The 60,948-nt window shown below is 37.2% G+C and overlaps 3 protein-coding genes across 4 annotated transcripts in view; 2 read left to right on the top strand and 1 right to left on the bottom strand.

Moving 5' to 3' along the window:
- Positions 1–8,792: 8,792 nt before the first annotated feature.
- Positions 8,793–21,980, bottom strand: LOC127495876 (A disintegrin and metalloproteinase with thrombospondin motifs 15). The gene is made up of 8 exons (XM_051863284.1): positions 18,773–21,980; positions 16,986–17,118; positions 15,178–15,345; positions 14,760–15,043; positions 13,934–14,111; positions 13,687–13,862; positions 12,305–12,480; positions 8,793–10,941 (listed from the first exon to the last, which is right to left on the bottom strand). Exons 1-8 carry the CDS (start codon positions 19,715–19,717, stop codon positions 10,170–10,172), a joined length of 2,832 nt encoding a protein of 943 aa, XP_051719244.1. The 5' UTR covers positions 19,718–21,980; the 3' UTR covers positions 8,793–10,169.
- Positions 21,981–22,622: 642 nt separating this feature from the next.
- LOC127495877 (A disintegrin and metalloproteinase with thrombospondin motifs 8) lies at positions 22,623–34,013 on the top strand. 2 transcript variants are annotated; one of them, XM_051863285.1, is made up of 9 exons: positions 22,623–23,605; positions 25,517–25,756; positions 27,073–27,205; positions 27,286–27,453; positions 29,395–29,687; positions 30,171–30,357; positions 30,432–30,604; positions 31,692–31,867; positions 31,950–34,013. In XM_051863285.1, exons 1-9 carry the CDS (start codon positions 22,910–22,912, stop codon positions 32,680–32,682), a joined length of 2,799 nt encoding a protein of 932 aa, XP_051719245.1. In that variant the 5' UTR covers positions 22,623–22,909; the 3' UTR covers positions 32,683–34,013. The 2 variants fall into 2 exon arrangements, with proteins under 2 accessions (XP_051719245.1, XP_051719247.1); XM_051863287.1 differs by lacking the exons at positions 22,623–23,605; positions 25,517–25,756; positions 27,073–27,205; positions 27,286–27,453 and having other exon boundaries at positions 28,145–29,687.
- A 17,547-nt stretch (positions 34,014–51,560) lies between these two features.
- si:ch211-213d14.1 (POU class 2 homeobox associating-factor 2) overlaps positions 51,561–60,948 on the top strand; it is a 9,495-nt gene continuing 107 nt past the window's right edge. The window contains exons 1-5 of the mRNA XM_051862555.1: positions 51,561–51,724; positions 52,740–52,840; positions 57,607–57,646; positions 57,775–58,076; positions 60,201–60,948. The exon at positions 60,201–60,948 is cut by the window's right edge and continues 107 nt beyond it. Coding sequence (XP_051718515.1) covers positions 51,715–51,724; positions 52,740–52,840; positions 57,607–57,646; positions 57,775–58,076; positions 60,201–60,596 — 849 coding nt within the window. The 5' untranslated portion in view covers positions 51,561–51,714 and the 3' untranslated portion in view covers positions 60,597–60,948. The remainder of the gene's footprint in view (positions 51,725–52,739; positions 52,841–57,606; positions 57,647–57,774; positions 58,077–60,200) is intronic.

Raw genomic sequence — 60,948 nt, 5'->3', positions numbered from 1 at the left:
CTGACGGGGGCGCTACAGCGGTCAAAAGTACAAAATGGCTCGTAACTCCTGAACTGTTATGCGTAGGCTCAAGTCTTATGTTGTTGGAATCCTTGGCTCAAGGCGGATAAAATGCATGCATCTGGTGAAATTTTCGGGTATTTTGGATTTTTTGAAAAACTTACTTTTGCGAACTAGTCCTAGGTTTTTGCCCAGATCGGAAGCAAACCAGTGCAGCGAGATTCTCCGGAGTCTGATGGTCAATAATTATCCAAAAAAAGTTACAATTTCCACTCACGGTCTTTAAGGGGTGCCAAAACGTTCAAAGTGGCCAAAGCCACTTTTACTAAAATGGCTATAACTCTTGAACGGAATGAGATTTTTCACAAAACTCAGCAGACCTTTGTAAGAGCTCATTCTGTGGTCGTGTGAAAAAGCATGCGGCAACTGACCACTTGGTGGCGCTATAACAGCAAAAAACATGAAAATGGCTATAACTACTTCACCGTTAGTCCGATCGACTTGAAAATTGGCATGCAGTGTCTTTGTCCAAGGTGCTATGATTGTCTATGAGGACATTGACGTATCTCAAAAAACATGTCGGCCATCAGCCAAAGAATTTTGAGCAGCTATCAGACAAGGTTAACAGAGGCCAATCGGAAATAAAATTCGCTGGTCGTGTTTGACTCACAGCCCTGGATGCCTGTGAGAAATTTGAAAGAAATCGGCCACCTTTGCATTTTTCACGTATTGCACGATTTTTCACGCATGCCCACGACATTCATACCACATGGTAGAAGTCCTCACTCTGAGTAACTTTGCCTCTAGGACCGTCTCTGTCCATCAAACTGTTCCTTAATTATTGGAGATTATTTCAAAAACCAACTTTGGTGAACTAGCCCAAGGTTTTTGGCTTAACATCGTTAATTGTTAAAAAGCTTCAAAAACCATATATTTCCTATGGTAAATTTTCTGTATTGGCTGTAAATGGTCTTTTCCATCTATGATCGAGATGATTACAAGCTTGCTAAAACATAATACCATTTTATGCATTTGCTTAAATGCCTTAAAGCATTTGAACCCCGATAATTGCTGTCCGCAGCCTTATTTATTATTATTATTATTATTATTATTATTAAAAAGCAGAAAAGAACATTGAAAACCAGATAACACACTCATGTCTTAATTTGTAAGTTTTTTTAAAGCATCTGCATGTTCAGCAGGTCCTTCATGTTTTCACATATGAAGTGCTTTAAATTTGCATCATCGAATTGTTCTTTGGGTTGAAGATGTAAAGACGACCATGTGCTGTCTATGATTTAACACATCACTAATTAAGTATATTTTCCCATACTCTGCAGAGCCATCTGGCTTCATTCACAGAACAAGGGCACTATGGGAAGGGAGTGTTATCAAACAGCAGGAGAGATCAGTTCGCTGGATTCCTTCTTAATAAGGCGTCTCTCAACCATATTGTTAAAATCAGTTGAAGGGTGAAAGCCACATGATTTCATTACTCCCATCCAGTCATGGCAGAGCAAGTGTCTGGTAAATTGCCTCTTCTATAAACACAGATCTTGGTTCACTACCTCTCTTTACACTGCACTCTTATCAGAGGCTGTGTCTGCACAGCGTGTGAGGAGAGGAGGGCAATCGGCCACTTGTCAACTTGCCATGCACACACAGCAAATGAAGATTTAACCCTTGCTGCTCTCTCCTGTGTGATTAATTCAAGCACATAAACAAGCAGGCCTGACCATTGAGGAACTGTGCCTTTGTTTTGAAGCAGTTGTCCCTGATTAGCTACTGTGGAGGCCATTCATTATGTAATTGTGCGTATAATTTAATGCACATGTGAGTTAATATCTTATTTTGATGAAGAACTACTGCTGTCAGTTTGAAAAAGGCCAAGCATCAGTGGAGACAGTCCAAGGGATCAAAGCTTTGGCATTGATTGTGGATTCCTGGCATCCACTGGTTCCATCTTCTTAAGATAACAAAAGGCAGTTTTGTTGTGTAAGGGCAAGAAAGACCGGCTGGCCAGAGAAGCAGCCATGGTTCACATCTTCAGATCATTGCTGGAAGAGAAGTACAGGATCCACTGCGGATGATCCCTCCTGACATTTAAAAATATATCTGAAACCTCCCTCAGTTCAGGCTAATCAAAATATTGTATTTCTTGCTCACTAAAACATTTTGAAATAAAAGTTAAAGTCTGTTATACAGACTTTACAGAGGTTTTTAAAAACCTTTATCCGTTCAACCTCTTACTCCAAAGGTTCTAAATATTTTAGTTTTTGGAGCAGCCCTTGTAAAAAAAAAAAAAAGTACACTTAAGTGTACTTTTAAGAAGAGTACTTATTAGGGAAATAATATACTTTAAAAGAATATACTTAAAGGGTTAGTTCACCCAAAAATGAAATTTCTGTCATTAATTACTCACCCTCATGTCATTCCAAATCGGTAAGACTTTCGTTCATCTTTTGAACACAAATTAAGATATTTTTAATAAAATCTGAGCGCTTTCTGTCCCTCCATTGACAGCTATATAACTACCACTTTGACTCTTCAAAAAGTTCATAAAGAGATCGTAAAACTAATCCATATGAATTGAGCGGTTTAGTCCACATTTTCAAAAGAGACTCAATCGCTTTATATGATGAACAGATTTAATTTAGGCTTTTATTCACATATAAACGCTGATCAGCAAACATAAACAGAAGCTCAACCGAAACTGCTTGACGCACAAGAACAAACCTCTTGCGGAAGCTCAAACATGCTGCGTAAGAGGAGAATGAACCTCATTGGTTCTCGCACGTCAAGCAAACATGCTTGAGCTTCCGTTTACCATAAGTGATGTGTGAGTTGATGAATGTTTATATGTGAATATAAGCCTAAATTCAATCCGTTCATCATATAAAGTGATCAAGTCTCTTCAGAAACTGTGGACTAAACAACTCAATTCATATGGATTAGTTTTACGATCTCCTTATGAACTTTTTGAAGAGTCAAAGTAGTAGCTGTCAATGGAGGGACAGAAAGCTCTCAGATTTCATCAAAAAGATCTTCATTTGTGTCTAGAAGATAAATGAAAGTCTTACGGGTTTGGAATGACATGAGGGAAATATATTTTTAAGATACTACAAGAGCACATTGAAAACAATTAAGCACACTTTTTCACATAGGAGCCCATAAAAACATGGAGAAACAGTCATTTTTGCTTTAGTTTCAGTTAACTATAATAATCCTGCATCTCTGGTGGGCAGAGAATGTCAGATGTTGAAGGTTCTGTCAGTGTTTTACATCAGAAACCTCTTTCATCCTAGGGCTCACTATTTCCACTTACACGTTCAATATATCAACTATTACTTCCTTCTCCATCGCAACAGTAAATTTTGTTGTCAACAACAGGTGCCATTTACTTCAAATTCAGCGTGGGCAAATGATGATGGCTGCACAACTTCACAATTTGAGGCTATTTCTGTGTTGATGATCAGGGAGTGCCTGTGATCTCACCAGTTGCAGTTCTCTGTACCTTGCTCTGATGTCTCTAAGGTTTCACACACATTAGGTACAACCCTTATTTTGATGTGCGTTATACCTTTTCACCATAGCAACTTAAATCTGCAGTAACCCTGGAAAATCCCTAGTTATGCCCACTAACTAATGCAGAGGGTGAGGTCGATGTGGTGTTTTTGCCATTTTTCACTTTCCAAAAAAGTATTTGCAATTGCTTGTGATGGAATATTGAAGAATTTTGTCATTTACTTTTATTGTATGGAAGAAAAATAAATGAATAAATGGACACGTTCTTCAAAATATCTTCTTTTATGTTCCACAGAAGAAACAATTTCATACAGGTTTGGAACAACTTGAGGATGACTAAATGATGACTTATTTTTGGGTGTACTGTCCCTTAAAGATTCAGCTAAATGGATTGTTTACATAAATACAAATTTAAAAGTTAACTTAAAAGAAAAAAAATAAGAGACTTCAAATAAATGAGCTTATCTGAAACAAATTTTGGGGCTTCCCTCACACAGCCGTGGCCTCATTGGCAGCTTCGTGTAATCTCTAGAATTAGCATTTGAGCTTTGGATCATTTTAAACGTTTGGTTTGATGTAGTGGAGATTTCTTTGCCATTTTTTTACAGTCCAACAGCTCATTATGTGGGACCCCCATAACAGAAGGTCCTGTTCATTTTCTAAGCTTGAACTCTCAAATGACCTTATAAAAGCAGTGTCTCGAATGACGTGGATTTAAAGCAGCTCTGAAACAGGCAAGTGAAGCCAAAGAAAGAAATGTGGCCTCTTGGTTCACGAAGCTTTTTTTCCTCCTGCTTAACTATTGCTGGCCGCCTTCACGCTTGGCTTTTGATTTGTATGGTGGTCTGAACAAAGAATTAATGGGTAACAATAGGTTAAAAGCTTATAATAAGGATACGTCATCCACTAACATTCACCGAATGCGTGAAAGTAGACATAGTTCATTTTAAAATCACTAACAAATTTTCAATTCAAGGATTAATGAGATTGAATGCACAACAGATACAGATACTAACTCGTTTGACAAAAATTTGTTTGAAATTCTTTCTTATATTTGTCACATAGTCACTTATTTGACTTTAAAATGGGTCCAAACTTCCTTGTGCCATCTTGAAGCATTAACTTCAGCAACGCTGATCATATAGATTTTCATGGGTGTTCTCAAGGTTCAAGAGCAGTCGAGGTCAATCCTGTGGAACAATAGATCCAAAGCAGCTGAGAGTTTTAATATCGTGGAGTTGGACAAACTGTGTGCACTGTTTGGATAGGAGAGTTACCATTTTTATTGGAATTCAGTCAAACATGGATAAACCTCTTGAAGTTTATTTCAGTGCATTAGTGTTTTCCAGATTCATCAAGCTAAAAAATCTTCTGTCATCATGCACATGACTATTAAATGGATTGTGTGTACTGCTAAAAAGCGTTGACTATTTTGTTCTCTGTAGGTGTTGAACGTAATCCTCATTATTAGACCTGAAATGCGAAGCTGTTAGTTTCATAGCCAAAGACTCTTTTATTGCAGCTATGCAGTGTGTGTGTGTATATGCATCATGAAGTAAGAATAATATTTATTAGTAGTTCATGTGACCACATGGAAACCCATTTGCTCCCTTGCATCCAATATCTTCAGCTGTAAAAATGTTGCTTTTGCCATCAGTGGAAAATACTTTGTTTTCACAAATGACACCACATTCGCATCATTTACAAAATTAATCACTGTTGGAAAAGTTTTAGAATATTTTTATTTTAACTAGGAATGCATTCAGTTGTTGTTTTGAATATATTTTAATGTAAATGATATATATTTAAATTATAATGTAAGGAATATTATTTCATTATAAAAAGTATGTGTAAGGCTGGAAGCTTACGCTGCTGTTTTGAACCAATAATCGGAACAAAATGCAGCTGAAGGATGACATGCGTAATTCAGTTATTTATCTGACTCCAATAAAGTTGTTGTTATTCTTTCCTTTCTTCTTTTTGTTAAGTCTTTCCTAGAACTGATAAACGCAGGAAACCTGAACGTTACTTTAGCTTTCAACTTTATCAGTGATAAAAGGAAAGATTCTCAAAGCCTTGAAAGCAGGCTATGGCACAGTTATTTATAGCTTATTCATAAGCTGTCAGATGAGACCAAGCATGACATAGTTACATGTTAAAAACACACAAGCAGATAAATAGTATGTAGTATGAAAACGTGTATCCCTGGCAAACGACTCTGCCTCCCCAGACAGAACCGTCCTGTATCTGGATTATCCCAGCAGTCCTCAATCTGCAAACTGATTGCACCAGATATAGGCATTAGCATTACTGTGATGATGAGGGGCATTGTTTCACAAGTAATTCACAAGTATACCTTTTAAAGGGACTATTGATATACTAGGGCAGTAAGGAGTTGCACAAATATTCGCTCGGGCCTTCAAAGGTGTGCATTTAGTTGTTTTAATTTGTAAAAACTATATTTTATTTATAATATAAATAATATTTAAATTATGATATGTAGTAGTATATAATTTCATTTAATCTTGGTTTAAGAAGGTAGTGCTTTTGACTTTTTAGTACTGTGATTTCACTGCCAAGTTATTGCTTGCTGCGACTAATGTTATAATCCTGGCAGGGGGGAATTTAATTTGTTATGAAATCACTGAGTTGGAAATAGTTGAATTGGAAATAGCTGACCACCACTAGTTTTAATTGACAGGGGATGTGCAGGGCTGACAAAGAGAAATAGTCCCATTTAATGTGACTGCTTAAGAATGCAGTTATTTTATGGTTTCCATACATTTGTAGGTTATACCTGAAAAGCGTCCATCATTTCCAATGCACTGCTCTATCTACAGTATCTCACAGAAGCGAGTACACCCCTTACATTTTTGTAAATATTTTATTATATCTTTTCATGTGACAACACTGAAGACATGACACTTTGCTACAATGTAAAGTAGTGAGTGTACAGCTTGTATAACAGTGTAAATTTGTTGTCCCCTCAAAATAACTCAACACACAGTCATTAATGTCTAAACCGCTGACCACAAAAGTGAGTACACCCCTAAGTGAAAATGTCCAAATTGGGCCCAAAGTGTCAATATTTTGTATGGCCACCATTATTGTCCAGCACTGCCTTAACCCTCTTGGGCATGGAGTTCACCAGAGCTTCACAGGTTGCCACTGGAGTCCCCTTCCACTCCTCCATGATGACATCACGGAGCTGGTGGATGTTAGAGACCTTGTGCTCCTCCACCTTCTATTTGAGGATGCCCCTCAGATGCTCAATAGGGTTTAGGTCTGGAGACATGCTTGGCCAGTCCATCACCTTTACACTCAGCTTCTTTAGCAAGGCAGTGGTCATCTTGGAGGTGTGTTTGGGATCGTTATCATGTTGGAATACTGCCCTGCGGGCCAGTCTCCAAAGGGAGGGGATCATGCTCTGTTGGCATTCATGATTCCCTCAATGAACTGTAGCTCCCCAGTGCCGGCAGCACTCATGCAGCCCCAGACCATGACACTCATACCACCATGCTTGACTGTAGGCAAGACACGCTTGTCTTTGTACTCCTCACCTGGTTGCCGCCACACACGCTTGACACCATCTGAACCAAATAAGTTTATCTTGGTCTCATCAGACCACAGGACATGGTCCCTTTGTCTGCTTGTCTTCAGCAAACTGTTTGCGGGCTTTCTTGTGCCATCATCTTTAGAAGAGGCTTCCTTCTGGGACGACAGCCATGCAGACCAATTTGATGCAGTGTGCGGCGTATGGTCTGAGCACTGACAGGCTGACCCCCCACACCTTCAACCTCTGCAGCAATGCTGGCAGCACTCATACGTCTATTTCCCAAACACAACCTCTGGATATGATGCTGAGCACGTGCACTCAACTTCTTTGGTCGACCATGGCGAGGCCTGTTCTGAGTGGAACCTGTCCTGTTAAACCGCTGTATGTTCTTGGCCACCGTGCTGCAGCTCAGTTTCAGGGTCTTGGCAATCTTCTTATAGCCTACGCCATCTTTATGTAGAGCAACAATTCTTGCTTTCAGATCCTCAGAGAGTTCTTTGCCATGAGGTGCCATGTTGAACTTCCAGTGACCAGTATGAGAGAGTGAGAGCGATAACACCAAATTTAACATACCTGCTCCCCATTCACACCTGAGACCTTGTAACACTAATGAGTCACATGACACCAGGGAGAGAAAATGGCTAATTGGGCCCAATTTGGACATTTTCACTTAGGGGTGTACTCACTTTTGTTGCCAGCGGTTTAGACATTAATGACTGTGTGTTGAGTTATTTTGAGGGGACAGCAAATTCACACTGTTATACAAGCTGTACACTCACTACTTTACATTGTAGCAAAGTGTCATTTCTTCAGTGTTGCCACATGAAAAGATATAATAAAATATTTACAAAAATGTGAGGGGTGTACTCACTTCTGTGAGATACTGTATATATGTATCTATCTTTCTATCTATTAAATGCTATATAAAAGTAGAAAGTAACCTGTGGCTCAGATGGTTGAGTTCTGTCACACAATTGACCGTTCACAAAGACCCGCCCCCTTAAATTACTGTTGCTACGTCCGACAAGCCATGCCGCTCTCTCACCACACATCATGTTCTCACACAGTGAAAAATACATCACAGAGCAAAGAGGACACTGACAACGCGTCGACAGACAAGACAGAGCAGGTTACTTTTGATATGAAACAAGGTCTCAAATTTCAAATTTTGTCATTTTTAAAGAAATTAAAACAATACCGTTTTGTGGCTCTTTAATGTGTCGTGACAGCGCCTCAGTGCAAGTGGCTCGTGAACCGATCATCACTTCCTACTAGTTTTTTTATAGCATCAAATAAACATGAATGAACATCATAAGGAATGTTGTTTCAACCGCGGAAAGATGTCAGTACACACCATTTTTCAAGTTCAAGTCCACCGATGTTAATCTACTAACTCCCCTGACTGCTTTGTTGGACAAAATGGCGGATTCGGCGATATGATTGGTTAGATTGCCTGTCAATCAAACTCCCGGTGAAGGGTCAATTGTAGAGGATCATCAGTCCTGAGGTACTCTGTTTTTTGCCTGAGAAAGACTGAACAGTGTCACTGAATGCTATGGGATTGTCCATGATGCTTCATCCGGCCTTTGGTGAAGAGATTACCTATAGTGTGGCATGACCAAACGACTTTTCAGCATAGTTTTAGGCTTATCGTTAACATATACATGATTCATACACACTTCCCCAGAACCCAATAGAGAGAGAAGAACCCTTTAAACATTTCATGTAATTTCTGTATTTATTTGTGCACAGTTGATGGATGTATACATAGTATACAACAAATTCCAATAAAAAACATAAGTGCCTTTTGCTGTATTAACATCAAAAGATGAGAGAAAGAAAAACCCAAAATGAAACAAGGGAGCACCTTTTAAATTAATGAAATGCTCTCAGCAACAACATCTGGTTTACATGGGTTGTTTGCACAAATGACAAAGTATCTTCATAAATCCAGCAGAGAATACATCTAATTCATTTACAATAAAACACTTGCTTTTCCATCCAAGAAACATGGTGACTTTACTAAAATCACAGTGGCCATAGCAGCTGCATGTGTAGTGTGAATACAGGCAAAATAAGACACTTGTATTTTTATGTTTAATATTTCTTCTTTTTTCACCTCTGTATACTGTAGACAGTTTAGCTGTTTAAAATGGAATACGAGGTTCAGCCATTTGGCATCATATTTTAGAAAGTGTCCCACTTAACATGTATTCACCCATAATCAAAACTGGATTTAGTACTTGTAGGGAAGCCTTGGTACAATATTTGCATCAGTGTCTTTTAGCAGAGTTCAGTTTTACGAGACTCAAAGACTTTCTTATGGTACACTTATATAGATAACTGAACTGATAAAGTTTATTGCCATCCCTTTGTGTACAGTACTATTTTATTAAACATTAACATTATTTATTTTATTAATGTAAATATTAGTTTAGGATCTGCCCAAAATGACAGGGTGCGATACTGATTACTTTTATTAAACCCAAACTAAAATCGTACTTTTGGCGACATTGTTTTGTCTTCTCTAAACTTGAATGTAATCCTAAATTCTGCTTGTTGAACCTTTAATGATTAGGAATGCTTTAATCTACTGACTAGCTCATCTTAATATACGAATACAAATGATCAATAGTGCATGGACCAAGATGCCCTATTTTGGCATACAATATGCTTCACATTTAGATCAAGTTATTCACATGTATATAAAGTCTGAATACAAACTCAAACACTTTTGCCTCAAATCTGATATCTTCACTTTATCGACAAACCACATGCAGAGGAAATGCTGTAAAAGTCTGTTTTTGTGACAGTTAATGCCATAACATAACATTTTACAACTGTAAGTGGTCTGTGTTATTTGGTTGCTTTAAAACACCGTCCTTTTCGAGGTAGGTGATATCCAACTATACCTAAAAATGTAACATGGTAAAATTTCTCATCAGCTTGGTAAAAGACATCATTTGTCTTTATTTCATGACAATATTCCCATTACAAAGAGTGAGGCACCACAGGATGCACAAGTAAAAAGTTCACTGCTTTTGCTTTGGCTCCATAAAATGGGTCCCAGAACACACAGAATGGGTCACTAGCAGGGCCGAATGGTGCAAAAGTCCAGTTCCTGTGGCTTTCTTTTACTTGAGCAGTGGTCTCTAGGTAAAAGCAGCCCAGTCTGAGTGATGCATCGTAGTGGGCGTCTCTTATAGCCTTTCCCGCAGGTTTTAGAGCATGAGGACCATTCGCCGATGCTCCACGTTGGGCAAGGGTCACCACACACCCTCATGGTACTAGGCCTTTGAGTGCTGTCACAATGTGTGGCTGTTTCCCCATATGAGTCCAAACACTGTATCAATCTACTTTGGACCCCGTTCCCACAGGTAACTGAACACTTATTCCAATCCACCGCTACCCACTTATAAGATGGCGTCTGATAGGCCGGCTTCTTCAGTTCCACTTTATTGCTGTCTTCCAGCACGCTGTTATGCGTGGGGTTCCTCTCCTCCTTCTTTAAGATCTTGCCCTCCTTATTTCCCACAGTCAGGTAGTAGGAGTAGCGCACGCGAGGCGGTGTCATTTTACCCACCGACAACAGTTCCACAGTGAGAGACTCTTTGAGAGGTCTAGTGGCCTGCAGCGTCTCCACCGATGTGCCAGTTCCACTGTAGCGCAGCAAACTTCCCTTTACGATAATGTCTTTTTCTACCGCTGAAACCACAAAGTTTCCATTCAGCAGATATTTGCCTTGGGCATTCTTTACTGCTAAATAGTTGTCATCGTTAATCAAACCGCGGTAACCGCGCTGCCTTACGTCCACATTTGCAGCTCCAACCGGTAGAGTCACCACAAAGTTATATCCATGCCTGTAAAATGAGATCACAGGATTGGACAATATTCAGAATAGGGTTGTCAAAAGTACCGACTTCGGTACCAAGTCGGTACTAAAATTTTAAAAATGTGACAATGCCAGCATTTCCCCCTAGCATTTTGAGCTGTTAAGCAGATTCTTAAACACCCCTGATTGGCCATTGTGTTCACGCACTCAACAGATACGTCTGTGATTGGCCACAATAATCAACACTTCAAAAACATGTTGTAAACAGACATCTTGTTGTAAACAAACATCATTAATTGACAGGAGCGTAAAATTTCAGTACCGACCGTTCATGAATGTGAATTTTTGATGCCGCTCAGAAATTTGAATTACAAGTTAATTGGAAGTTGAACTGGAATGACAGGCAAAATAAGAAAGTTGAAGTGGAATTTACAATTCAAAAAAATTCAACGGGTCATAGCATTAAGGGAAATGATGTGTTGTTCCATCTTATAGACTATAAAATTTCAATGATTAAATTAAAATATTAAAATGAATTATTACATTTAAGATGTATATAAAAATAAATATATTTTTGGTTTTTTGACTTTAGTTAATAACACTTATAACAGTTATATGAGTTTCGCTAACACATTAAGTAATATTAACTATATGTAATTACTATAGGGTTAATGTTACGGTTTGGGTAAGTTACTTGTAATTATGCATAATTTGTAATTACTATAGTAAGTAAATGTAACGTGAAACTACGTCACCAAAATAGTGTTACTGTTTTAATTCTGCTTTCTTAAATTCAAATTCAAATTAACACCAATTCACTGTCAATTCAAATTCAATTTAAATTCCAGTAAAAATCAGAAACACAAATAGAATTTAAAAGCATTTGCAAATCAATTCTGAACTGAATTGAAGTCTGTACCGAATGTGGATGCGTCAAAGTGAACGTTCTTTCCATTTGTCCTGTTGTCGACAGACTCACGTGCGTGGATTATGTCAGAAACTGAACAGGCATCTGTACACTGTATCCAGTGTAGACAGCATCAGTGATTATAATGGGTTCTATTTGCTTTTGATGCGATGCTCACATCCAGTGCAGGAAAATGTCAGCCATTAAGCGACTGAACGACAGTGGGTGGGGCCTATGGTGTGATGTTGTATAACTATTCGTCGATGTCTTGCTCTGGAGGCAGTCATATGCAAATGTTTTCCCCGTATGATGTCACAAATAAGGCAATGTCAAAACGAGCCATATTTGGAGCTTGATAAATGTGTTGTTTATAATGAGGCGGACGTTTAAGGATGTTTTAATGGTACAAAGACCTCTTATATGTCGAAAGATCAAGGCAAATTTTATTTCATGACCCCTTTATACTCAGAGATAAAGCACTTACATGGGTTTTGTGAACATTCCAGAGACTTTCTTGCAGTTTTGGTTGTCACCACCACACACACCACACTTGTCAAACTTCATGTTGGAGCTCAGTTTGCCATCACAGCCAGCTTTGATGCACTTTCCTTGAACACAGACCGCTGAGGTATCAGGAGAACAAGGGGTTCCGTCCACCACCTGTCACACAGATAACATTCACCATCACTTCACCATCGCCCTCTTTTTAAGTATGGTAACTTAAATGTGTTGAGTTATACAAGAGTAATTCCCAGTAAAACCTATGACCTTGGTGCTGCTAGTGGCATGTTCTGCCAGATGAGCAACAGGAACACTTCTAGCTCTCCTTGTCGATGTTTCATCAAGCCAAACAAAATAATTTTCATCCTCCACTGTTTTTTTTAAAGTATTTAATTAGAAAAAATATATAAAAATGAGAATTAAATATATGTATTATATGGCAAAGCTGAATTTTCAGCATCATTACTCCAGTCTTCAGTGTCACATGGGCCTTCAGAAATCATTCTAATATGCTCAAGAATTATCAATGTTGAAAACAGTTGTGCTGCTTAATATTTTTTGTCTGTCGAAACCGTGATACTTTTTTAGTATACTTTCATTAATAGAAAGTTCAAAACAAACAGCATTTAATTGAAAAAAAGAAAAGAAAAAAGTTTTATAAATCATAAATGTATTTGCTGTCACTTTTGGTCAATTTAATCCATCCTTGCTGAATAAAAGTATTAATTTAAAAAAAAAAAAAAAAAAACAACAACTTATCAACGGCCTATGTAAAGATATAGAAAGAAAGATTTAAGTAAAAAGTATTATATAAAATAAAAAAAGTAAAAGTATTAACAAAATATACAGAAGTCAATAATAATAAATAAGCACAAGTGTGTAGTGTGTGTGGCATGTTGACCAAGTAGTGCAAAATATTATGATGAAAAAAAGTTTCATATTTAATATACATGAGAATCAGGATTTTGGTCCAATGGGATGTCATGTGGGCGTGGCTAGCTCAGCAATAGAAACCAAGCGACTAACAGAATGTAGTATCACTCGTCTCTTTGTTGCAGCTGGTTAGGACATGGTTTTAGTTGTGCAACTATTGTAAGCTGATACACTTTAGCTGCATAGGTTGCTGATACTGTGGCTGATTCTCTTTCCATCTACAGCATGAGTGATTGTGACAAGCAGCCCTGCACAGTGTCACTCCACACAGCCATATCTGAGAGATAAGCTCCCACCATTACTTTTTAAAATTATCTTGTTCACTTTGAAAAAGGGATGTTATTCTTTCCATGGCTCAGAACCCCTTCTGCATATAAACCACTAATGTCAAACAACTTTGAAGTATTTAAGTGATAATATCAATTTATTTACCTTCGGCGCAAGGACATAGAAGTATCCAGTGCCATTGGCTCGGCAAATGAGCTTGCATCTGTCCTTAACAGAGACTCCAGAGTATTTCGGGACCCAGACTACAGACGGACTCAGTCTGTTAGTGTTCAGACTAATGCCATTGAACGACTCACACTGCTCCTCTCGAAAGCTCTTTCCTGTCACAAATAATCATCGTCAGACACTAATTCATGTTTTTTAACATGAGACTGAAAGATATTTTGTTTACCTGAATCTTTACAAGGCTCTAAGTTGCAGGAGCGATACTTCACTCTCAGTCCTTGGCAGTACTTGCCCCCGTTTTCAGGGACGGGGTTGTTACAGTCCCTTTTGGCGAGCTGCACCCCTCCCCCACACATACGGGAACATGGACCATACAGACCCCATCGACCCCAACGGCCGTCTACCTGCGGAAAGAGTCCACACGGTTTAGAAATTATTACATTTAGGGTACCAACTTGGTACCATCTTCTGTACCAAGTCGGTACAAAAATTTAAACAATTTGACGATACCAGAATTTCCCCCTAGCATTTTAACCGCTGTTGAGCAGATTCTTAAACACCTCTGATTGGCCATTGTGTTCACGCACTCAACAGATACATCTGTGATTGGGTACAATGATCAACGCTTCAAGAACAGACATCTTTGACGCTCTTCACCGAGTGCTTACACAGATACACACAGGAACGTTTGAAAGCAGGCGTCTATCAGTGGATCCGTCTATCAGCGGATCCCTAATATATCCCTAATATGCCTGCTTTCAAACGCTTCCATGTGTATCTGTGTAAGCGCTCGATGAAGAGCATCAAAGATGTCTATTTGCCATCACAGGAATAAATTACATTTTAAAATATATTACGATAGAAAGCATTCATTTTACTTTGTAATAATATTTCACAATATTGCTGTTTTTACTGTGTTTTTGATCAAATTGAATGCAGCTGTGGTGATCATAATAGTATACTTATTATCCAGGGATGACTGACATGTCCAAAAATACAAATCGAGTGCATTTGTCTGCAGTCAGATATACTTTAGTTAGCACATCACTCACCTTGTCTTTGGTAGTATTTTGCTTATCAGTACAAATCCCCCGGTAGCACAGCTTGTTGCTTCCACAGGTAGTACCGTCAGCCCAGGGAAAGTGGCGAGTCTGGCACACCAGCTGTCCTTTAGCTTTCCCAGTGCACCACAGTTTGGAGCAGGCCTGCATATACGGGCAAGGCTTAGATCCTGAGCCGAAGGCCAGCTCGCACTGACGGCTGAGCGAGTAGCTGACACCCGGAGGGTCCTCTGGAAGAGCCAGTAGCTTTTGGGGCTGATCAAGCAGACAGTCACCTAGAGAGCAAAGAGTACATTTAGTACTGTATGTTGGTGATTTGTGTAGCTGAGCATATCCTTGATGTTTTTGTCTGATGTTACTGAGATACACGTGTCAGAGTTGACTGCAACAGAGCAGTCAGCAAACTAACCATGGCCAGAATCCAGGAAGTCTGTGATGATGGCAGCACTGCAGACAGACCATGGCATGTTGTGGTCAATCTGGATCAGTGTGGGAGACATCATATGGTTGTCCCTCAACTTTCCAAACACCTCCTCACAAGCCTTCACGTTGTCATGTGGCATACTGAAGACATGACCTGGATAAGAGCCAAAGAAATAGTAAAGCCATGTCAATCTTTTTCTGTTTTAATTTTGATAAATCTATCTATCTATCTATCTATCTATCTATCTATCTATCTGTCTCTCTGTCTATCTATCTGTCTATCTGTCTCTCTGTCTATCTGTGCGTTCTATCTATCTATCTGTCTATCTGTCTATCGAGCTGTGTGTCTATCTATCCATCTATCTATCTATCTATCTATCTATCTGTCTGTCTGTCTGTCTGTGTTCTATCTATCTATCTATCTATCTATCTATCTATCTATCTATCTATCTGTGTCTGTCTCTCTATCTGTGTTCTATCTATCTATCTATTAATCTGTCTGTCTGTCTGTCTATCTATCTATCTGTCTATCTGTCTCTCTGTCTATCTGTGCGTTCTATCTATCTATCTGTCTATCTATCTATCGAGCTATGTGTCTATCTATCTATCTATCTATCTATCTATGTGTCTGTCTCTCTATCTGTGTTCTATCTATCTATCTATCTATCTATCTATCTATCTATCTATCTAACTGTCTGTCTGTGTTCTATCTATCTATCTATCTATCTATCTATCTATCTATCTGTCTGTCTCTTTGTCTGTCTATCTGTCTGTCTGTTCTATCTATCTATCTATCTATCTATCTGTCTGTCTGTCTGTCTGTCATTCTGTTCATCTGTCTGTGTTCTATCTATCTATCTATCTATGTGTCTGTCTCTCTATCTGTGTTGTATCTATCTATCTATCTATCTATCTAACTATCTATCTGTCTGTCTGTCTGTCTGTGTTCTATCTATCTATCTATCTATCTATCTATCTATCTATCTATCTATCTATCTATCTGTCTCTCTGTCTATCTATCTATCTATCTGTCTATCTGTCTCTCTGTCTATCTGTGCGTTCTATCTATCTATCTATCTATCTATCTATCTATCTATCTATCTCTATCTGTCTGTTCTATCTATCTGTCTATCTGTCTATCTAACTATCTATCTATCTATCTGTCTGTCTGTCTGTCTGTCTATCTATCTATCTATCTATATATCTAACTATCTATCGAGCTGTGTATCTATCTATCTATCTGTCTGTCTATCTATCTATCTATCTATCTAATTTCTGTCCGTCTGTCTGTCATTCAGTCAGTCTGTCTATTAGTGAGTCTGTCTATCATCAAGGTGCACAATGACTAACACATTCAAATATGTTCAAAGAGTTTCATAGGTCTGTACACACCATATAAGGATGGCACTCATGGACCAGCCCCAGTGAATGTGGTTCTTTCAGCATCTGCTAATGTTTTCCCATCTGTCTTTTATTAAACCTTTGTTTTCACAGGGATCAAGAGATGTGGAAAACTCTTGAATGCTGTTGTCATTGTTCTACTAAATTAATAATAAAGTATGACAGGGCTTTTTGTCTTAAAACAGCTGGCACAACATCCATGTTTAAAGATCAAGGAATCAGAGCTAGAATTTCAAGAGTGAGAAGCCTCATCAAAATCCCATCAGTCAGTCAAACAGTCTCAGAGTGGGCACTGGGCAGAGAACTCAGACAGGGACCTCCAGTTCACCTTTTTTTTTTTTTTTTTTTTTTGCACAAAAAATGTATTCATTTGAAACCAAACATAGCTCTCACCTAGTTCATGTGCAGTGGTGAAGGCAGAGGGGAGACCATCATCTTCAATAACTGAGCAGCTCCTCTTAGGATCACACATGGTGCCTACATCAGCCATTCCCAGAGTGTCACATGTGGTGGCCCCACACAGGTCCTGTGAAATCAGTGATTGTATTGTGACATAACAAGCATCAAGTGTTTCGGGAACAGTATGAAGATGACAGCTACTTAATTAATCTCTGAAATCATTTAAATCTCCAGGCTTCCTCATTGATAAGGTCTGGTCCAAAGCATATGAGTGTGAACCGTCTATTTCCAATTTGTCAAATCAGAATACAAGCTTATTGACTTTTGACATAATGAGAAGCACAGGACCAGCAAAGTTGGCCAAGAATGCCTGTAAACAGCTGTAGTTACGACATTGTTAAGAGGACAGATGGAACCATGTGAGAACATCAGCCACCTGGAGTCTTCAGGGATAACATTTGGGAACATTGAATACAATCCAATAGTGTCTTGACATAAATGGTTCAACTTTCTCATGCTGTAAAACAAGGAGTGGTGCAGTTTAAAGGAAATGGCCATGAGAAGATATATCTGTTCAAATTTAGGTATGCTTTTTAATACTTAAAATAATAGCATTTTTACAAAATATTTAGCAGAAAACAAGTAATATAAAGGCATGGAGTTAATTTTGCTGAAATAACAGGTGCAGCACTGGCAGGTATCTTTGCATAGCAGAGCGCAGTAGTGACAGCTGACTTAGATCACTCCTCTGCTCGAGTCAGTATTATATTTTGTGTTTTTTTTTTTTAACTCCTTATGTGTGCTTTCTGATGATGTAATGGTGCTTTTAAGTTTATATTGGAATCAAATGGTAGAAAATTAAATTTTCTTTTAGGAGCACTCCCTAGCTTTGACATGTTTCCAGAAATGTTTTACTATTTTCTATCCAGATGGCATGTCATGTTCGTTTAGAAAGGGTTTCTACTGTGGCAAAACCACTGAAGGATGTAATGTGCAACAAACTCAGCTAAGGAACAACTAAGGAAAAGTTATGTAAGATATAGGTCAGCGACTAATCAGGATATCAGAGAAGGAAATAAAAATCTAGATTAAAGCGTGTGTTCTTTAGCTAGAAATGTTATCTTTGTGTTCATGTTGGTTTCATACATTTTTGAAAAACATTTATAAATATTTTCTGCAAATATTTTGAGTACTACAAAAAGTACTAAAATACTTTCCTTGAACAAATGTGAGTAAACTTAATCATTCATATATATATATATATATATATATATATATAGATAGATAGATAGATAGATAGATATAGATATATAGATAGATATAATTATTTTTTTAATCAAAATTATATTTATATTCTACGGAAACTTATTGATCTTGACACAGTTGAGGGTCTCAAGGGTCTCAAAATGGCTTCCTGCATGGATGATTTACCAAACTTTTTTTAAATATGAATTTTATGTTATGAAAATGGGTTATGACAACATTTGTTTTTCAATAATTTTTTTTTTATTTTTTTTTTTTACTTTTTTTGCAATCTACAGTCACAACACCTATATATATATATATATACACACACACACACACACACACACACACACACACACACTTCCCACAGAAAAAAAAAAAAACAAAACAAAAAAAACAATAATATTAACTCAGAAATACAAACAACAACAAAAATATGTTCATCACAGAATGGATGTATTAAAGTCATTTTGTATAAATGAGATTTTTGGGGTATTTTAAATGACCTAATATAGCATTGACAGCATATTTCTTACCTGCTTTGTAAATAAAATAGCTGTGTCCCAATACTCTGGGTTTTTGTCGTTGATCTTATTCAGCTTCTTCTGCCAGGTGCAGAAATTGCGCAGGGTTAGTGCCGCGTTACTGGATACTTTGGGTCCTTTTTCTGCCTCATTAATCACCATAAGCTTTACAACCACAATACTGATGGCGTTCAAGATACTGTGGTGTTTGTACAGCTTTGCAGTGACAGACATGAGAGTCAAAAGGTAATGCTTCAGGTCGTCACCGTGGAATTTTGCCATAGACTCATCAGCAACAACCAGAACCTCTACGTATCTCGGTATAGAGGCGAATCTTTTCGATCTGCTCATGCTTTTCAACAAAGTTTCTGTGAAGTTCCTTGTATGTCCCTTCACATGTTTGTACTTTTCTAACGACTGCACAACGCCCGGGTTTAAACCAGATGTAACTCCGCACCGAGATGTTGAGTTCGGAGCGTGCAGATGTCTTCTCCTGCGGATGATGTGCGTTTTATCAGCATCATCTGAGATCAGTCCTGGTGCTGTGTTGGTCGACCTCCGCTCTATGAGGTACTCCATCCCGTTATAAGAAAACGCTCCTCGGACACCTCCACAGACACTGAGAGCTGCGTATGAATTCCTGTCTGCATTAACATCACCGGAGTAAAAGCATCTTCTAAAAGCAGGTCCTGCAAAAGCGTTTGAAGATGAGGTGTCATATTGAAATGTGCCGTCAGGAGCCAGAAAACTTGAGTCAGGCAGAAGATTAAGATACAATTCCTGATTAAAAGCGTTTATTCTGTAAACAACTAGTTCTTTGTTCAGTTTGTCATGACTTGTGAAATTTTCACCGTCAAGTCGAACAGGTTCACAAAAATCAGTTTCCATACAGAGGTATATTTTCGTTAAAAAAAGCATATGCAAGTGACAAAACAAAACAACGGGGAAAATCGACATCGTTGTTGTTGGTGATTTATAAATCCCTCAAAGTGTAAATCACACCGTGATGCTCTCGGTCATGGTTCTGTACATCCGTCATATGAATTAGGCATTGCCACAATCGCCATCCATCGCCATGGTGCTTCTCTCTGTGAAACCGGCTGTCTCTCTTTTATTCTTTTGCGTCATATGTAAACATTGCAGGTTGTAATATAAGTTTTTGGGAGGTTCAGATGAGAGCTCATGTTTCATGTTGAACACCGCAGACACTTATGGCTCTCTAAATATGAGCATCAAGCCAGGCGCGCTTCAGAGGTTACCTCCCACTCTATAGAAATGCCTGTCAGAGGTGTAGAATACTTGGCAAATGACTTTGAGGGAACTGTGTAAACGGGCTTGTTTTTGATAAATAAATTATTTTTAATTACTATTTTTTTTAAGCTTTTTATTAAAAAATATACTAAAAATACAATAAAAACCATAATAACATTTTCATAAAATGTCTTAGAAAATAAAATACATGTGTTTGTTTTTCTACAGTCATTTCAAATACTATACCATAAGAGCATGCTTAATAATTAACGAAGGTAATGAACAAAGATTCAAACGAGACTCCAATTGAACGCTACATGAGGGACAGAAGTGTCTGTTTGATATCCGTTTAATTTTAATACCTGTATTCAGGTGTGTTTTATAAGAGTAATTTTTTGGAAAGAAGTATTTTTATGGTGCATGTAGAACTGCTCATTATGCTGCTGTAGGTTAGTTGACTAGTTCAAATTATACGTAACAAGAACAAACTTCATACACGGATCTTGTCTGTGTTTACGGACATGAAGTTAACGCAATGACATAAGACTACAATTTCCCGCGCAATCCGACCCGATTTCTCAAAATTTAAATTTAAATTTTAGGCCTGCCCTAGTGCAATAGGGTAAGAACACTGCTTGACAACCATTTTTAATGTGCTTGCTCAATGGCATTTTGATTTTAACTACAATATTTAACGGAGTGCTGCTTTAATGGATATAATATTGCATAAAATTTGAATAAATTAGCCAACATTTTTGAATAGATAAAGTTGAGACTATTTTTATTGCCATTTGACAGTAAGAAAGAATACAAATAAAAGTCCTCAACAATTTTGTTCATAAACAATATTGTTGCAACTCTTAACAAATGCAACGAACTGAATAATTAGCTATGCAAATAGGGTAGTTAAACATTTTTGCAGTGTCACCTGAGCATGTAGCCTACAGTCTTTCCTCATTTTAGCCATCATGGATTCCCTTAAGTGGTGCTTCATTTGTATCATTTGTTACTAGAATCCATATAAACCAATCACATCCACCATTGAGTGAATCCAAAATTTGCATATTTTTATATTTGTAATTTCAGGCTCTGCAAGTTTGTGTACTGCTGCTGGATGCTCTTTCAAATTTCCCTCGACCTTCTCTTATCAGTTGATCTCCACACATGTGGTCATGACAGGGCTTTGAAAGCTCTTTGGAAGCAGCACAAACCGTAGATGACTGTCCATTATGACACCTACTGTGAACTCTTGCATGAACTGCCAAATGATCCACATATAGAACATTACAGCTTCTTTGCCCTTGCCTACAGTGGAATAAGTCACATTTGATATAGTGATTCTATGCACTAGCCTGTCTGGTTATTGGAAAAGCTCCATTGGTTTGCTGCTTTAAGAATGCACATCAGGACCTTTCCTGACGTTTGTGACCCTCAGTCATTGCTGACCTAAATGCCATACAGATTCTGTATAATCTTGCTTGGGGCTTGTAGAGAATGGACTTCTCTTTATGCTATAAACCAGTGAATGTCTCGTTTTTATGACGTTTTGTGTATTTTTTTAAATGTCCACTCTCGATAGGTATGCCTAGATTAGTAAACAAAAAAATGCTCATAAAAAGGTAATTTATTGTAAACCATTTGGTAGAATTCAATGCCAATAAATGCATTTGGAATTCAAATGTTCTTTTGTAATCTTACAATACAGATAATGGAACAAAAATGGTTTACAAAATCTTAATCTTAATAGGTACATTAGGCACACTGGTGCAAAGAGGAACAGTTGAAGTACTGCAATGATACAGATTATCTTTAAAAGATTTAAATAGGCCTACATTTTAACGTAATATCTAGCCTGTCGTGAATTTTTTCAACTTATTTCTACCTCATTTAAATCATCGTCGCCCTCTGGTGTCTGAGTCAGAGAATATCTATAAACTGGTTCAATCAGAACAAAACATGAATGAAGCGAATGTGTCCGTGTGTTCACATCCATATACAATGTCTTACTGCCACCTTGTGGAGATTGAACATTATGTCCCCTTTCTACATAGTCTACGAGTTAACTACAATGACGAACATTTTTTAGAGCACTGTAAAATAGTAAATAGAGTTGTAGATGATGCTTTTAAACAATCTGGATACAACCTACTACGTTTTATAGCCCCTCTTAAGCAGATTTACAGATTGCTCTACTCAGCACAATGGTGATAATTTATCGTGCAGCACTTGTGGAGTAATCATGCATTTATAGTCTTTTTACATAAAACTGCTGTTATTATTTATCACTCTATTAAGCATTAAAATATCGCAAATGAATCTTTTTTTTTTTTTTAATAACAAATGTTAACTTTTTATATCATGAAATATTTTACTTTTTATATTACTAGCACATCAAAACTAGAAATACACTAATATTAACTACTCAGTTGACAAACTGTTGCTATTTAGGAAGGGGTGTGCTTCTCAGTTTTCATTGGGCAAACCCGATCCAGAGGTTTTTCATGAGGGCACAGTGGGAGGAGAGACTACAGCAGCGCTGGATATCAAAAATAAACCTCTCATTTCTCAGAAAGTATAAATACCAGCGCCTCAATCCGTGAGACAGTCCTGGACTTTACAGCTCACGAACTTGGCTTCTATTAAACTTAAATTCAATTTGTGTACCTAGTGATAGCCTATGTGCATTAAATAATTACTTATTCAGTTTCAAAATAGATTTAAGCTAATGAAGGCATGTGCTGGATAGTAATTTTAAACGTTTATGATATTAACATTTTTCAGAAAAGGAATGGATCAATGATTCAACCCAGTTTCTGAAAGTTTATCATTAGCCTATAGTAGCCTAATCAATTCGTTATATTCATTATTTTCTATTTGGAATAGCAGCATTTTAATAAAATGTGGTCGTGTTTAGTCATATCTACTTTAATTGTTGGCCTCTTCGCTGAAATATCTGCACTCTCATTTGAGACTGAGGAGATTATACCTGTACGGCTGACTGGAAGGACCGGTGGACGAGTGGCAAAGAGGAGTGAAGAACAACTCAGCTTCAGACTCACGGCTTTCGGCAGGAATTTCACACTTAATTTGACACCGGACAGCTCCTTTATATCGCCAGCACTGAAGGTATATCGCATCAAGGTCAATCCACAAGAAAGACTCGAGTCAACCAGCAACCTGACAGATATTTATAAGTCCTTGAATCAAACTGAAGAGACTGGAGCAGAATTATTAAAAGGTTGTTTTTACACCGGCGCTGTCGACTCCAATGAGGACTCTATTGTTTCTGTCAGCTTATGTCGTGGGATTTTAGGATCATTCATCACAGATGGTAAAGAGTATACAGTCGAACCTAAACTTTTCGGCTTGGGAACATATGGAAAGTCAACCGAGCAGCTGCATGTCATTAAAAGAAGACGTTTTACAAAGTCCCCGCAGGTTTCTAAACAGCTGTCAGATATCAGAGATGATAATCGAAAGTCGATGATCCAGATGCCGTCTAGGCGCAGGCGCTTTGTCTCTACGCCCAGGTTTATTGAGACTTTGGTGGTCGGTGACGCTTCCCTGACACATTTCTATGGAGACGAGATCAAGGTAAGGACTCCCACGTCCTTAGATATTAGCAATTTTGACAGCTGAAAAATCTAGATGAAGCTTTTTCAGAAAATGGTAGCTGGTGCAAGATGATCCAAGATGGTCATTTGCCGGTTGACCAGCTGTCATCTTACAAAAACCAGCCACTTTGACCACTTTCAGATGGCATGCCCCAACTGCTAGCTGGGGTTTGCTGGTCTAAGATAGGCTACCAGCTTACACCAGCTAATAAATGTATTTTTAATGAAAGCTTGCTAAAAACAGCTTAAGTTTTGACTTAAGATTGTTTGCTGGTCTTATCTGTTTTAAGGTGGTCTTATCTAGTTTAAGATGGTCTCCCAGCTTGGCCAAGCTGGTGTTTAACTGGTTTAGCAGGTCAGAAAGCTGGTCTTCCACTCTAACTAATTGAAATTTGCCCAAAACCCTGCTAAAACCAGTCAACAGATAAGACAGACTATTCTGGGTGTCCATCTTTGGTTTACAAATACTAATTCATATTATAGGCTACCCCACCCTTTTGAGTCAAATACTTATTGTAATATCGAAAGAAGGATAAAACTTTTAACAGTAACACCATTTAGTGTACCTTGAGGGACATGTTAAAATGTACATACCATAGACTGTACAAGAATGAGTCACAGTTCATATGAACTGTACTTTACTGATCTTCACACCCACTTATGATCCACCACCCCCTGAAATTCTCCTTCATCGAGTCATCGAAAACAAATGATTGGAAAAGACTAGAGTGTGAAAAAATGCACTGTCCGGGTCGGGATCATGAGGCAGATAGCAATCCAGATGTTGATACTGGGATCCAAATTTGCAGATGGAAACACAATGCCTCATAAAGAAATCCATGGACAACCAGCTGCTTTACTGCTGACATCAGGGCTTTTCAACAAACAAACAAACAAACAAACCACATATTAATGAAAAGAATCTCCAGAATAATCTCTAGTGTTTGGCTCTATCGGACAATAATTATTCCCTTGTAAAGAATATTGAATGAGGTGGGCAATCAGTACAGGAACACATTTCTATATACCTGCTAACAGTAATCAATAATCCTATCTCCATTATCAAAATATTAACTTTTTTACTATGCATTGTCTATTGCAGTGTACTTCATCTGAAAAAGCTGGAGATATTATTGTCCACAATAACTTGGAAAAATATGCAGAGTAAAAACTGATCCGTTCCAGCAGTTCTGGACTGTCCTGCTAATGATGTAATGCTTTTACACTTAAAGGTGCAGTAAGCAATTTCTGAGAATCTTTGCTGAACACTGTTGATATTTGAAATCAACCCAAACAAACACACCCCTCCCTTCATTGCGCCGCCCCCAAAAGTCACAAAGACACAATGCAAGAGTGGACTTGTCTCTTTATCATAGCTGAAGTGAAGCAAATTGTGAAAATCTTAAACGAATGACAAGAAAACACAAAAAAATGAATATACAGTACACAAGTATATACAAGCAAGAGTTCATTGCTAGTCGCCAGCAGCACACGCTCAAAACCAGTGTCACTCACATATAGAGCAGATATAACGGCCTTCCTGCTTAGGTCTCTCCAGCGCTGGAAAGCTTTTCTAATATTAACGCGGGTCCTAAAGCTCTTGCCTGATCCTAACTCTTCTTTTTCCAGTGACATTCCTCTGACCTTTTCTCTTTTGTAATGTCTCTCAGCCATCTCTCTTTCTACAGTCTTTCTTCAAATCTCCCTCTTGCTCACTCTCTCTCCTCCCCCATCATGAGTGTATACACCCCCTACTGCCAATTGGCTGCAAGTGTGTTGTGGTGCTCGGTTTGATCCACTTTCAACAGCGTTTCTCAGAAATCACTTACTACACCTTTAACATTCTGCTGCACAGTTGGCGAATAGCAAGCTGTTGGTTTTCTCTCCTTAGCACTACATGCTGACCTTGATGTCAGTGGCTGCTCAGATTTACAAACATCCCAGCATTAAGAACTCCATCAACATAGTGCTTGTGAAGATGCTGATCGTGGAGGACGAAGAGGTTGGACCGTCAGTCTCCAGCAATGGAGGCGTCGCTCTGCGCAACTTCTGTGCCTGGCAACAACTCTTCAACCCGCCCAGCCACAGGCATCCGGAGCACTATGATACAGCCATACTTTTTACTAGAGAGGTGAGCAGTGATTTATTATGTATTTTATGGGACCTTGATGAAGTGAGATTCTTGACAGTAGCTGAATTTAGAATAGCTGTCCCTTGTGAAAAAGAAGTACACTTAAGCATACTTTTTTTAATGATGAAGCTGCAATTTAGTACAACTAAAAATATTTTACATTCAAATGTAATATTGAACAACATACAACTACAGTTAAAATTATAACTAAAATTATAATGTGCTTTAGCATGTTAGTCAAAACATCAAAATAAGTGTACTTCTTTACAGCATGACAAAAGATTATTAAACATAATGATTTAAAGGCATAGTTTACCCAAAAATGAAAATTCTGTCATTAATTACTCACCCTCATGTCGTTCCAAACCCGTAAGACCTTCGTTCATCTTCAGAACACAAATTAAGATCTTTTTGATGAAATCTGAGAGCTTTCTGTCCCTCCATTGACAGCCTACGCAACTACCACTTTCAAGCCCCAGAAAGGTAGTAAAGACATCATAAAAGTAATCCATGTGACTCAGTGGTTAACCTTAATTTTATAAAGTGATGCGAGTGCTTTGCACAAAAAAATAATAATTTACCATTTTATTTACAAACAACAAAAGCCTTGCGAGTTTGGAACAACATGAGGGTGAGTAATTAATGACAGAATTTTCATTTTTGTGTGAACTAACCCTTTAAAACGTACTTTAATGTAATTTTTTTTCATTTGGCACTTTTTAAAAGTCTGTTAAGAAACATTCATGAAAGTGTACTCACTTTAAGTACAATATACTTGAGTGGCATTTATTGCTTTTATTATACAACTAAAAATTGTGCATATGACCGGGCTTAACAGCTTAAGTGTGAGCTTGACCTGTCAAAAAAAGTGTGTTGAAAAGTGTGTAAAAAATTGATGGTGCTTTGCTCATTACAAGAGCAGACATTATGGCATATTGAAACTGAAAACAGGAGCAGACCGACTACAGACAGCAGTTCCTCTGAAAGGTGAACACATGTGAGACCGGCTCTCGGACTGTGCCAAGGCCAGATGTGCCTTGAATCATGTGTGTTTTGTGGTCTTTTGCTTTGGAAACATTTGTCTCCGTCTCGGATCTCTGGGCAAAGGATGGAAAAGACTCCAGTCATGTTTTTGAGATACATTTTCAGACGCCACATAGTTACATTTTCTCACTTCATAGGTCTGCTGTCTGCCAAAACTATTTATTTGCTTGGTTTTATGATGGAAACACTGGCAAATATGTTTTTCGCTCTTACTATTAACCAGAACCTTGGAACAGCAATGAGATTTTTTTAAATCCTAAACTCCCTTTCAGGACATCTGTGGACATCAGAGTTGTGACACATTGGGTGTAGCTGATGTCGGAACCATGTGTGACACCAAAAGGAGCTGTTCTGTTATTGAAGACAACGGCCTTCAGGCCGCTTACACGACTGCTCATGAGCTAGGTGTGGATGTCCTCTGGTAAACACTCAACAATTGTTAAGTTGATTTGACCTTCCATAATGTGATTTTGTTCTTCTTTTAGGCCATGTTTTGAGTATGCCGCACGATGACACCAAGAACTGTGAGCAGCTTTTTGGACATCTAGGCGAGCACCACATCATGGCCCCTGTTTTCACTCAGCTCAATAAGACCTCGCCTTGGTCTCCCTGCAGTGCTTTGTATGTCACAGATTTTTTCAACAATGGATATGGTACGTGGACACAATTTTAGCTGGGTCAATGACGTGACACTCTTTTTTTGTCCAGATCCATTAATGGTAACAATTTATTTTAGGGTTCAGTTCTCACTTTTAACTAGTTGCCTATTAGCTTGCATATTACTAGGATATTGGCTGTTTATTAGTACTTATAAAGCACATATTAATATTCTGCATGACCTTATTCTACATCCCTTAATCCTACCCAATACCTAAACCTAACAGCTACCTGATTAACTATTAATAAGCAGTAAATTAGGAGTTTATTGAGGCAAAAGTTGTAGTTAATAGTGAATATGTGTTCCCCATAATGAAGTTTTACTCTACAGTGAATAGCATATATATTTCAATACATTTATTCTATAATTAACATGTTTTTAATTTATGAATTAAAATTAATTTGAATATTTTGAGGGTCATAAAGTAAAAAATGTCTAAAATCATAATAAAGTAAAAAGAATGAAATTATGAAAATAAGTAATTACTTTTATATAATTTTATTATTATTGATTAGAAAATGTATTTATTTATGATTATTATATATTATACAATATTTATTACAAAATTAATATTTAACAAAACATAAAACAAATGATATCATAGAAATATTATTAATGTTATATTAATGCAGACACTCAAGATTGTATGTCAGGGTCAATACATTTTATTTATTATTATTTGATTATTATAAAATAATTAGGTTAGTATGATGTAATATATATATATATATATATATGTAAGCAATAAGCTTATTGCTTTTATAAAACAGGTACCACACAATACAAATATTGAAGCCAATAATATGTATCAATGCAACTTTCATGAAGTAAACTTTCACTAAAAGCCTTCTTTCCGCCGAAAAAATAGTCCCTGACCGTAAACAGCAACAGAAGTTACATTATTACGGCATTAGATGGCGGCAAAGACTTTATGAGTGTGTCAGTCAGTAGCAAAGATTTTTACATTGAAAAGAGTGAATTGTTGTGAACATGGAACAAGACGCAACTGACAAATGCTTTGACTAGCGCTGTCAGTCACGGGAAAACCCCTTAACTGTTAAAAGGACAAGATAATACATCGGACATTTAAACAGTTTTTTTATTATGAACATAGGACTGACCTGAAGGAAAATGCTAAATTTGAATGCAGGTAATAAACTCGCTCACTCCATCTCTTTCTCACAATACTACATAATACAGTAAGCTTCAATAAACAATATCAATTGAGAACAGTTTATGTTACTAAGAGTGGTTGCTAAGGGTGTTGTGTAGTTCGTTGTGTAGTAGCGGTCATAGCCGTGTTTTATTGTGAATAAAACACAGCTATTAAGATTTTTTAAAACCAGCAAGGAGTACATTTATAAGAATTTCGATCCCAATCCTGATTTTTCCTTTTCTTCATCATGGATACTCTTATTAGTTAATGCCCCAGTTTCAATAAGTGCAAATTTGCAACAGAAAAGGAAACAGATACTTGTGAATGCCATTAAAAAGTCAGCCTAACTTATGCAGTGAGCGTCAGGGGTTCCCCTCGTTTATAGTCAAACATTTTTACATCATCTTTTGCTTGTTATAATGTAGATTCATAATTTTAAGTTCCTTTCCATTGAGTCAGAACGAACGCATTCCTTTCACTTCACTCCAACTCATAAAAAGGGAATGTAACAAATGTTTTCTTTCCACCGGGCCACGTCTCTTTAGTATTGGTCTCGCACATTTCCTTTTTAACTGCTGTATCATTTGAAGTGGGCAGTGGCCCATGTTCCCCACGTGCATTTCTGCTCACTCGTGTTCCTCCTCGCGGCTCACTCCCCCAGATGTGCATTCCTGCAAGTCTCCCTAAATGTCAGCTCCAGGAGCCCAATGTTCCTACTGTTACACAATCCTTTGATTTCAGGATTTACTACTCTCTAACTCTTCCTCTGGATAATAACAGGAGACTGTTTACTGGACACCCCTGAGACGATAGTGACCTTACCCACTGAGCTGCCAGGCATAACTTACAGCCTGGACCGCCAGTGCCAACAGATATTTGGAGAGGAGTTTTCGCATTGTCCCAACACCTCAGCCAGTGAGGTGTGCGTACAGCTCTGGTGCCAGGAAGAAGGGCAGTCTTTGTGCACAACCAGGAACGGGAGCCTTCCCTGGGCGGACGGCACAAGCTGCGGCCCCAACAGGACCTGCCTGAACAGTGTATGCATGTCCTCTGAGGAAGTCATGAGGCCTAAGGTATTTGAAGCTACTCTTGCGTAACATAAATAAAGGATTTTTTGCCTTTCATTTAATCATTTTATCAGTATAGGTACACAAAAAATTATAAAGGACATTAAAATAAAAGGGTCAATGACTTGATCCCACATTTTGTTGTTCAGATCTATTGATTTATTCAAATACACTACCGTTCAAAAGTTTGTGTTTTTGAAAGAAGTCAAAAATATAGTATAACAGTAATATCATGAATTATTATTACAATTTAAATATTATTACAATAAAGCTCTTTCTGATTTAAAAGAACTGTTTTCTATTAGAATATATCTTCAGTGTCACATCATCCTTCAGAAATCATTCTTATATGCTGATTTGGTGCTCAAGAAACATTTCTTATTATTATCAAAGTCATTATTTGCTGTTTGTTTGGGTGACACTAAAATCACACGCTTCAGCTTCAGGAGTCTAGGACATTCATTTAGTTGTGTGATTCTTCTGGTTCAGCCGGCTGTGGATGGAGGCTGGGGCGAGTGGGGACCATGGCAACCATGTTCCAGATCATGCGGAGGCGGAGTGATGTTCTCCTACCGAGAGTGCAGCCGGCCGTCTCCTGAAAACGGTGGAAAATACTGTGTGGGCCAGAGAGTGAATTACCAGTCCTGCAACAAACAGGCCTGTGAGAATAACCAAGGTGGGTTGTTCTCTTCAGTGTCAGTCATTTCATATTGTGTTATTATACTAGGTAACAATTCTTTACAATTGCAGGAAAAAGTTTCAGAGAGGAACAGTGTGAGAAGTACAACAATCCCAATCACTTCGATGTGCATGGAAATGTGAAGCAGTGGATACCAAAATACGCTGGAGTGTCACTACGGGATAGGTGTAAACTCTTTTGCAGAGCACGAGGCAGCAGTGAATTCAGAGTATTTGCAACTAAAGTAAGTTGCACGTTATTTTCGAAATCTATAATGTGAGCACACTTAAATTTACATTTATACATTTGGCAGATGCTTTTATCCAAGGCAACTTACATTGCATTCACACCAGAGCTTGACATTAACTTTTTTGCTCCCCAGCCACTGTGGCTAGTGCTTTTCCAAAGTTACTAGCCACTCAGCATTTTCACTGGCCACGATTTTGACATTGATACCATGGGAAAAAAACTGCCATATAGATATTTTAATATCTCATAATTTGGCAGCAGGTATATTAGGCTGCTGTCACTTTAAGAAAAAATCCATTATACTGTTGCAAATGCGTTTTCTTTCTCAACTGTTTACGTTCACTTAAAACATAACTGACTGTGTTTAAGTGAATACTCACCAAGACCGGCATTTTGACATTATTTTGTGTGTATTTGATTGTTTAAGTGCAATAAGTAGCGAAAAACAACTCAATTTAGTACTGAGAGGCGGCTTTTTGTGCGCATGCTTTGGGTGTGAGCACAAAATCTGTGAGAATGAGTAAAATTATGCACAATACGAGCCGAAATTCAAGCCCTGTAACACCAACAATATTCATCCGGAGCAAATGAAACTAGTGAGTGAGGGGAGGCGGGTTTATGTGTCAACTCGCTGTCGAAGAGATGTGAGAATGAGAAAGCGCAGCTAGTATTGCGTATCTATTCTGCAGTAAATTAGTATTGGAAGTGTTTCAGATATTTCAGAATTGATATGTATTGAAAAATCAATATTTTTGACAACACTACATTGCACTTAGTTTATTATTTTTAGATGCCTTTTTTAAAGACTACAATTACAAAAAATGTATATATACAATTCATCCTGCCAAAGTGGCTAGTAGGAGTGACTGCGTTACATGCCACAGCTGAAATCCACCTGCATTTGGTGGGTGTTAATGTCAAGCCCTGATTCACAGTGTACATTTTATCAGTTCTTGTTTTCCCTGGGAATCAAACACATGACATTTGCATTGTTAGTGTCAAGCGGTACTGTTTAAGCTTTTACCAATTAACTGGTCTTTTACTGTTAAATTGATAATTTTTGTACATCGTTTCAATCTTAGGTAATTGATGGAACCCCATGCGGTCCAGATACCACATCATTCTGTGTGCAAGGCCAATGTATCAAAGCTGGTTGTGACCTGGAGATCGATTCTAATAAGAAGCTCGACAAATGCGGCGTGTGTGGTGGGAACGGTCAGAGCTGCAGGATGATATCTGGCTCGTTCAATAAAGTCGTGTAAGAATATCTCACTGCTATTTTTAATGAAAAAGTTTGTTCATTTTGGCCACAGTAATTCAAATCTCTCCTGTTTTTCTAGCCATGGATATAAGGATATTGTGACAATTCCAAGTGGAGCCACTAACATTAACATCAAACAGCAGAGCCATGGAAGTATACCACACGATGGCCATTACTTGGCTGTACGGAGAGAAAATGGTGATTATATTTTGAATGGCAACTTCTCGGTCTCCACAGTGGAGCAGTATATTCCAGTGCTTGGGGCTGTGCTGAAGTACAGTGGCTCGTCTACCACATTGGAGAGACTTCAGAGCTTCCGCCAGCTACAGGAACCAATCACAATACAGCTGCTCTCCACCGCTGGGGAATCCATCCCACCGAAGGTCAAATACACCTTCTACATTCCTAAAACCATGTCTTTCAGCAAACCTAAAGACAAAAAGATTGCTGGCAAACTAATCCATCCCTTCGGGGTGCCACAGTGGGTCTCGGGCGACTGGTCTGAATGCTCCAAAACTTGTGGTTCAGGGTGGTCCAGGAGAAATGTGGAATGTAAAGACAATGCTGGCTTCTATTCAAACCATTGCAATAAAGATCTCAGACCTTCTGATATCAGGCCCTGTGCAGACCTGCCATGCCCCATGTGGCAAATAGGACCTTGGTCTTCATGCTCACAAACTTGTGGCCACGGTGAACGCCAGCGTAGGATGCTCTGCATTGATTACACTGGGAAGATTGTGGAACTGGAGAATTGTGATCCTGCCAAGATGCCTCAATCAGTATCTGAAAAGTGTTTCTACCAAGAGTGTTGAGGACATCATGCAGGCTTTCAAATTATTCAGAGGTGATAAGACGTTCCTGTGAAACAATATACAGATTATCGTTTGACCGTGCTTCAAGTTGGAGCAGGAAATATTCAGCCTTAGATGGAAAAATTGTTGAGCTGTGTGGAGTGATCTTGGTCATGAATGTTGCACGGACTGATTTTCCAAATATATATTAATAACCACTATTGAAGTTTTATCCAATAGATATCTACCTCAGCAAGCAATGCTGTTTCCCTAACTTCTGTCTCCTATTTGCTTTTTCAGATCATTCCATATCAATTATTTTTCAACAATACAAAACACACCAATCAGACTTTTACATTCATCTCAGGCTGAATTTTTAAAATAAGGACAGAAATCATTTAGTTCCAAACATTCAAAGCTTCTAATTTGGAATTTAGAAATTACAAAATGGAATTATTTTAACTTGTAATGGGAAAATGTTACTAGGAACTGTCACTCGCTAAGCCACTATGAAGGTGCTATCATTTTATATTGATTTACTTCGTGATTTGGTCAATAATTATTGACTTTTACTTTTTTTATTTATGGCTTGCATGTATCAGAGGCTATTTTCACTTTCAGAGTTGAAGTGTAGCAAGAACACTTGATTAAAGCATGATCATATAAATCTATTAGTTCATGTATATTGAAAACTGTATCAGAGGTACACAGTGGTTGAGCCTAATTTATTTTCTGGAACATTAATAATGACAATTAAGTGTTCGATCTAGTTTAGGAACTACTTTTATAAATTCCTCAACAAACATAATGTTTGTGTCCATTCAGAGGGTTAGACAATGGTTATGTAATTTACCATTTACTATCGCTGTTCTTTGTATTAAACACTGTTTTATTTCAAAAGTGCACATAGCAAATTGTTGTGAATTGCTACGTGAATGAAAACATGGAGTTTTGGAAACATCAGACCTTCCAGTGTTTTCATGCTTCATGAGTAGATATGTCTGCTGAAGTTTTGAAAGAGCTGTGTAGTTGAAAAAAAACAAAAAAACAAAAAAAAAAAACAGTACAAATAGGTTATGCTCCTTTAAAATGATTGTATATGAATGTTAATATGGTTCCAGTTGTGTATATTTTATATATTAGTCATATTAAAATGCGGCAAAACATATTATCCCTTCAGTGAAGGACTGTACTTTGTTACTTCTTCATTGTAATTCTATTTATTTTTGTAAATTTTTATTGTATAAAATTGATACAAATTATGCAATGTTTTCCAGATGCTGCTTTCTTTTTGTTTTGTAACTTATCAATGAAATGTCTGAAAATAAAAATACCTAAACATTACAAAATCACCTTTTTGGATGAATGTATTTAATTAAGGCTACCAGAAGTGTAAGTGCAAAACATAAACCATTAGATATTTACATTTAATATGAATGACTACAAAAGTACATGGACCAGCATAATGAGACAAGAAGGCTCTTATTTTCCTGATATTACAGAGCACGGATCTGCATGCTAAAATGTGGTTTGTAAAGTTCAGCTGGATGTCAAATACGATAACAGGATTCCTGGCTAGCTGTAGTGTTGTTGACCTCAGTAAGGTTGAGCTAGAGGTGGCGTTCCTTCATCCAGTACAAAATGTCAAAAATGTCCTGAGATATAAGCTGAGATTGTGGGGCTGTTGGATCGGAATGACTGTGTATCCTATGGAATAGGATACACAGTCTGCTATCCTATGCTATCCCTATCCTATGGAATAGGATACACACTGCCAAAATTAAAAAATAAATAAATACATAAATAAATATACAAAGAAATATAAAAAAGCAAAAATAAATAAATAAATAAATATACAAATATATATATATATATATATATATATATATATATATATATATATATATATTTATACATTTATTTCCTTATTTATGTATATTTTTATTTTTTTCCCCACATTTTTTTTCTTTTATTTATTTATACATTTATTCATTTCTACATTTTTTTATTTTCACATTTATGTATTTCTAAATTTTTTTGTCTGTAGGGTTATGAGGAGGGCGTGGTTTACCTCAGACATAGCAATCGAGCTCAGAGTAGGCGAGGGCCTACCATGTTATCAGATCTGTTGAAGATGTTGCAGTTCATGTTTGCCAGCCTAGGAAATTTTAAAAATCCAGACCAGACGATATTCTACGGCCATGTCCAGAATAAAGAGTAGCCTATCCATGTCACACAGTACAGTTAGGGTGATATTAAATGACTTAACCCGTGATATAAGATTTTGGCCATATTGCCCATCCAAGTCATTCATCCCACTATCAACAGGCTCGTCAGTAGGCTACACTTCTTGTATTTCGGGCACACCACAAGGTGTCACTGTGGCCTCAACGCTGGCCCTCGCCTACTCTGAGCTCGATTGCTATGTCTGAGGTAAACCACGCCCTCCTCATTACTCTATGCACAAAGAAATGCAGAAATACATAAATGTGAAAATAAAGAAATGTAGAAATGAATAAATGTGGAAATGAACAAATATGGAAATAAATAAATAAATAAATGTGGAAATAAATAAAAATTGAAATGAATAAATGTATAAATAAATAAAAGAAAAAATAAATGTGGAAAAAAATAAAAATATACATAAATTAGGAAATAAATGTATAAATAAATCTTTATTTTTGTTTTTTTTTGTTTTGTTTTGCTTTTCTTTGTATATTTATTTATTTATTTTTGCTTTTTTACATTTCTTTGTAAATTTATTTATGTATTTATTTATTTTTAATTTTGGCAGGTTTGGCATTCCATATGTATCATCTGCACAGCAGTAATAGGAAAATCATGAGACTTTATAACAGGGCGCAAAGATGTTACAGGGCAAGAAAAAGAGAGGGCTAAGGACCGAACCCTGAGGTTCCCCAGCGGTTAGCTGCAGTGATTCAGACACCTCTCCACTCTACAAAGCCTTGAAGGATAGGTCAAACAGACAGATACTTAAGGCAACTGTTTGTGGCAATATGGATATCTAAGAAAGGTTAAACTGAGAGCCAGGAAAGGTTTGAAACATTAAACTCCTTACAGACCTTCAGCATTCAACAGGCTATTATGTCTCAACTATGTCATTTAAATTAAAAATTTAAATCATGACTGCTAAAAGTGAAACCCATCGCTGCCAAAGAAACCTGATGGTCTACTAACACTAACACTGTGGCCCTAATGTGCGACTTGGAGTTGCAAGAAACACATTTTGGCATGGCATTCAAATAGTAACAACAACTCCAAACTTCGGTCTCTGCCTTAATCAGATTGGATTTTATTGGGCCAACATAGCCTCAGAGTTTTTTCCCTAATTTTGAAGAGGTACTCTTTCCTAAAAGAGGGCCCCTTTGAGAGAATGTTTGTTTGATGGAAAATCCTATTCCTCAGAGAAAGCACATGTCTGAGAGGCAGCTGCTCTCTATCTCTTAGAAAGGGTTTTGCATAAGTTTGGCTCAGAATGAGATGCATCTGCTACAATTGTTACATAAATTCGCACTATATCTTCTGTCTAGCTCTTCCTTTCCACTGATAAAATGAACAGAACTGCACTTTTAAAACAAAGTGTCATCTCTAATAGTTTTACATATTGTCAAACTTGACTGTTAACATTGTAAAGTGCTGTTGCACTGTCTGTTTAGTTTGTAATTATTCATAGAAGTATATACTTTTACATGGGCTGAACACTTTTATACCAACATGATAGTGTAAACAGTTTTAAGTGTTTTGTGAACTGATAATTGTTTCTCAAGACATCATGTTCTCATAAACTGCTGCATAAGAACAGGCTGTGTATTGGTATGTTGTGCAAATCTACCTTAAGGATGTGGAACAGAACTTTCAACCACAACTCTGCCCAGAAACACAGAGCAAAAATGTTTGAGCTAAACACACACATTGTTCTAATATATGGGTGTTATTTACAGGTTACTATTTAGCCAGCACTTTTTATCCAAATTGAATTATCCAGATTACGTGCCTGACTTGGTAAACCTCACACAGTTGAGAAAATGGACCAGTGGAAATTTTCAGAAACCAGGCCAAGACAAATCTATTGTGTCTCACTGTGAGCCAGTGGAAATGGCCATCAATAAAAGGAGATTCATTTTTTTTCACCTGTTGTCATCATGCAGACATCATTCTCTAGGGTGGACGTCTTCGAAAAATGTTTCTTTTTAATTACAGTCGTTACAAGCTGTTCTAACATGCTTTTGTGATTATTGGTTACTTGTTGTTTACCAAGCACTTTTTATCAAAAGTGAATACAATGCTCTGCTTATGTGCCTTGCTCAAAGGCTCAACGGTGACAGATTTGTGTTGTGAGCTCAGAAAAACTCATATTCTCACATCATCTCAAAAGCTAATTGCTATTTTCATGTAGACCCTTGAGCGTAAAGACTCCAAACACACCCTTATTTGTTTCTAAACAAGGCCACACAGTGAGCTAATGCAAAATGCATAAAAAAATATATAAATCTGTCCATTTTTAAGTGCTAGGCAAACAGCATGAGAAAAGCTATCCAGTGAGGTTTAGAAAGCTGTTTGCACTCCCATTCATCTCAGTGGCACTTTCTGAAGTAGTAGTTTATTTAGCGTTCAGTTCTGTTGCCAGGAGCCAATCACCTGAACCTAGATGTCATGTGATTAATGACTCCGGGGCTGCAGGAAAATTACATCATGACAATGCTGATTGCCTGATGGCAGCCCTTCACTTCAGCTATGCTGGGCTGTGATGTCAAAGGCAGCAGACGGGGAAAAATATGTCATTTATTTTTAAGAGTCCTCCAAAAATATTTTTAGATTTTATATTTATATACAGTATTATTTAAATGCTGCTTCCCGAAAATGATATATTTGAATGGCTGTCAGTGAAGACAGCTCTTTGCAGCCGGATGGGGCTAATGTCAGCTCTGGGCTGTCTGAAATGAAATAACAACAATGCAAGAAAGGTCAGCGCAGGTCTTGTTGTGTCTTTTCTGAGCCAGAGGAAATTACCATAACATCTATCTATAAACAGGGGTTGGACAATGAAACTAAAACACCTGGTTTTAGACCACAATAATTTATTAGTATGGTACAAGGCCTCCTTTTGCTGCCAATACAGCATCAATTCGTCTTAGGAAATGACAGATACAAGTCCTGCACAGTGGCCAGAGGGATTTTGATCCATTCCTCTTTCAGAACAGTAGCCAGGTCACTATATGATGCTGGTGGAGGAAAACGTTTTTTTGACTTGTTCCTCCAAAATTCCACCAAGTGGCTCAAACATATTTAGATCTGGTGGCTGTGTAGGCCATGGGAGATGTTCAGCTACACTTTCATGTTCATCAAACAAGTCTTGCTGTGTGTATTGGTGCATTATCATGCTGATACATGGCACCCCCTTCACGGTATACAATGTTTGAACCATTAAGTGCACATGGTCCTCCAGAATGGTTCGTTAGTCCTTGGCCCATCAAGCGCAGTAGGGAATGCCATGATATTGCAGCATGATATCACTGATCCACCCCCGTGCTTCACTCTGGGCAGCAACAGTCCAGGTGTTAAGCCTCTGTGGTTCTTCTCCACACTGAAGGTGGACTCATCAGAGAGCAATACATATTTCACATTGTCCACAGGCCAAGATTTGCACTGTTGCCACCACTGAAACCGACATTTGACATTTGCACTTTAGTGACCAGTGGTTTGGCTATAGCAGCCTGACCATGAATATTGACTCTGTGGAGCTCCAGACAAACAGTTTTAGTGGAAACAGGTGAGTCAATGTGCGCATTTAATTCTGCAGTGAGTTGGGCAGCTGTGGTTTTATGTTTTTGGATACAATCTGGGTTAGTACCTGGACGTCCCTTTTCAGACAGCTTCCTGTCCTGGTCACAGATGAGCCACAAAAACAGATTCAGTATTCCTCAAAATGAATAAAAACAGTGAAATGCAAACTCAGTAAATTACACAAACCTGGGTAACACTTTATTTTACAATGTCATTGTTACACGTTACATGTAGTTACTGTAGTAATAACTATAAATTATGCATAATTACATTCAATTAACCCTAAACCAAACCTTCATCCTAAACCTAACCCTATAATAAGTACATGTAGTTAATTATTATTAATCAGTACTTAAATGTATAATTACACTGTAACACGGACTCCTTAAAATAAAGTGTAACCCAAACCTGCAATAGGCTAATTAAATATGTTAAACACAAATATAGTTTGTGTATTTAATCTCACTTTATCTTTGCTGCTGATCTTCGATGATCCAATTCAACCATACTAATAAGCAAAAATTTTCTTTTTTTTCTTTTTTTGTTTTTATTGCTGAAGTAAGAGTGTTGAACATTATTCTCCTGTGTCCTATTCTTCTGCAATCCAAAATGGCAGCACTGCTGAAAGGGTTGAGCTGCGCCCTCTACTGTACAGGCATGAATTTGCATTTCCTTTAGCCTGAGGCTTATTCATTTCACTTTCCCCTGGATTCACAGACAAGGCTTAAGCTAGTCCTAACTAAAATGCATGTTTGAGCTGTTTTAACTGAGAATAACTTGCACTGACATATCTTAAAATATGTCAAAGCCACTATTTATTCTCAAGATGCACACCAGTAATGTTTTTTTCTAGGGTATGTTTATAAAAGCTACTTAAATACCCTAATTGAACTAAGGCCCTAATCCTGGTTTAGGCTAAGCCCTGTCCTTTAGTGTTAAAGGGCCTTTACATTTCCAAAAATAGAGCTTTTTTTAATTCAAAAACATACAAGCAAGCACAGCCCAGGTGAGAAAATGTAACACAAAAGTAATTTAACACATTACTTTTACATAAAAAGTGACGGAATTAGTTACTTTTTAGGGAGTAACGCAATATTGTAATGCATTACTTTTAAAAGTAACTTTCCCCGACACTGAATAAAATCATACAGACGTCATCCTCAAAGATGCGCATCTTCTTAAAACCACACAGAAGTGCACATGACATAATAACAGTTTTTTACAAAGCATTTTATTTTACCCTCAGAAAATTGAAATATGATGTTAATTGTGAAAATATTGCATCACATCATCAGTTCAGAAGGGAGGCAGTGAAGATAGCTTACCATCAACCAATGCTGGCAGGCAGACCAATGCTGATGAAAGGTAAGCTAAGGCGTTGAGTTTCCCATTATAACTCTGGTTAATCCCAGGAAAAGAGAGTATGGAAAATCAATTGAATCAGAGCACCTCTCCACATCCCCCAGCTAGCTTGTGTCACAAGTTCAATATCAAAGGAGCATTTTAATATGCAGCATTTGAAATTTTCTAGTTAATCAGTACATCAAATATTCCAGGTAAAATAAAATGTACAATATTTCTTATACCCAATCTGTGACCCAAAAAGTGGGCAAATTACAGAATAAATTTGCTTTCATAGAACAAATGAAGCACATAAAAAAGCTGCAGTGTTTTATAGAATACAGTGGACTGCATCATGCATGTAATATTAACAGATTATAAATCAACCATAGTATATTTCCTGTTTATACTTGTGCAGATATGACTCTAAAGATGTGCTGACCTCAGTAAAGTTAACAACTGTCTCTGTGGCCAGATTCGACTTTTGTTGGAAAAATAGCTTGGAATTACTTCTGCAAACCTTGTGGCAATAACTTTAACAGCTCAATCAGTTTAATTAACTTTCAAGCTGTTGTTATCTGAAAGTGTGGCTTTCTCATTGACCAACAGCCTTTATGATTTACAACACCGTCTATGTGTCTTAAAGAGACAGTGCCAAATTTGCATTAAAAATTCTGTACAATTCACATCATCAAAAGTTGATGCACTGATTTATTTTTGGATTTTTTTCACCTAATTATTGTCTATGTCATTTTTCACAGCTCTGAACCTAAAACCTTACAGACATTATGCTATTCTAAATCTGCCAGAAGGAAAGATTTACTTACAAACACTTCAAGAATAAGACTCAGCTTTGCGAAAATCCTATTAAATAAATATCTTTGCACAGACTTCTGGAAAATCCTGATGATGATTTTGGCTTTACTTTCTCTTTTATGATCGCACAATAAAAATGGTTTATAAGCTCAGCTCTTGCCTGTGTTGAAAAAGTCATCCATTTATTAAATTCCATTAATGAGAATTATTCTTTTAAAGCGCTTATTTGAAGTGTATTCTTTTTTTTTATGGCCACATATATATGTGCATGTTACCAGGCAAGATGCTTTTGAACTTTACAGTTTAAATGCTGCTTTATTGTAGTCATTAAAATGTGTTTATATATTTACTTACATTTTATACAGCAAATTGCAGAAATTAGCATGGTGATTTCCATTAGCTAGAACGCTAGCTAATCTTTTTTTTTAGTCAGAATTTGAGCCTGAGACAGAAGTGAAAGGTCAGGCTTTGATCAGGTTTTAATTCTTTGCTCTTGTCCTGGTATTTCTTTTCCTTGAGTAGTTACAGATTTTGTGTGTTTGTGTGTTGATGCACAAAGTTTTTTCTTTTTACCCGCATTTCATTTGACAACTGTGTCCTATTTAAACAACTAATACCACAAGGTTACCTCAGGCTTAGTTCCACTCTTTGACTATGCACAAAACATTCAAATATCTTGGTCAGTGTTCATCATTATGAAACATAAGAGATTTATAACAAAGACATTAAAAATGCATTTAATCAATTTTTACCTATTTAATGGTGTGTAAGAATATGTTCTACAGTTGCTTCACTCTGTCAAATAAAAGAAGTGTGTTTGCTCGGTGCCATGCGAACAACACACTAATGAAACAAAGGCATAAAACAGCAGGAACCCCTTTTATTTAGCAGCTCTAATTGAAAACGTGTGTATTAAAAACACATTATAGAGTAATTTGATATTAATAAGGACTTTTTTTTGTCCTAATAAAGACATGTTCTTTCTCACTTCATACAGATTAAAACACTCCTAGTACTTTTATGTTTTTTCTTTTGCTAACATTCTGTTTGTAGATAGATAGGTGATACCAGCTGGCTTTTTCAGTCTCACCTCTCCAACAGCGAGTCGACACACAAACCCGCCTCCCCTCACTCACTAATCTCATTTGCTCCGGATGAATATGAATATTGTTGGTGTTACAGGGCTTGAATTTCGCCGCGGGATTGTGCGTATTGCGTATAATTCAACCCGATCTCACGGCAATTCGTATGTATTTTATGAGGTAGCTAATTCGGATGAATTCGTACGTTTTTTGCTAAATCGTACTTATACGAATTGCCAAATTCGTATGAATTCGTACGAATGACCTACCCCTAACCCCCTCCGCTAAACCTACCCGTCACTGGGGTTTAGACACGAATTAGCCACCTAGTAAAATATGTACGAATTGGTCATGAGATAGCGTTGTATAATTTTACTCATCCTCGCAGATTTTGTACTCACACCCAAAGTGTGCGCACATAAAGCTACTTTTCAGTACTAAATTGACTTGTTTTTCATAGCTTACTGCGCTTAAACAATCAATTACACACAAAATAATATCAAAATGACGGTCTTGGCGAGTATTCACGTAAACACATTCTCACACCCAAAGCGCGCACACATAAAGCTGCTTCTCAATACTAAATTGACGTGTTTTTCCTTGCTTATTGCACTTAAACAATCAATTACACAGAAAATAATGTCAAAATGCTGGTCTTGGTGAGTATTCACGTAAATACATTCATGTAAACATTATGTTTTAAGTGAACGTAAACAGTCGCGCAATTGTGGGGCAGTTGTCGCTGATGGTTAGAGAGTCAGATTGGTAACCTGAAGGTTGCAGGTTCGATTCTCAGTACCGGCAGGAAATTACTGAGGTGCCTTTGATCAAAGCACCTAACTCCTAATTGCTTCCCGAGTGCCACCGAACAAAATGGCTGCTCCGGGGTATGTGTGTCCACGGTTTGCAGTGTGTGTTTACTACTCACTACTCCCACTGTGTGTGCACTAACTTGGATGTGTTAAATGCAGAGGACAAATTCCGACTATTGGTTACTATACATGAGAAAAGAAATGCATGTGTGTCAGGTCTTAAAGTGACAGCAGCCTAATATACCTGCGGCTAAATTATATGATAATATTAAAAATATCTATATGGCAGTTTTTCCCCATGGTATCAATGTCAAAATTGTGGCTAGTAACTTTGGAAAACTATTAGCCACAGTGGCTCATGAACAAAAAAGTTCATGTCAAGCCCTGAGTAAAAGTTAAGATAAAAGCAAAATTTATATTCCAAATGGCCGCCTGTGACAGTTCAGTATTTAAATGTTTAAAAAAATACCGAAAACTTCTGAGTCTTCATTAACATTCATACAACAGTAATTTTACACATGGCTGTGATGCAAAAGAATTCTTGAGATATAATGGACAGGTAGTTTCCATCATGCAAAGACTTATAGGAAATTCATTTTCATCTTTTAAATTTCATTCTGGATTAAAATGTCATATTCGATCAGCCGCAATAAGTTCACCCCTTATGGTAAATGCACACTGAATTCACCAACAAAAATGCAATGATGAAATGACCGAAAGTGTGTGCACTTCCAAGCAGATTTATTCCACTGCAGTGATGAGAAGCAATGGAAAACCTAACCTGACACGACACCAGTAAAAACCCTTGTGACACCTGTGACATTTTCCAGTAGCCATTATTTAATCCAACACGTGCAGCACATATGCAGCACATCATCTCTTGAAGACTGCGAAAAATTGCATATAATTCACTGGAATAAAGAGCACCATGCACCTCATATCTATCATGCTTCAGGTATAGCGTATCACCTTAAAAACAGACTTCTGTTGGTTCGATCAAAACAAAAAGAGGAGAAAGTGAAAAATAGACATATTTGATGAGTGATGTGTTTAGAACAAAGGAGAAAAATGAACGTTATAGACAGACCTGGACAGATTTTTGGACTAAAACATACAACTGACATTAATTTAAGTGTTATGCAAGTTGAAAGTTCAGGAACGATATTAGATTTAAGAAAATTCAACATAAATTTTGATCACATATGTTTCACACAACATACAGCAAAGGTTAGATGCTTACAAAAACTATTGTTTATGGCTCGCACATCAAACTGTTAACTTTCTTTTATTGTTTTGCTTTATTTTTTAGTATCGGCTGCCCTCTCAAGGCCTGCACTTTATGGGGCTGAATTTCAAACAACATTTGTAGTAGCCTAAGGCCACACTGAAACACACTTTCATTTGGCATAACTAATATGTTATGATGGCAGCCTGGATAATTTTATAAGCAACTGAGAAGAAAGTTATTCATCTGATCACTACTGTGCTGAAATCAGCCCACTGTAACCATATTTTAGATATGTAGTTTCATTTAGGTGTTTGTTTTAATCAAGGACTGGAAAAACTATTTACAAGCAAAAGTTACAGTTTTTAATGCATGCAATAAAACTTTATGTTCCCTTAAATCAGGATAAACTGCCACTGGAAATTATATAGTTTCCTTTCCTTGGAAAAGAAAAACTTTTTTTCCTAGAATAATGTAGAGATATCACAAACTAAGCCTGATAAATGTCATGGATAACAGTCTACCACTGGTCAGGTCATGCATTTCGCAGGACTAAAGTATTAGTCTTAATCAAAATGAAAGACATGATCCTACTGTGAGTTACTTTAGGCTTCTGTAAGTCAGGGCTGCAAATATAGAAATCTGGAAAGCTAGTATTAGTTAAAACAGATGTTTTCAAAGTGGAAAACCTGTTCTATCATGTAAAACAGAACTGGTGTAATTTGATTGATAAATGTAGACATTTTTCAGACATTTAAAATCTTCATAGAGCAAACTACTACAAAACACACAGTGGCCCTAAATTGTAATTGAACGCTTAAGTCACACACACACACACACACACACACACACACACACACACACACACACACACACACACACACACACACACGTTTAATGGGTACTTCCCTTCCCGTAATGATTTTTATGCTGTACAAACTCTATATTCTCTCCCCTTACACTAACCCTACCGCTAAACCTACTAATACAGAAAACTTTCTGCATTTTTAGATTTTCAAAACACTATCTATTTAGTGTTTATCCTTGAGGGGACATTTGGTCACCATAATGTAGGGATTACTATCCCTGTGGGGACATTTGGTCACCATAATGTAGGGATTACCAGTACACACACACACACACACACACACACACACACACACACACACACACACACACACACATCCAGATTGGGTTTCCATGTTTTATGGGAACCTTGCATAAATATCCCCTAACCCCACCCCTAAAGACAACCCTCACAGAAAACTTTCTGCATTTTTACATTTTCAAAAAAACTACTGGTATTACTACGCACACACGCACATATTAAGAGAGGCATATTTAAAATATTAGAATGTTAAAGTAGGCAATTTGTTTTATAATCACGTTTTGTTATAGGCCGGTTGAAACTCTTTTCACATCCTGATAGCAATCAACATTAGAAGTGGCCTAAATATCAAAACATGTACATATATCTTCTGTGGAAGTCTCAGGACCAAAAAAAAAAAAAAAAAGTTAATCGAATGCAATTCGGTCCGAATGCAATAATACAATGTCCTACCTGCCTGTCAGCATATGTATTTCCATAGCTTTAAATTGACATCACACGTCATCAGCGCGTTTTGTAAAGCTGTGCAAGTTGTAGACAGACGGTCACCAAGCACCACAAACAAACAGCAGCCGCCTTTTACAATTCCTTCTGAAGAAAAACAACGAGCTTATGCTGTGTTCACACCATGTCGGAACCGTAATTACCAGATGGTAACCCGTGACGTTCTACCCGGAGTTGTTCACGTCCTCAGACTCGGTTTTATGCGTTTCTATGTCAACACTATCAACGCCGAAATGAATCTGCAGCAGTCAGGTTGTACAAGTAAGAGCTCTGTAAGTTGTTCATTATTATTGTAAAATGTTATGTGCTTTGAGACATGAGGTAATTTAACGGCGTCTATCGTCTCGTGATGCTTTGCTACTTGGCTTTGCGCGTTCATGTATTCTGAAGGAGGCGTGGCTTTGGAAATAGCTCTGAATCTCAGGTTTTCAAAGCTAGCTTGCTATTGCTAGCCTCTCCGAAACTGCCTACCCTTTAATTGAGATGTGAGCCAGTTATATTTAAATATAATATTTGGATGCCTGTGATGCTGCCTTACAGGTGGGGTTAGTTGGCACATGGAGAATGAAATTATAATAATCAATAATTCATTGCCGACTACTGACTTCCAAATACATGCATAGACACTGGGCCTCCCGTCGCTAGAGGGGAGAAAGGTGGCGAATTCTCGGATCCCCGGAGATGCGATTTCAATGCGTCCCACAGTACATTAAATTACTGGCAGCATATAGGCTATGGATTAGAGCACTCTTGTATTTGTGATATTGCTTAATTTATAAGCTAACAGCCTCTAGACGTGTTTAAGCTACAACATATACAGGTACATATAGTAACATTATAAAACATAAAATTTTTTAATGTAGCAAGTTCCTTTCTTGAAACAACGCACATTGGCTACACATGAAAACATATTGTTTTGCTACATTTCATTACTGGAACTATTGAGTCATTGTAGAGAACTATATAAACACTTGATAGAAATAATCAGTACTAATATAACTCTAGATATACAGTAAGATCCAAACGCACCCTGAAGGTTGTAGTACTGCAAGGCTCTTTACGCAGAGTGCTGGAAAATTCCTTTGCGTGAGCCAAGAGAATGTTCCGGTGATAAGACAAGCCACTGCTCAGGGTGACAGACTAATAAATGATTCCAGATCATTTCCCTGCAATCTACAGAGATCAAACAAACTGTGTAATGAGATGCATAACCAGAAACTTTAGCACACATTTATCATTACACACCCATAATAAGATGAGACAGTCTTTTTATAGATACATGCATGTGAGAATTTGTATGTGTGTGACTGTGTGTGTGTTTCTGAAAGTTGCCCTTATATGGCCCTTTTAAACACTACCGTCAAAGGTTTGGAATAATTAAGATTTTTTTTTGTTTTTCTTTTCAGCTTTGCCATCACAGGAATAAATGTGTGCGTGATATAAAATATATTCAAATAGAAAACAGTTGTAATAATATTTCACAATATTGCTTTTTTACCGTTTTTTGATCAAATATACTGTGTGTAGTAGGTCATTTACTTGGGTCATTCAACTCAACCAGAGGTCCCCAACTAAGAATTTAATACATTACATAATAATAATACATTCATTTGGTAGATTGGTAGGTCTGTTAGTAAAATCTGTTGACTTTTTGTCAACAGATTAGTAAAATCAATTGCAATGCTACACTGCTGACATAACCTTGTAGTCCATCTTTGGGGATGCCAGTGAAGAATGAGTACAGGATGTTCCCTGTATAGACCAAGAATAGGAAGCCAAAGAAGTGAGAGTGCTTGAGAGCTAATTAGAATCATTAATTAAACTATTGTCTGGTCTCAGAGGAAAAAGACCATTTAATTTCCTAGGTTGTCAAACCTTCTCCATCTCCAATCTTAACACTGTTTGTGAAGCAAACGAGAACTGTTATATTTCATTCTGTTGGCCACTTTCATGGGTCTATGGTTGCAACTCTATCTCACGAACAATTCGTAGGTATTTTATGAGGTTGCAATTTGCACAATGTCACTCAAACGAATTTATACGATTTGTCTAAACCCCAGTGACGGGTAGGTTTATGGGCGGGGTTAGGTCATTCGTACGAATTCATACGAATTAGCCACCTCGTAAAATACGTTTGAAGTGCTGTGAGATAGATAGCAGTGAAACAAGTGTGCTTTTATCTATGTTCTCAATAAAAAAAAATTAAACTTAAAAATAAACTATTTATATATTTTCAACTTTATTTTCAATGAAAAGTTATTTAATGTAATACATTTTTGGTTACACTTTAGATTAGGGTCCAATTCTCACTATCTATCTAACTATTAACTATGACTTTTGCCTCAGTAAACTCCTAATTACTGCTTATTAATAGTAAGTAAGATAGTTGTTAAGTTTAGATATTGGGTAAGGGATGTAAAATTTGGCCATGCAGAATAAGTATAATAGAATAATATGTGCTTTATAAGTACTAATAAACAGCCGATATCCTATGAATATGCATGCATAAGTTAATAGTGAGAAATGGACCCTAAACCAAAGTGTTACCAATTTTTATTTATTTATTTATTAAAATAAATTTAAATGTAAATAAGTTTCCACTGTACAGTGGTACCCTTGTCATTCAAGAGTTAAAAATTAGAAACGTAGTTTCTATCATTGTCCACTAGAGGACAGTATTGATCACAAATTTGATCTCAGAAGTTGGTTGTGGGCAAGTGAGGTTCATGTGTCATACAGGATTTACACACCGTAGTACACATTGACAGATTTATTGTTTTTAAAGGTATGACAACACCTGTTAAATTGTATTTTTTTTTTTTTATCTCATTGAATCCAAGAACTGATAGTTGTATTCAGTTGCCTGTTGTAATTCAATGGAATAATAGAACAGTGTTGCTATTGCAAAAATAGATTGAGATTAGCTTTGCATGATCAGAATTCCAAAAATAGCATACAAAGAGCATTTGCTTATGGATTTTTGACAGTTTGTCAATATTTAAGTTATATATATACTGTATATATATATATATATATATATATATATATTATGATATTATGGTTACAAAATTGTCAGTCAGATAACCCACCAGATTATTGGAATCATATAATTAAAAAATAAATAAATAAATAAAAGGAAGAAAGTTCAGAACATCACATTCCCTTATTCAGCATTGTTGCCATAAAGTGTTTTGTTCTTTGAACATAATTTGCTTGACTGATTTGTATACAGCAGATACACACTGATTTGTGTCTGTCAATATAGAATTAACGTAAACAGTGAAAAGGCAGGATCCCTGAAATGCCCCTGGAAGTCAAAATCTTAAAAGATCAAATCTATCCCAGTCTCCAAAAGTAATTGACCTGTGACCTGTTAACAGCAAGTCATAAAAAAGTCCTGTATTGTTAGTCAAAAACTGCCTTACATTGCGACTTTTTACTTTGAGCTGTGCATAACATGATGTAATTTCATGCATGTTAATTATTAAGAGTAATGTGCCCTGCTGCCATTAAAGTTCTTGGAAGTATTTTGTTGAACTGTTTTGAGTGAGTGTCCATGAGATAAAGTATTTACCTTTTCATTGATGTAGTCAGAAAATCAAGTGATTTTTATCATGTTTTAGCATTTTTACCCTCAGTAGTTACTTTATGGTCCTTTTTAAAAAGAGGTTTTCATGTTCAGTTCAGTGGTTGGCACTTACCAAATTGAGCACAACTGATGTCACAAAGATTGGTGACTTGTCAGCCTGATATTTCCCCCTAACCATTTGCACATAGAGTATCAAGTGTGCAAGTGCCAAGTTATAGTAGTGTGGAATGCTGTTTGAACAAGTGGCACCAGATAAATGGAGTGACATTTATGGGCTTTGTATCATCACATCGATCTTCTGTTCTTCTTTTTTTTTTTTTTTTGACTGCTCAGACTTTCATGTGCCATTGCCATATTGGAATTGAGAGATGTAGTAGAGGGAAATTATATAAATTATATATATATATTGTGCACCAAATCAGCATATTAGAATGATTTCTGAAGGATCATGTGACACTGAAGACTGAGTAATGATGCTGAAAATTCAGCTTTTCCATCACAGGAAAAAATTACATTTTAAAATATATTCAAAAGAAAACAGTTATTTTAAATTGTAATATTTCACAATATTACTGTTTTTGATCAAATAAATGGTAGTGAATATGGACCAATGACGTGACAGGTCATTTATTTTGTCCAAAGGCCTTAATAATAATAATAAAAAAAGATCCAGAGTATGTAAGGTAGTACAACTAGATCTCTTCTATTGAATCCAAAAGGTTTTATTTATATTTTCCTACATATAAAGGTATTTTAAAGATTTTTAAGTGTCAAATGGTCATTCGGTTTAACTGTCCAAAGGCCAATACAGACATTTAGTTTGTGATTAAAATATCTTAAAATGTAATAAATGTATATATATTTTTTTTTCTGGCATGATTTTATAAAATCATATATCAACATAATGCAAAATGGTATTAAAATTATGTGTAGAAGTCCTTGCTTTGTTATAAGAAGGAATGTCCGGAAAAATGAATTTTATTGATGTAATTTGGAGTATCCAATATAAAGGGACAATTTTGGATCAAGTCATGTGGTCAAGATCATGTGACAGGATGTGACATCATTCAGACACCTGCAAAGGACCACATGGTCATGAAGTGAATGAACTAACTCTCTTTTAACTATTTAAAAAATGTATGTTTTCATGTTTGCCAAAACATCAGGTCATTCGGTACAACCGCTATAAAACATGGACAATGTTATTTTAAAAACTTATACTAAATATAAAATATTTGATTGTCCTTTTGCTAGCTAGCTAGATATCAGCCTGTTAGCATTTTTTGAAAATATTGTCATCCGGTGTAACCAAAAGTGTCATTCGGTAAAACCAAAATTTTGGTTAAACCGAATGACTTCTTTGATGACAAATTTTGTCCATCTTGTAAAACATGACAAAAGCAGCATTAATTGATTATAAAAAAAACCCACATAATCTCATTGTAAACACTTAATAAAACTTCAAAATTAATTATATCTCCATTATGTTTTTACACTTTTGAAAACCTTATTCGTCAGTGACCCATAAACATAATATAAAGTTACATAATATAAAAATATTATAAACATAATATTTTATCGGTGTGCTTATGTGTTCATCTCACAAAGCTGTAATATTGTGTAACTTCAGAAACATTTATTCTGTTGGTTTGAATCTGTGTTTATCCTCAGTTTAATTATACAAAACTTTACTTTCTAAACACCTCCAGCATTGTTAATTATTAATTTTATTATCTCTATTCTCTGGTTCAATCATTTTAAAATCAGTATTCCTTTTAATAAGGTTTGTAGTGTGAGAGCTGTAAACATCCATTGTGTCATGAATGTTGAAATTGATTGAGGGATTTCTTATTAACCTGACACAAGCAAAATAATCTGCTGTCTTTATTTTTTTAGTTAACCAAATATTTTTTTAGGACACATTTACGACCACATTCTTATTTACATTTCTAGTAATGACACAGTTGAGCGTGCGAAATGGAAGGATATCCTGGCTGGCACCCATGTAGAAACAGGAAGAAGAGTGCATTTGGCAGTCATGAGTCACTTACAGAAAGGGCCAAGTCATGAATCCTTGTTTTGGTAGTCACAGGGTCAACCCAACATGAAAAAACTCTAAAATAACTTACATGAAACTGTACAAACTCCAGGGCCTTTGCATTTACTGAGTGTAAACATACACACAGTGAATGTCTTCACCAGAGAGTGCTGAGGTATCTCATCTTCATTTTTGGTCCACAATTTACCCTCTGAAACATTATACATCCATTACTATCAAGCCATCTATCTAAGATAAATCTGAATGAATTAGTCCTTAGTGGTTTTAGTTAACTTTATAAAATAAGTACTCTAAGTGAAACACTGCAAGTAAAACTTGAATGGCGATACAATGCTAAGCAATATACGAGATTCACACAATGCATACTTGACTTCATGGCTATAAAAAACACCAAATGGCCAGCAAAGGTTAGTCTTGACATTACCAATGATGATGGCGTGTCATTCGTGCTTGTTTCTCGCTAATCTAGAAAGTTGATGCAAATGCTTGAAAACGTCCTGCCAGTTATTTGCATGCAAACAAATGTGTGAGGGTCATTTCAAAAGCTGACTTCTGATCAGCATCTATAGTATAGTTCACTAAAGCGGAGTTGGATTTCGTGTCTTTGGTATAATGGTCAAATTCAGCTGGAGTTTGGGAGTAGACACAGTTGTTTCTCTGGGATAGATAGCTGAGAATATATCCTGCCACTTACAGCTGAGGTATCTTCATCATGGAAACTGGTAAGGTATAATTTTACCTGTTATTGGTATTTAAAAATTCTGTAGCTTGAGCTCCATTTTTGTCGTGCTGTTTAATTTTTAAGTTAAGATTAATCTTGGAATGGGTGAACTATGTTATTTAATATTTAACTTTAATGTTAACTGGTCTGATTACTTAATTACAAGAAATGATAGACCAGGCTCAGTGTACTTTGAGCCAGATTAAAAGCACTTTTAATGCTGCAAAAATGGGATAAATTTCGTACACAACCATTTTTGATGCTTGAATACCAGGAGAACTTCAGAGCTCCTCAACTTCATTCATGAAGCTGGGGTCTTTTACATAACGCTACAATGATTTTTGCATGCAATTTCCTATCACGGACATTTTAAATTGCAAATACACTGTTGTGTTGACTAGGATCTGTGCTTCCCAGGAATCATCTTTTTGTATTTTTCGGGAAATGAACTTTAAATGTAAGATTATTTCAGGGTAACATCAGTGCTGAATGATGTCCTTGTTTCCCCCCACATGCATCCTCCTCCATTACTTTGAGTCATAACAGCAGATTTGACTTAAACATAAAATGATAATCTCATGATGTTTCAACTGGACAGAGTTAGTGTTTGTAAACTGACCAATTTGCATTGACCAAAACCAAAGATAATTTCCATGCCAGTTATAGATGCACGCCATAAAACTGACTGGAGACTGTACCTGCTCGTAAATGAAGCTGCAAATGAGAAATAATGATGTAAATAATGTAATAAATGTACACTTATTACACAAATCTGAACGTCTGAATATCATCAACAGTTTTAAATTCAATGCATGCTGTATTTGTGATTTGTGTGCAAATGATTTCACGTGAATTCATCTGACAGACATTCATTTATGCTGTTGTATTGATATTCTACACAAACTGAATAACATCAGCCATCCAGAGTTAATCAGCACACATTTTAAAGTGCTTTTCCTTGTACTTTAAACTCCTATCTCTGTGTATTTATTTATTAATTTATTTATTTATTGCAGAATGCTCAAAAAGAGTGTATCAGGGAGTCCGGGTCAAGCACACTGTGAAAGATCTGCTGGCAGAAAAGAGGTCACGGCAGACGAGCGGGCCACGCTACACGGTAAGTCCACCGCTTAATCTTACCTGGTCAATACCCTCAACTGAAATATACCCCGCCCTGTCATTCACAATGCTTCCTTTCACTCCATTCACCCTGCCACTCTGTTTTTCTTTCATATATGCAAACAGTCAGTTTAAAACAGTTGGTATTTTCTGTGCCCCACCACTTTATTTGCTCATTGGCTTATCTTTTTTATTCTAATGATGAACCTATGGCCTCTGATACAAGCTCTCAGAGTCTTGTCCTTTTCTCATACGGGTGGGATGAAGCAAAGCCTGTTGGTGAATGCCTGCACATTAGCGGCAAACAATAGCAGCAGTGCTGATGCTCGTGAGCTCCTGAGGTTTGGGAGTAAATCATCCTTTTGCTGCTGTAGTATGACTATGCAAAGTCAAACACTCGCACACCTGCTCCACTGTATTGTTCCTCCTGCAGACCACAGACAAGTCGCCTGTTGTCACTCTAGACAAGCACAAATCAGACTTGCAGACATCTGGCTGCACAAGAGGGAAAGCTTTTCTCCATGTCTATGGCACACTGAACTCGCTTTTGTTTGCATAAGTAGCGTAATGACTTGTGTCTCATCAATGTACAGACTAACAGTATTAACAGTTTTAAAAAAATTACTTACATTTTACACAAACGTTTCTATTAAATCAGATTTCCATGCGTGATGTATTATTGGTTCTTTGAGCCGTGACTGGTAATTAATCTTCTGTATGTTATGTAACAGCTGAAAAGTAACTATGTTTTCAAAGCATAAAAAAAGTGTATGTAGGTGTCAATCATTGTGATCCCACAGGGACACGACTGAGACCAAACACATACTACAATGGCTGAGCAGGGGGAGGGTTGCTCAGGAGAATCGGAGCATGTCAAGGCCACGCAGAACAAAAATGGCTTTATAATAAGCTTACTTCTGTATCTATGGCCTTTTATTTACGGTAGAAGAGACATCTGCAGACTTCAGCAAATGCTGTCCACAGAAGTCATGTCCAAACACAGGACCAAAACAATACAGACACTTGCTAGAGGTTCCAGATAAACAATAGTAAAATATTACTCTTATATAATCTTTGCTTTTAAAAAGTTGAAATTAAGACAAAAAAGTGGCATTTAGAGAACAACCCTTTTACAGATAGAGAGCTGATGTTACAGAATGTTATTAGATTTTATTTTTACATATTGTTTTAAGTATTGTGTTATTAAGATGGATGTCATGGCAAAAGGGTTGAAACAGGACTGAAGTTAGGCATTGATTGTTTAAGTTGTATTAATTGGTAAAGTTGTATTTGTACATATTAGCGAATAACTTTGGCAGGATTACTCCCAAACAGAGTGGGAGACAGGAGCGAGAAATCCTCCAGCTGGTAAAAGAGCAACGGCTGCTTCGGAAATCATGGCGCACCACCAGCAACATTGAAAAAGAGGGTCTGTAGAGCCTGTGAAGCCGGATAAAAACACAGGCTCAAACACCTGAGATGAGCAGAAAGGCTGGCTGTGTGGAACATTCTGTCATTATTTGGGAACAAATCCAGGCAGCCAAACACAATAAATTAGATCTCCACGTAGTTTGGCTGGACCTTGCAAATGCCGACAGGTCTCTTCCCCACCAGCTAATTTTTTTTGCACTGAACTTTTCCACATACCATCAGGTATCCAGAAGTTAGTAGCAAACTACTTCAACAACTTTTATGTCTGCTACACAACCCAGGATACCTCAAAACATTACAGAAAGGGATAGTGATGGGTTGTTCGATCTCTCCCATCCTTTTCACTCTAGCATTTGAGATCATCCTAATAGGCGAAAGGCAAATGGTTCGTGGAGTTAGATCGCAATCAGGCCAGCGGCTCCCAGCCATACGGAACTACATGGATGATGTCACTACACTTCTCCAAACGGTGGCATGTACCAACAGGCTACTGCGGAGGCTGGATGAGCTGCTACTGTGGGCCTGTATGAAGGTAAAACCTGCTAAGTCTTGCAGCCTATCAGTCTAGAAAGGAAGAGAGAAATTAAATCTCCTTCTTAGTCAACAGTGAAAGAATCCCATTGTTGCAAGAACAGCCCATATGAAGTTTTGGAAGGCTCTGTACTGCTCAGCTATCTGACAAGCACATGGAGGCCTCTGTGACATCTCATTTGATGGATTGAGCAAAATCGACCAAAGCTTTCTCCCAGGAATGTTCAAGGTCTGGTGTTACCAGTTCACTCTATACCAATGTCTCATGTTGCCCTTGAAGTTGTGTGGCATCACCTTGACAGCAGTTGAGAAGATGGACTGCAAAGCCAACAGCTACATCCGTAAATGGCTGGGCCTCCCATGATGCCTCTCCAACACGGCACAGTTCGGAAGAAACACCTTACAGCTTCCCCTAAAATCCATCAGCCTGGGGTTTAATCAGGAGAAGGTGAGGCTCTTGTTTGAGCTCAGAGACTCACCTGACCCCACCATCCAAAACTCCAAGGTTCAAGTCCGTTCTGGACAAAAGTGGAATGCAGCAGTAAAGAAAGCAGAAAGAAGTAGATCAGGCTATCAGCCGGCTGAAACATCAGAAGATCAGTGGGTGGCTGCAGACAGGCAGGGCTGGCCTTGGATGAGGAATGACTCCCAAGTTGTGGTCCAAAGCCACAAAAAAGGGAGTCAGTCGTAGACAGGACCATAACATGGATGGACATGTGGAGAATACTCCAAGCAAGGTTGAGCTTTACCATCCAGGCCACGTATGACACCCTTCCCAGTCCTCAGAACCTACACCTGTGGTACAGTTCTGAGGAGTCTTGTGAACTTTGTAACCACAAGAATCCAAGCCTGTGGCACATACTATCTTCCTGTAAAGCAGCACTGACGCAGGGCAGCTACAGATGGCGCCACGACCGGTTCCTCCATAAGCTGGCCGAAATCCTGGAAGTATGTAGGCCGGAGGCAAACAGGGCTAGTCTGGCAACACCACAGCGGTTGATCCAGTTTGTCTGGCAAGGAGGTAGCAGGGTAGCAGGGAGGTAGCGGGGCCCACAGTAGCAGCACAAGGCCATGGTCCCTCCTCTCATCCGGAGCTGAGTGGAACATGAGTGTCGATAATGAACGCCAGTTCCCTCAAGAGATCACCACAACCACGCTTCCGCCAGACATCGTGCTCTGGTCCACTTCTGCTAGGCTGGCCATCTTGGCAGAGCTGACCATGCCATGGGAAGAAGGAATGAAGGCTGCCTTCAAGCAGAAAAGGGAAAGGTATGCAGATCTGATAGCTGCATGCTCACAAGCTTGGTGAAGGGCACTAACATTCCCGGTAGAAGTTGGGTGCAGAGGCTTCACTGGAGCAACGTCTCTTGAAATCTCTTGGAGTCAGAGGCTCCAAATTAAAAAAAGGCCCTCAAAAGACCTGGCAGAGGAGACCGAAGAGGGAAGCTTTGGCTCTGGCTCCAGAGGAAAGACAAGATGTGGGCAAAAAATGGATCCTAGGGCTAGCTGCAGGGGGCGGTATGGAGACGTCCCTGCCACTGCTCCACCACCTTGAGATGTTCCGGGAGTAAAGGAGCGAAACATCATTGAAGGGTGGCTCCCGGCTGATGGCCTTGCACCCAACACACTGGCGGGGGTGCATCTGGCAGAAATGCCTTGCAGATCTACACCCCTGTGCTTTCAACCAGATCAGTGGCCAGTTTCACACAAAAGTACAGATTGAACAACAGATAGATAGACAGAATAACAGACAGATAGAATGACAGATGGACATATAGATAGATAGAACGACAGATAGATAGACAGAGATACATAGACAGATAGAATAACATACAGATAGATAGATAGATCACACAAATTTTGTATCTACACTAAAAGGACACTTTGTCACTTTTTAAGCAAATGTTCTCCATATAACACAATCATCTAGGGAGTAATTCAAAAGCAAAGTCATAATAAATTTAGACATAGAAATTAAGTTTTAAGAGGAGAAAAAAAGTGTTTGCATGGTATTGAACTTCATTTTACTATATCCCACTCTTGTACAGTAGAGCTATTTCATTGCTCAGTTGGCTCAAGCGGCTACAAACCACCAACCCCCTCACTTCCACCTACTCCAGTGTGGTTTATCTTGATTCTGAATCAGGTGCAGTGCTACAGCCTTGGAACTCTTCAACAGCCTGATTTCCATACCATGCCTTCAAAGAGGCACTGAGGCGTAGGTTGTTCACATAGGAAAGTCTTGGAACGAACAAATGACATTCAAATGCTAGCCTCAAAATTTGCTTGCCCTCCAGCCAGTGCTGCCTTGATATCAGCTCTTTTATGCTTGCAGTATGCAAAAGAAAAAGAGCATGTGTCTGTCTGCATTGCCTCACCAATAGCTCTCAACCATTCAATAACAAAATTGTATGCTACAAATCTCTAGGTCCCATTGTCGTTTTGGTAATAGAATAACTGAACCTTAACTAGTCTCATTCTCTAGTCTTGCAAAACTAGGTTGCAAGCCAAAAGAAAGTGAGATATACAACATATTTTATTCGTATTTTAAAGGCTGCCCTGATGAATATAATTGTGTTTTTGATTTTGGTTATTCATTGGATCAGATTGTTTATTTTGTACACTTGGATTATAGTGAGACACTCTTTGCAATCTCTCTAAGATTTGGGGGCAGTTCAATAGATGTATGCAAATATTTCGTGCATTAGCTTGTCATGTGCTATTAAGACTAGATTGCGTTAGTCAAACGAAGTGATCACAGAAAACTCATGATTAATGGGAATCATTCTGACTTTTTTCCAGGGTGTATCCTCTCCTCCGAGTCAATTTGTTCAAATGGCTGGTGAGTCTCCAACACTTTGCAAGTATATTAAATTCAGAAATGTGCAATGCCATTTCTAGATACTGTAAATACTGAATCAGTCATAAATTATTTTCATGTATTAATCAAAAGTTTTGTGGTCTCTTGAGGTTCTCACATGCTTCCAAGTTACTACGGCATGAGAAGACCTTTCATTTCAGACACAGAGTTTTGTTCCTCAACGAAACCATTTTCTACTGACGTGTACCCCTCATCGCTAACGGGAAAGTCTCTCTCGTGCGACACCGGATGCGTGTCTGGTTATTCCTCTCTTATAGACAGCTACTACCCGGAGTCTTTTGGAGACTACCGCAGCACACCTTTCTCCAGTGGAGGAAGTACAATATTCTCGCCCTCTGCATTGTCTTCTTTGCTCCCTCCTTACTCCAGTGACCCTTCTCATTATTTGCTGGTAAGATCTGGCACATAGAGCAAGAAGGCACAGTCAGAAAAGATGTTTGTGATGTTTAAGTGTAGTCAAAATCAGTCATATGTTCATCTGCCCAAGTCTATATGTGGGGGACAAAGTCTGTTCCGCTTTGTGTTGGAAATATTCAGTAGTTCAGCTATTTCTAAGCTATAAAGGGCGTATTTTTCTACAGTGATGTAAAAGTTATGGGCATATGAAAAATGTATATGCAAAAGAATGGCAGTTCTATGAAAAAAAAAAAAAAAAGAAAAAAAGGGAAAAAAGGCAAGAATCATGTCTTCAAGGCAAGAATAAACTTATATAAATATGGTTTTCTCTTTCCTAAAAAATTGGGGAAGATGGGGAAAGATGCCCCCCTTAAGAACAATATGGATTTACTTTTAAATTGTAACATATTTAGATATAAGTTTAGCATGTTCAGGATGATGATGCATCACCCAATGTATTATAAGAAAATATATAGAAACATTTGCTAATTTAGTTGTTTTAGCACAAAATATCAAATATTAAAAGAGGGGCAAGTTGGCTTCCTATCTGGGGTAATAAGCCCTGTCTGGATAAACTTTTACAGAATGTAGAAATGACTTTTGATATAATTCTATAATATTTATAATTCTATAATATTTATATATTTTTAAAGTGTCATTAATGTAAAATACTAAATAAACTATTGTATTTTTTTTTTTTTTTTAAATGACACTTTAGTTGATAAAATTGAATAACCAATGACAGACAAAGTGGAATCCTAGTGAAAGAGATTAATCTGAAAGGTAAAATTATTCTATGACTTATATTCAGGCATATGAATACTTACATATTAAATTGCCCATATTTTAATTGAAGATATAATAGCAACACTATGAATGCAAATTAAAAAATTTCCATTAACTCTCAACTAACCTAAAGGTTTTTAATGAAAGCGGAAATGTCTAAAATGTAGCCTACATGTAATTCATGGAAATACTGAATAATAACCCCATTAATTACAATAAGTATTAAATTTAAAAAATAATAACACTAGTAACAACATGCCTCTTGGGGCTTTCTGTGCCAATTCTGGGGGGTCATCTTACACCAAGGGTCAAATTTGATCTTTTTACTTCAAAATAAAAACTATAACTTTTACTCCACAAATCTAAAAACATTAATGTCCACAAATCCTTCATAAACAAATACATACAAATACAACTTTGATATTCAACATAACACAATATCATAGATCACTATTTTCCAGAGACACAAAAATAGATTAGTTAACCTCAAATGTGTTTTGGCTGACTAAATCTCACAAATATTGATATTCAGATGAAATGACATCTGGTTCATCTTGCCCTGGGGCATCTTACCTAATACTTCGTAATAAAACTGTTTGTCAGCAAAAAATGTGATTTTTTTTTTTTTAAAAACCTGGACTACTGCCTGCAAACTTATTTAATTTATTGATTTATTTGAACTGTGTCAATACGCCAATAAAATACAATTTAATTAAAATATAGAAACATTTCTTTTTATCCTAAAAACCTATAATACTTGGATGAAATGAAAATATGAATGAAATATTGAAAAATCTATGGTCAGGAGAAAAAAATTAAGGTTGGGGTGGGACATCTTAACCTGACTCACCTAATACTTTAGAATTAAACTGTTTGTCAGCAAAAATTTGTTTTACATTATATATATATATATATATATATATATATATATATATATATATATATATATATAAAACATTGTATTGTATATATTTTAAATATTTAAAAAATATATATGTTATATATTTAATAATATAAAATATATTTTATATATTAATATATATTGAAACATATTTTTTATTTCCATTGCTTTGAAGGAGTCTTGTTAAAAATTTTATCTTAAAGGGATAATTTAACTAAAAAACAAAAAAATTACTTTTTTTTGTAGAACTCTCTGTGCTATTCTTTTGCTTATAAATGTTTAAACTACTGCTGTCGTTCCTCCCACTTTCTGCATTAATCTGTTTTAAAGGATATTGGCTTTAGTACAAGGAGGTTCAGTCAGTTTTTGCATTTAGTGTCTTGTCATTTGAGAATGTTCTTAAGGATAATGAATTTTTGATGTTGACTTCAGAGGGACTCTTGGGAGCCCACGGGGACCGAGGTGGTGGAGGGTTTGTGTGGAGATGGTCTAGCTCCCATGCCTCTGTCTACACCCAGTTCTCTGGTCAACCCTGAGACCGCCAGCCCGACTCAGTTCCGCTCATCTTCCCGGGGTTCAAGCATGACATCTTCCCAGTCATACTCTCTCCATTCACTGGATGAAGTCAACTATCACTCCTCGTTTCAATCCACGCCTGGCAGTTTTGCTTCCCCTTCATTCATGACTGAGCCTGCGACCAAACTAATGCCAGTTTTACCATCAGAAGATACAGAAAGTGCCCCTTCAGCTTTGAGTGACAGTCTGGTATGGGGGAAGGAGGACACTGGTAGCACTTGGTCACAGTATGAGGTCAGGAGGGCATTCTGAGATTGAACTGTATAAGGAAGTAAAGGCTTACAAGCCTAGCAGATCAACACCTCTTCAAAACACAAGACAATTAGCACTAAAAAAATGTTTTTGTCAGTTTTCCTTAGCAGAGCTAAGGCTTAACATTGGGGAACAAAAAAATACTATTATATCTTAATGTTTTATTTGTATCGTTTATTATAATGGTATCTTACATTTTCTAGTCATCACAAATTATATTGACTCAGCAGGATAATTAGGATAATAATCAGTATAAGGTGTCTGTATGTCAGATTTTTTATTTCTATGACACATGAAGTGATTGTGAGTCTATTTAAATGTATATTATCTGCAAAAATTAAGTGTTAAAATA

The sequence above is a fragment of the Ctenopharyngodon idella genome, chromosome 15 (genome assembly GCF_019924925.1).
Source record: "Ctenopharyngodon idella isolate HZGC_01 chromosome 15, HZGC01, whole genome shotgun sequence".
Lineage (NCBI taxonomy): Eukaryota > Metazoa > Chordata > Actinopteri > Cypriniformes > Xenocyprididae > Ctenopharyngodon > Ctenopharyngodon idella.
Note: the sequence above shows the minus strand (reverse complement) of the source record. Positions and strands in the feature narration are given on the sequence as shown.

Excerpts from the sequence above, each read along its gene's own strand:
- LOC127495876 (XM_051863284.1), bottom strand. The coding sequence starts at position 19,717 with ATGTCGATTTTCCCCGTTGTTTTGTTTTGTCACTTGCATATGCTTTTT. Across the intron at positions 17,119-18,772 it reads CTATTTTATTTACAAAGCAG|GACCTGTGTGGGGCCACCAC; the intron begins GTAAGAAATATG and ends CTGATTTCACAG. Across the intron at positions 10,942-12,304 it reads GGAATGTTCACAAAACCCAT|GCATGGATATAACTTTGTGG; the intron begins GTAAGTGCTTTA and ends CTCATTTTACAG.
- LOC127495877 (XM_051863285.1), top strand. The coding sequence starts at position 22,910 with ATGTGGTCGTGTTTAGTCATATCTACTTTAATTGTTGGCCTCTTCGCT. Across the intron at positions 25,757-27,072 it reads CCATACTTTTTACTAGAGAG|GACATCTGTGGACATCAGAG; the intron begins GTGAGCAGTGAT and ends ACTCCCTTTCAG. Across the intron at positions 27,206-27,285 it reads CACGACTGCTCATGAGCTAG|GCCATGTTTTGAGTATGCCG; the intron begins GTGTGGATGTCC and ends TTCTTCTTTTAG.